At 45.2% G+C, this 71,477-nt stretch overlaps 1 protein-coding gene and 1 long non-coding RNA gene across 11 annotated transcripts; one reads left to right on the top strand and one right to left on the bottom strand.

Moving 5' to 3' along the window:
- Positions 1–29,443: 29,443 nt before the first annotated feature.
- On the bottom strand, positions 29,444–51,204 carry LOC128347010 (uncharacterized). Of its 2 annotated transcripts, XR_008317337.1 has the most exons (6): positions 49,823–51,204; positions 42,627–42,734; positions 31,039–31,230; positions 30,802–30,895; positions 30,470–30,524; positions 29,444–29,544 (listed from the first exon to the last, which is right to left on the bottom strand). It is a non-coding gene; the product is annotated as an uncharacterized LOC128347010 (long non-coding RNA). The 2 variants fall into 2 exon arrangements; XR_008317338.1 differs by lacking the exon at positions 31,039–31,230.
- Positions 32,282–66,198, top strand: GATA2 (GATA binding protein 2). 9 transcript variants are annotated; one of them, XM_053300959.1, is made up of 6 exons: positions 32,282–32,499; positions 49,511–49,930; positions 51,174–51,788; positions 55,571–55,749; positions 61,664–61,789; positions 62,637–66,198. In XM_053300959.1, the coding sequence occupies exons 2-6, from the start codon at positions 49,702–49,704 to the stop codon at positions 62,934–62,936; spliced, it is 1,449 nt and encodes a 482-aa protein (XP_053156934.1). In that variant the 5' UTR covers positions 32,282–32,499; positions 49,511–49,701; the 3' UTR covers positions 62,937–66,198. The 9 variants fall into 9 exon arrangements, with proteins under 9 accessions (XP_053156934.1, XP_053156937.1, XP_053156935.1 ...); XM_053300962.1 differs by lacking the exon at positions 32,282–32,499 and adding an exon at positions 35,189–35,234; XM_053300960.1 differs by lacking the exon at positions 32,282–32,499 and adding an exon at positions 36,915–37,243.
- The last annotated feature ends 5,279 nt before the right edge of the window (positions 66,199–71,477 follow it).

The raw sequence follows: 71,477 nt of genomic DNA, 5'->3' as shown, positions 1-71,477 counted from the left end.
CTTTAAAAATCCTGTTCTGAGGTTAAGATACATAGGTACCAAATTTTAAATTACAGAAAAGATTCTGCTTGTATTTGATTGGCAGATTGATTTCAGAACACTTCTGTCCGGTCCTGGCATCGGCACACGCCACCCACAGGCAGAGGGCCCAGGGCCCAGCATGCTGGGGGTGTCCACGTACACGGACACTGACGCCTGCTCCAAGCCAGGGCCCCTGTCCTTCTCAGTGCTCCCTCACAGCACTGACATCGGGAGGTCCCATTTCCATACACCTGGCAGAATGGCTGCATCACACTCCCTGAAAAAGTGTCCCTTTGAAGTGAAGTTACGTCAGAGAGAGCATTGCAGCCTGCCAGCAGAATAAAAATGGCCCCTCTTCTCTAGGGCTAAGATGGGAAGCATTGGTGGTGACAGCAGCAGCAGGTGGCACTTCCTTTTGGCAGAGGGACGCCATTATTACTTTAATGTAGCATTTAAATGAGAAAGCGGTTCAGAAGTTCCACTGCCATGTGACCGGATGGTATGCCGGGTGGGCAGCAGGGGCGGAGTAAACTTTTTGCCGCCCATAGGCAAAAAGGCTTTTGCTGCCCTTTTACCTTAAACAGAAAAGGTTTGCCTTTCCGCCCCCAAGGTGGGGACTTTCTCCTCACCCACTCCACCCCTGCTGCAGCCGCCTCTGCCCACAGAGAGGGTTAGCCAAATTTGAGGAGGGCCAAAATTTGCTGCTCCTCAAATTTTGCCGCCATAGGCAAATGCCTACTCTGCCTCTCCGTTAATCCACCACTGGTGGGCAGGGGGAGTGGAATGTTCTTGTTTCTCCTCACACAAGGAACCATCACTTTGATGGTATCATCTGAAATGGCTCAATATGTCTGTTGCTTTAAAAGAAATTAAAAAGAAAATGGATGAGGGAAAGTATCCTGAAGAGAGCTGGGGAGTGATGTGTGTATGTATGCCATGAAGATTTTAAAAACCTCCCCTCTTTGTATTATATGGGAGTATTTCAGGAAGTAGGAAAGGAAAAGGGACACCTTTCCCACTTCCTAGAATGCCTCCCTCTCATAGGAACATAGGAAGCAGGGGCAGAGCCACCATTGTGCGAATGGGTTCAAAGAACCTGGGCCGCCACGCTAAGGGGCCGTGACTCGTGCTGTGACTCGTGCCCCACGCTAAGGGGAAGTGACTCGTGTCAGACAGTGTCTGACATCAGACATAGGGGGCATGGCTGGCGTGGGGTGCCTGCTGGCGGCTGGCTGAACCCGGGCTGCTGCTGGCCTCCCTACGCCACTGATAGGAAGCTGTCATATATAGACCATTGATCCATCTATCTCAGAATACAGTGACAGGCAACAGCTTTCCAAAATTTCAAGCAGCAGACTTCCCCAGCCCTACCTGGAGATGCCAGGGATGGAAACTGAGACCTTTTGCACGCAAAGCAAGTGGTCTACCTCTGAGCTTTGCCCCCATCCCCATATTATATTGCTATATAGCAATAAAATGCTCAGCCACAAACCAGAACTTTTAGCATTGCAGGGGAAGGCCTCAAGGGAGTGGAAAAGAAAAAGGTGTCATTTTTCCTTTCTCTCCTCATAATCTCCCACACACTCATATACAATATATGAAGATCACTACAAGCCTCCTGTTCCAAGCTGGCGGGAAGCCCGAACAAGAGCACTCCTTAGAGGCTTCAAATACAGTGCAACATTTTGTGGTAGGTCCCACTTATGAATATCATAATCCCAGTCTGTTAAATTAGTGAGTTTGATTTATTTTCTTCATTTTTATAATCCCAGTAAATAATAAAAGGAGCCCATTCTTTAATAATGGTTTCCTTATCTGATGTGTCTTCATTTGCAGATATTGTACATATCATTTGTACATATTAATGTACACACTGAGCCCATTTGTTATTGGAAGGAAAACAGGTTAAGGGGAAGATAATCTGCATGGTGAACACACTACCCAGCCAAAGTTATGCATGTTTAAGTCCCATTGGCCCCATTCACCCGTAATGGGAAACTGGAGAGGAAGGGGCCTGTGGTTGAAATTCTTGTATGTCCAAATGCGTACAACTGCAGTTCAGACCCCAAAGCAAAAGTTCCCTCCCAAAATTTCAATTTGAACCTTCAGTGTGTAGTGGGTTTTGCTTCTCCTACCTGAGGTTGTCATCTGGCAGCATTATGTCCAAACACAGTACACTGAGATGTAACCAGAGTTGAAGGAGGAAGCTCCTCCCTTGCTCTGGCTGTGATTGGCTGCTGGGCTGTCCTTCATCCCAGAAGGAAGTTGATGCTGCCAGTTTCCCCTCCTCTCTGCAGTCTCCCTGACTGCAGTAGGGGTCCCACTGGCTATGTCTGAATGGGGACAGATAACAGTGCAGGGTGTGTGGAAGAACCACATATCCATTGGACCCACAGTTCCGTGTTATGTGTGAATGTGGCCATTGATTTCAATGGGAGAATTAGGCATGAGCTTATATCTTTCCCATGAAAAACAATGGGACTTAAAATGCTTTGCTTTGGCTAGATTGTGTGCCCACAGATTTTAAGAAGTGAAGAAAGGTTGTGCAAGAGGAAAATGGGGAAACAAGGACATGTTGGCAAGTATGGGAGTTTCCTAAATTTCTCGGCAAAGAGGTGCTGTTTGCATACAGTTACATGTGCCTTTCTCTGGTGACCCCGTTTCCCATTCTTAGGCTTGATGTACATCACGCCACATTTGTAAGCTTTTTTTGTTGTTTTAGTGTGTGTGTGCGGGGGGGGGGGTGCTGCAATCCTAAACCAGAGCCTCAGATTCTAAAGCAGTTTTCCTTTTCTTCTCTTTTTTAAAACTACAGCTGAACTAATTTGATGAAAGGGAAAAATAAAATGCAAGCCAGACTAAACACCCAGAGTTCCTACCTACAACCAGCACTCCGGCTCTTGCAGGCCAAAGTCAACACATGTCAATTTTTAACATGACAGGACTTTTAAAAGGAGGTTTGAGCGCTGAACGAGGGGCGGCTGGAAAACATTATTAATGGATTCTGTCAATTAAAGGCTGGCAAGGCAAGGTCTGTGTTTTTTTCCTCTAAAGTTGGTGGAAGAATGATTTATGAGCTATTTGTTTATGGTACAGACACACAACAGTGTTCTGTGGCTAGTGCACCCCTCGTATTAGCTGAACGTGTGTCTGTGTGTATGTCTTAGAACCAATTCACACAAACACTCTGCTCACGGTTACTTCATTTTTTTCCTGCCTGCTTGTGGTTAAATGATCATGTACTGAAGCTGTAGTTTTTTTCAGTGCCACCAATACACATTGTAAAATGGTAGCTTTGGGTAGTAGGAAACGGTTTAGGTAATGTCTTTGCTATCAGGTAGTGAGGAAGAGTGACATCACAAGTGGTTATGCATTCTGGTCCTGTGCTTCAGTCGCGGAAGAGACATGAAGTTTGATGGATGGACTAGGGATCCTTAACAGAACATTCACAGTACATCCAGCTATGGTTCCCAGAGTTCTTTGAGGACAATTGAACCACTGGATTCAAACTCACTTGAATCCTTAATGTAGGTGTGTCTTTTGATAGGCTAAACTATCAAATTAAAGGGGCTTTTGTCACACAGGGAGCTTATTTTTGGACATTATGTGCACATTTGTTTCTGATGTGTTTTGCTTGGTCCTCACAGCTTCCCCCTAGAGTGTTTCTGTCTTTTGTTTCTGTCTTTTTGAGTGTTTTTTGAGAGCTCAGAATGCAATACTTTGGAGCAGGGAAAATGATCTCTCTCTCTCTCTCTCTCTCTCTCTCTCTCTCCCTCTCTCTCTGCAGCAGTGGCTCTGTTGATCTTGTTGGGTGGGATGCAATTGTTCAGTTGTCACCTATTGGATACTTCTGGCATGAATTCCCACCCATACCCTCACACCTTTGTGAACTTTTGTTTTGTTTTGTAAAGTATATTTTAAAATGAAGCACTCACACAGGATGGCTCTGAAGTCCCTTAGACAGGTAAGGCTACCCTACTTTTCTCTGACTACCCTGAAATGTTTTTCATCCTATATGTAATTCGTTGAAAGAGTGAGGTCTCCTCTGGAGCACACACCCATCCAGGTTTATTTAAAAGAGAGGTAAACAATAGCACACTGTTAACGTCTTATTTCCTACACAGGGGCGTATCTAGTGTGGGGCAGGCAGGGCACGTGCCCCGGGCACCACTTGAAGGGGGGTGCAATTTTTTTAAATGAACATTAAAAAAAAAATGGCTCCCAAAAACAAAATAGCCACTGTGCATGCTCAAATGGCTTCTTTGAGGCCATGGGCCATGCCAGGCCTCACAGAGGCCATTTGAGCATGTGCAGTTGCCATTTTATTTTTGGCAGCCATTAAAAAAAAACACCATTATTTTTAAAAATGGCCACCGAACATGCTCCAATGGTCCCTGTGAGGCCCTAGGCCCTAGGCCTTGTTAGGCTTTGCAGAGGCCATTTGAGCATGCATGGCGGCCTCCAAAATGGCCACCACGCTGATCTTTGTAGGCCCAAACAGGCCCAAAAATCAGCCCGGGTCAGGCTGCAGCACTGAATTAAGAGGCTGGTGGGGGATGGGGATCCTTTGAAGCCCCCCACCATGGCCTTTAGGAAGCCCTCGAAGGGGCTACAGGTAATTTTTTAAAATTTAATATAAGTCACTGTACACAGATTCAGTTTGGCACTATGTACAGAGGGCTTGTGAATACTGAGCTGAAGCTTATGAGCTAGGATTGTATTCATTTGCTCTTATTTTGCTTCTTGTGTTAAGTGAGTTAAATGTGATGTCTTAATAATATGGCTATTAATGGTGAGTTTGTCTTTGAATCAGTGTGAAATCCTTAGTATTAAGGCCCACTGGGAGTTTCTTGCTCTCGTTCTCTCATTTTAACTGTCTTTCTGAAAGACTAGAATATATTCCAAGCAGTGACACAGTTTACTCTGCATATCCTTTAATTATTTTCAGAGTATCTGGAAATTCTCCATTTATTTTTCAAACCTATGTAATAGTGATGCTACAATGCATAATAGAGAATTAGACAGGCACTTCTGTTTAGTTTTCCAAGTACACCTCCACATAGTATTTGGGTATTTCATGAGCCCCAGCATACTGAAACTGGTAATTTTCCAGCATTTTTTGGTCTGGCTATGTCCACTGCTAAATAGTTTTTGAAATATTGAGAGATTAACAAGCTTGATTTGTATTTTTGATCTGATATTATGGTAAAGTTATCTGAAAGATGGGTATCAGATGTTTGGCCAGGGGGTGCAATTTCAGTGCTTGCCCTAGGTGCTATTTTCCCTTGATACGCCTCTGTTCCTACAGCAGTTACATGTGGATAAGATATTGTGCTATCTTTACTGAGAAGGAATTTGCTGGAAAATTGTACGAGGCTAAAATGCAACTAGTCACCTTAAGTGGTGCAGTGGGAAAATGCTTGACTAACAAACAGAAGGATGCCAGTTCGAATCCCCGCTAGTACTTTATTGGGCAGCAGCGATATAGAAAGCTGCTGAAAGGCATCATCTCTTACTGCATGGGAGGAGGCAATGATAAACCCCTCCTGTATTCTACCAAAGAAAACTGCAGGGCTCTATGGGCACCAGGAGTCAAAACTGACTTGACGACACACTTTACCTTTACCTTAAAATGCAACTGAGACATGCTGCTTTGGATTGTGCAGAAAGGCCCAGTAATTCATTAAGGAGACCATGAAGGCTATTAGATCAGGTCCGGCCTGCTCACTAGGCAGACCTAAGCAGTCGCCTAGGGCACCAGCTCTTGAAGGGAGGGGTGCCACAGTTCCCTGAGCAGAAGGTGAGTAAGCAGGGCCCACCTCCTAGCTGCTCTTCCTCCTCCTTCTCCTCCCACCTCTGTGTGCTCTGTCCTTGACCCTCCTTGCCTCCCTCTGCGCTGCTACTGCTGCAGCTGCTCAGGTGAGAACCTTCATCCTGGTTTCTCAAGTGCCCGGACCCAAAACAGGAATTGTGGTGCACACAGTGGTTGGCTTGGCTGCGGTTGGGCCTGGTTGGTCATGAAGGGAAGCTCCTCAAAGCGCTGTTAAAAGCTGCCTCGCATGGAGACAGGGAGTTTGGTTGGTCCAGAGGATCACTGGGCCTGCAATGCTGAGGGGAGGGGGGCAGCAGCAATAGAGGAATGGTGGGTGTTGGGCAGGCTCCAAGCTCCTCAGCTCTTTTCTCTATCCCACTGTATCTCCAAACCAGTGCGGGCTAGTCATCCACAGTCATTTGCATGGGCTGGACATTTGATCCAGAAAATTAGCAGCCTGCATGGCTCAAGTTCAAGCTAGAGCCTGGCACTTCGCTGCTGGAGTGGGGCGTCAAAGTCAAACTTTGCCTAGGGTGCCGAAATCCCTAGGGCCAATCCTATATTAGATCACTGGAGGTTAAAGAAAAGAGTTCAAGGGAGATTAGGAAAAGAACACTGCAGTGCTTCATAGACTTGGGCTGTTGCAATCCTGTACACAGTTATTTGGAAGGAGTCCCATTGAATTTAGTGGGACTTTCTTCTGAGTAATAGAGGTGCACCTAGGTAATTTTGGAGCCTGGACCTAAAGGCTTTTGGAGCCCCCCCCCCCAAGTATTTTTAACACATTTGTAATGTGGCCACACCACCCAGGATAGATTAAAATTGATTTTGGTGCACCCAGGGGGTGTGGAGGCCCTTGACTTTGGCCCAGAAGTCCAGGGGTAAGAGCGCCTCTGCTGAGTAAACATGCACAGAATCAGGCAACATGTTTTTGATGCAGCCCTTTCTGTTGTATCACCTAGCTTTACCTTCTCAAGATGACAACCTGACCTGACTCAATTGATAGGCCTGTCTTGTCTTGGCTGCTTTATCAGAGACCATCAGTGTCATTCAGACCTCATAGAATTATTGAGCCAAGCTTCTTTTTTCCAATGATTTGCCTGTCACATTTGAAATGGCTATTTTGGGTTATAGGGGGAAAACACTCTTATCAAATTTATAGATACATTACATCAGGGCCATGAAGTGGGCATGCTTTTTCTTAACAAGCAACCCATTTATATGTAAAATAGTGCTGCAAATGAAATATACCTCCACACTGAAAGCAGGTATGCACTACTATACTAGACCATGTGTTAGGCAATTCAGCCCAAGAGACTTCATTGTTATTATTAACATGCTGAGGCTCAAGCCTGCAAGGACCTAACTCGCTTGACCTCAGAGCCCTGCCCTAACCCCAGATGTGTAGAGGTTTATAAAATGCCTGGTGTGGATAAATTGGTTAGAGAGTAGTTTTTCTCCCTCTCTTTGAACATTAGAACTGAGGGTTACCTGATGAAACTGATTGGCAGGAGATTTATGATGGACAAAAAAAAATCTTCTTTGTTCAGCACATAATTAATGTATGGAATTCTCTGCCACAGGATGTGGTGATCGTCACCAGCTTGATAGCTTTAAAAGGGGCTTAGACAACTTCATGGAGGAAAAGGCTATCAGTCAATGGCTATAGGCTACCTCCAGCTTCAGAGGCAGGATGCATCTAAATACCAGTTGCAGGAGAGCAATGGCAGGAGTGGGGCATGCCTTCATCTCCTGCTGATGGGCTTCCCAGATGCATATGGTGGGCCACTGCGGAAAACAGGATGCTGGAGTAGATAGGCCTTGGGCCTGGTCCAGCAAGATTCTTCTTATGTTTTTGTGACTATTTGTAGTTATTCAGAGTGGCTTTTATTATCATACAATGTGTGGGGAGGTGGGAGGGTGACAACTAGAAGCAAAAATGTCTCACACCTTATATTCCTTTCATTTCACTATACCATACAAAATGGAACTTTCACATCTATTCCCACTGCCATACAGAAGAGTGCAGGGAACAGGAAGCATGGAGGATGTTTTCTTCTTATTCCCCTGCAGTCCTTAACGCCTGAAAGAGTTATGAAGGGGTCGTCCAGTGTGGTTATTTAAAACCAGTTTTGGTTCTGAGCCCTGGTTTAATTTAAATCCAGCTCAAGGGCTATAAAATCAGTCATAATACTTACTAATAGCTTCAAGATTTCCTCTTTAGGGCAGCTGTGGGCAGTAAATGGAAGGTCTGCATTACTTCTCTGGCTTGGCCTATCAGAGTTCTAATTTATGGGTCTTCTTCTTTAGATTGTTTTAGGCAGTTTTGGGAAGATTACTCACCTCAGTTGTCTAAATATCTTTCCGTTTTTGGTCTAATCCATGCATCTAATTTGGGTTTGAAGAGTAACAATTTGTTAAAGCTGATAGAAAAGAGCAACTTGGAACAGGATGGCATAGTCTACTCTTGGGCTTCAAAGCAGTAGATCATTTGAAATAGTCGATGTAGACCCACCCTAATTCAAAATTGAGTTTCAAAAATATGGGTCAGTCTGAAACAAGCCCAAAAGGTCTTCTGAAATTAATTACAATTTCAGAACATGTAGGAAGGTCAGAATCAGTAACATATTATTAACCCAAACTCATCCATGATTTGATTATGGATTAAGGGGCCGACATGGTGTACATCACCAAGACTTGGTTGTGGGAGGCTAATGGCCCAGTCTGGTCCCAGCTTCTCCCTCCAGGGTATTCTGCAGAGGAGCAGTTGAGGGGACGTGGGTGGGGCATGGAGTGGCTGTGGTCTATAAGGATGATATCTCCCTTACCAGGGCCCCTAGCAGGGTATCTGACCATATTGAATGTGTGTACTTAAGTTTGGGGACCAGGGATAGATTGGGACTTCTGTACTGATCACCCCACTGCCCAACAGAATCCCTTACTGAGCTCATGGATTTGGTTGCGGAACTTGCGTTGGAGTCTCCCAGACTTTTGGTGCTGGAGGACTTCAATGTTCATTTTGGGACCAACTTGTCTGGGGCAGCTCAGGAGTTCATAGCAGCCATGACAACTATGGGCCTAACTCAAGTGGTCTCTGGACCGACACACGCTGCAAGTCACATGCTTGATTGGGTCTTTTACTCTAATCAGGGTGGTGTTCCGTGGGTGGGGACTCCTGTGATTTCCCCATTGTCATGGATGGACCACCATCTGGTTAAGGTTAGGCTTACAACCACTTCCTACCTCCACAGGGGCGAGGGGCCTATTAGAATGGTCCACCTGAAGAGGTTATTGGACCCTATAGGATTCCAAGAAGCCTTGGAGGGATTTAATGTTGGCTCTGCCAGTGATCCTGTTGATGCCCTGGGCAGTAGACACGATTGCTCCCAAGTGTCCCTCTGACTTGCTTCAGAATTTGCCCCTTGGTATACAAAAGATCTATGAGGGAAGAAGCGGCAAGGTAGATGACTGGAGCACAAGTGGAGAAAGACTCGACTTGAATCTGACAGATTACGACATAAAGCACGTTTGAAGCTTTATGCTCAGGCAATGTGTGCAACAAAGAAGAGGTTCTTTTCTGCCCCTATTGCATCTGCGAGTTCACATCCAGCGGAGTTGTCCAGGGTTGTGAGGGGGCTAGTATGTGCCCCCCCTTCCTTGAATCATAATTTGGAGCCATCAGTTACCCATTGTGATTTGTTTAATGAGTTTTTCCCTGATAAGATCTCCCGTATTCGGGCCAACTTAGATGGAGACTCTACAATTACTGCGATGTCTGAATTAGAGGTGTCCAGCAACTCCTCGTGTGGTCCGACTGGATCAGTTTCAGTTTGTGATTCCTAAGGATGTGGACAAGCTGCTTGGAGCATTGAGGCCTGCCACTTGTTCTCTTGACCCTTGTCCAACATGGCTAGTTCTAGCTAACAGGGAGGCTGTTGTAGGAGGCCTGGTAGAAATAATAAATGCTTCTTTAAGGGAGGGCAGGATGCCTCTTTGTCTTAAGGAGACAATCATTAGACCTCTTCTAAAGAAGCCTGCATTAGATTCCTCCTAGTTGAGCAACTATAGGCCGGTCTCCAACCTCCCAGGCAAGGTAATTGAGAGGGTGGTGGCCTCTCAGCTCCAGGTATTCTTGGAGGAAACTGATTATCTAGACCAATTTCAAACTGGCTTTCGGGTGGGCTATGGGGTGGAGACTGCCTTGGTCAACCTGAAGAATTATCTCCAATTGGCAATTGACAGAGGAAGTGTGACTCCGTAGGTCCTTTTGGATCTCTTGGTGGCTTTCGATACTATCGACCATAGTATCCTTCTGGAACGTCTGAGAGTTTGGGGGGTAGGGGGCACTCTTATACAGTGGTTCTGCTCCTACCTCTCAGACAGATTCCAGATGCTATTGATTGGAGACTGTTGCTCTTCGAAATCTGAGCTTATGTATGGCATCCTTCAGGGCTCCATACTGTCTCCAGTGCTTTTTAACATCTACATGAAACCACTGGGAGAGATCATCAGGGGATTTGGTGCAGGGTGTTATCATCAGTATGCTGATGATATCCAGATCTACTTCTCCATGTCAGCATTATCAGGAGATGGCATAACCTCCCTAAATGCCTGCCTGGAAGCAGTAATGGGTTGGATGAGGGAGAATCAACTGAGAGTGAATCCAGATAAGACAGAGGTACTTATTGTGCAGGGTCAGAACGCCAAAGATGATTTAAATCTACCTGTTCTAGATGGGGTCACACTTCTCCAAGAGGAACAGGTATGCAGTCTGGGAATACTTCTGGATCCACACCTCTCCCTGGGATCTCAGGCTGAGGCGGTGGCCAGAGGGGCTTTCTATCAGCTTTGGCTGATACACCAGCTGGGTCCGTTTCTTGAGATGAACGACCTCAAAACAGTGGTACATAAGCTGGTAACCTCCATACTTGATTTCAGCAATGTGTTCTATGTGGGGCTGCCTTTGTACGTAGTCCAGAAACTCCAGTTGGTACAGAATTCTGCAGCCCGGTTGGTCTCTGGGTCATCTCGGAGAGACCACGTTACTCCTTTGCTGATAGAGCTACACTGGCTGCCAATAGGTTTCCGGGCAAAATACAAGGTGCTGGTTATAACCTATAAAGCCCTAAACAGCTTGGGCCCTGGGTATTTAAGAGAACATCTTCTTCATTACGAGCCTCAATGCCCATTGAGGTCATCTGGAGAGGTCTGTCTCCAGTTGCCGCCAGCTTGGCTGCTGGCCACACAAGGATGGGCATTTTCAATCACTGCCCTGAGAGTGTGCAATGTGCTCCCTACTGAAATATGATCCTCCCCATTGCTGACAATTTTTAAAAAGCATTTGAAAACCCACCTCTTCACCCAAGCTTTTTCAGCTTTTTAAATTTTTAGGTTTTAATCTGTGCTTGATTTTAAATTATCTGAATAGTTTTAAGGTTTTGGGTATGTTTTAACTTGTTTTTATGCTATTGTTAACCACCCAGAGATGAAAGTTTGGGGTGGTGTACAAATCTGATGGATAGATAGATAGATAGATAGATATTGACATTCTCAGGAATATTTCATATGAAAAGGATTCCTTTCTTTCTTTCGTAAAGGAAAAGTTTAACTTTTAAAATCAAACCACTGGGAATAGGATGGCTTCTTTAGAAGAAGCTGCCCTGAGACTCGCCCATACTCACACACAAGGAACTGATTTGAAGCTGAATGAAACTGCACACACACACACACACACACACTTGCTGCTTTGGGCTTTTGTACCACAAGGACAAGTAGCTGGCAATGTCTGGGGGTGGAAGTTATTGTTGGCACAGAAAATCCCTGTTTGCAGAAAAGAAAGGTGGGTAAAAGGGAAGGAAACATTCCATGAAATGGGCATCAAGGCAAAATTGCTATCCCCTGAAGAAAAGGAAACCTCAGGAAATGCCTGGTTTCAGAAATTCAGAGGGAACCACAACTTTGCCTACAGAAAGAAAGAAAGAAAGAAAGAAAGAAAGAAAGAAAGAAAGAAAGAAAGAAAGAAAGAAAGAAAGAAAGAAAGAAAGAGGGGGTGCGGGGGAAGGCACAGTAAGCAAAGACTGACACCAGAGAGGAAGTGGTTGCTCATTTCTTCTTCAACATCTCCCCTTTAAATGTAAGATCCAATGACCAAATAAACTTCAGCTCTGAAGTTTTCACACACACTCTTTTGTTTATCTCAGCTTTGTCCCCCAGGTTCATGCCTACAAAAAAACTAACGGCACTTCCTGTATTTGAGCACACAACATATCACAGGCAACAGTACCTGGAAACCTATTTAGAATTCTGGAAAGCTTATACAAATGTTTATACTTAATCCTATTTATTATTGGGAACAATTGCATGCTGGTTGGTTTTTATTGCATGTCATTAACTCAGAACTACGCCCACTCCAAACTGCCTTCTCATTTACCTACCTCCCTGGAATCTGTGTTGGTTTTATTATACTGTTTGGTTGCATTATTGGAAACTAAAAAAGCCCAGTATAGTTATTAGTTCAAAACCTATTCGCTGCATATTCATAGCAGTGAGTTTAGGAATATGGACCCAAGGTGGATACTACTGGATACTACCAGATACCGAAGTGGATACTACCACCGAGTGTGGCTGCTTCTAAAAAACAACTAAAAACACTTTTATTTGTTCAGACTTTTACCCCATAGGGGTTACCAATCTCTCCGTTTTCCGGCTACTGAGGCTTTGTCTTTTTATAGCTTCTGCTTTTTGGTGTTTTTATAGTGTTTTTAATTGTCTCAGTTGATTTTAATGTTTTAATGTGGTTTTATAGCATTTTATTGTATTAACATTTGTAAACTGCCTTGGGATGAGTTTTATGAAAGGCAGTATACAAATTGACCAATAAATTAATTAATTAATTAAATTATACTGAATTGAAGTGAATGTTCTATGCAACTCCTGTTTGAGGAAAGTCAAAAGTAGTTACTCTGGAATGGTCTGCTATCTCTGGGTTTAACTGGGAATTTTAGCACTACTGTTGAAGCTTCCATCAGTAACTTAAGGCTGATTCACACCACATTTGCCGTGGGAAAGTCTCCAGGAAGTTACTTTTACTCTCGGTTTTTGTGTGGTGAAGATGTCTTGAGGATGTGTAATTTCAGCTTCTTTGCTCTGATCCAGGCTTTCACCAACTCCAGACAGAGATTCAGAATATTCACAGCTTCTCCAACAGGGGATGGTAATGACATATAAAGCTGGGTGTCACCAGCATATTAGTGGCACCCAACACCATATTCCAGAATGATCTCTCCCAGTAGTTTCATGTAGATAATAAAGAGCATAGGGGACAGAATGGAACCCTGTGGAATGCAATAAGCCAAAGCTCAAGTTGTCAGGCAGGAGTCACACAGAACTACACTGCAGGAATTATTGGAACCACTACAAAACAGTGCCTCCCAGATCCATCCCAGCCAGACATCCCAGGAGGAACCATGACAGATGGTAAGGAAGGTCCAGTAGAGCTAACAGGGACACACTCTCCCTGTCCAGTTCCCAGTATAGTTCATCCACTGGAGCAGGGCTGTTCAACTTCAGCCCTCCAATTCTTTTTGGATCACAGCTCCCATCATTCCCAGTCATAGTGTCCAATAGTGGTCCTTCAGTTGCTCGAAGGACAGCCCACAAAGCCTGTCAGGGAGGGAGAGAGGGAGGAGCTTCCTCCCTCACCTCCAGTCCAGTCAAATGCAGGTACCAGTGCTGCATTTGGATGGCAGGGAGGCTCCATGGACCCTTGGTTTGGAGCAGTGAAACTCACTACAAACTGAGAGTCCAAACTGGAGTCTCCTCAGCACAACCTCGGACTGCGCTACCAACGGGACTGGAGTTGCACATGTTTGGACATAACGGTAAGGAAATGGTATGGTCCCTGCAACTCCAGTCCTCCATTACGTGTGAATGCAGTCATAGTCTCTTAGCTCTGTCTGAAGGAGTGGAGTGGTAGCCATTTTGAATGCTTCTTTTATTCAGTGGCACAGCATACATTTATAACAGTGAGTGGTTCCTCTTCCAGTGTTATGAGTTTCTTTGTTGTTATCAATATGCTTCCTGCTTTCTCTGAATTTGCTATTCATCATGACTCCCACTCTACACTGGGACCAGGATGGGACCACTGGCTTGAAAGACTGGAAAATCTATTTCTTGTGATAAAGGAAAATGACCCTACCACCAAGTGAGCAATGCTGTTACATTTTGCAGGCAGTGAAGTTCACCACATTTTCAAAACCTTACCTGATACTGGAAATGGTGATTATTATGAAAAGGCAAAGCTAGCACTCACCAAATATATATTAAAGTAAAATTGTGCCCTCAAGTCAGTGTCAACTCCAGGTGACCACAGAGCCAAGTGGTTTTCTTTGGTAGAATACCATTGCCTCCTCCTGCGCAGTGTGAGATGATGCCTTTCAGCACCTTCCTATATCGCTGCTGCCCAGTATAGGTCTGGGAAACATACAAGTGGGGATTCAAACCAGCAACCTCTTGCTCGCTAGGCAAGTCATTTCCCTGCTGCGCCATTAGGTGGCTCATCAAGTATATTAAGCCCTGCAAAAACATTGACTTTGAGCAGTCTATGTTGCAGCAAGCACGTCAAAAGGAAGGCAAAAGCACTGATGCATATCACACCCATCTTCATCACCTTGCTCAGTCCTGTGCTACAGACAATGAGATAAGGGCACAGATAATACAAGGATGTTCCTCAGCCAAGCTTCGGTGCCAAATTCTACCCTCACCAAAATATTGGACACTGCTCGAGCAAATGAAGTGTCTGAACAACATGCCCAACTGTTTGAGCAAGGCAGCCATGCCCTACAAATGGAAACCGTACAAAAGCTTCAGAGACGCCCCAGTTGCAAGCAGCCAACACTTTCTCGAGCTGCCTATCTATCTTCAACCATGCAGCATGTGCCTGAGCAGACGGCCCAAGAAGTTTGTTACAACTGTGTTACAATTATCCCCACAAGGGTGTCTGCCTTGCCAGGAGCACAATCTGCCATGCCTGTGGGGGAAAGAACCTCTGTGCAAGGGTCTGCAGGTCCTCACAGATGTCCTCGTGTCCTTGCCGGCAGGGTCATGAGCAGGCAAATGCTCTTCAGGCTGATCTTCCTGAGGAAGGGAACACATACATCTATACTGTTTGTTCTCCAGCAACACGTGCTCCTGAGCAGTGCTATCCACATTAACTGCAAAGGATCAGTCGTCGAGCTCCAAACTATTTGCAGGACTATGCTACATGGCAGTAGGTGGTCATGGATCTGCAGACCAACTTTTGATCTTGTTTTATGTGTATAGTTTAGTGTTCTAAATTTTGTTGGTATTTTGATGGGACTGGTCTTTTATTTGGGGGGGCGGCGGAATGTGGTGTTTTTGATTAATCCATTCCTTCATTCAGGTCAGCTCTTGAATGGTACTTTAGTTACTTTTGGTCCAGTCCTGGACTACAGGCAGGGCTAACAAACAACCAGCAGCAAGAGCAGTGAAAGCAGTCTGCACTTGCCTCTTTGTAAATAATATCTATTTCATTAAACTATTGATATTCCTGATTCTACTCCCCTGCCTGGTCCTAGTATGCCACAACTCTTTCCTCTGGATTCTACAGGTTTCTTAAATTCTCAGCAGCCTGGCACTCTAGCTGGTAGCTGCCACTTGCCATGTTGTTCCCCACAGCATCCCATGTAGTGATGCAATGTGATATGGAGTATTGTGAGGAGGTGGAGGGACATGGCAGGTGGGACAGTTAGATAGGGTGTTGCTGTTCCTTTTGCTACTGCTGCTGACCCACTGAAAAGGAAAGAAACCCATATCTGCTGCCATGGTAAGGAGATATCTGCCCACTGACCCAAGTAGGAGGGGAGCCTCCAGAGGGGGGCCTTTGCCCATGGCCCCTTCAAACCTGGAGCCAACCCTGCATGTTTGGCTGGAAAGAGAGTGATCCTTATTCTCCCCTCTCCAAAACAAAGCCTTTCACTCTCCTTCCTCCCCCAACGAATTATTAAACACTTAGCCTGCCCAGTATATTGTCTGATACAGATCCACAATTCATACAAGGTTTTGTGTGTTCATGTTTCCCTTGCTGTTTGCACCCACCCCAGCAAAAGCGCCCTTGCTTTTGTCCTGTGGAATGCTGGCCTAGCACGGTCTTGACACCATCACTCACCCATTGCCAACCTGAGGAGAATGGGCTTTGCTAGCAACCACCAGGAGCTCATGATTTAAATGATTACTCCAAGTGAACAAGCAGTAACTATTGACTTTAAACAAGGTGCTTCCATTGTTTGAGATGTTTTGTTTTTTGTTTTTGTTTTTTCTGTCTCTTCATAAGGCAGCTGCCTGCAGAGACAACTCCGGTCTGGCTATGGTAGGGCTGTTTGAAGACATGTCAACAGAAAGCCATTAATAAAGTAGTTTCTAGAAGCTGTGTGCAAGGAGTCTGTTGCTATCAAAAAGGTCCCTGCATGGTTCACGCAAGAGTTTGTTTAGTTCAACACAGGAAATGAGATATATTGACTTAATCAGGACACAGAGCAATGGAAACCAGTCCTCTGTTTGGTGTGAGACAGTGGCCACCAGTTGCTTGGCTGGGCCCAGTGCTCCCTAGGGGACCAGGTCAAGTGTCAGCAGTGGGCTCCTTGGGGTGCTGGGCAAGGGTGTCTTGCTATCTCTGCAAACACAGAACTGGCTACCAATGCTTCATGTTTTAATTATACCATGATATCACATTTCTGACGGCTAGTAACCCTTTAATTCTAATAGCCATGCTGCTGGTTTTCTATCCAGCCTGGCTCACTTCTACATCCTATTCCAATCCTGGGCTTGCCATATAGTTCGGCCAATGCTCCTTAAGAGACAAGTCAAACAATGTTCTCTATGACTAATGATGTTCATCAAAGGCTTTGTCCTCTACAGAGACACCATGAGTTTAGTTCTGAGTAGAGATCAGCATGTCTCTGAAAGGGAAAATATTCCCACCTTCGCATATTTGCAACTATTCATTCACTGAGATCTTCCCGAGAAGCGTCATGTTTACATGTGTCTATAACGCACAGGTAAAGCAAACTTGTTGTGCATGCATGCCTTGTACACGTATGCACATTCTTACTCACTTCTGTGCCCTCAGTCTCTCCCAAGCCTCTTCCAAGTCTCCAAGAGTGCCCTTGCAGGAAAGAACGGCTGTATCCTTTCATGTTATTGAAGGGATAACAGATGTGCAAAAGAGGGGTGTCGCTATAATTGAGTGGATGGGTTCAAAGAACCCGGGGGCCCCAGCTTCTGAGGGCCCCCAGCTCCACCCTCCCTGTTTTCTTCATTATCTGAGGGGCACTGGGGGAGGCCCATGGAGAGCAGTTTGCTGATGACCCCCTAAAACCAGGAGCCAGCTCTGCATCTGCCCAAACAGACTCTGATTGAATGTCCATGTGGCGCCAGCTTTGTCCACTCAATCCCACACTTTTATATGGAGTGCACATAAGAAGCAGCCTTATGCTAGATCAGACTATTGGTCCACGTAGCTCAGTGTTATTTACTCTCCAGAATAGCAGTTCTCCAGAGATCTTTCTCAGCTCTGCTTGCTAGGATTCCTTAACTGGAGATTGTTATTGTTTGCTTATTAAAAGATTGGGATCCCATTTTTCTCCAAAGATTAAAACAGTGAACAGCAATAATTAAAACAATAAAATATAGCATCAATAATAAAATACACAGTAAAACCCAGAAATATAGAAACATAACAATAAAACCTACATAAAACACAGTAAAAGCAGAGCAGGTAAAGAAACAGCTGATTAAAAGGCCTGAAGCGGGGTCTTTGCAGGTGATTGACCTATTAAAAGCAATGGAAGCAGCTGAATATCTGAGAGCATTCTCAAGGAAGGGGGACACCACTGAGAAGACTATCTGCAGGAGCACTAGATGGATTTCTGAAGGGGGAAGTGCTCACAGGAGGGCCTCTCTAAAGGTTCGTATGGGCTGGACAGCTTCATGTGATGCCAAGGATTATTTTTATTTATTTATTTAACATATTTATATACTGCCTAAAACACGAGTTTCTGGGAGGTTCACAATTTGCAGGATTGAACCCGGACCTTCCATGGTACATGAAAACCACATGTTCTTACATAGGAACATAGGATGCTGCCATATACTGAGTCAGACCACTGGTCTATCTAGCTCAGTATTGTCTTCACAGACTGGCAGCGGCTTCTCCAAGGGTGCAGGCAGGAATATCTCTCAGCCCTATCTTAGAGAAGCCAGGGAGGGAACTTGAAACCTTCTGCTATTCCCAGAGTGGCTCCATCCCCTGAGGGGAAGAGCTTACAGTGCTCACACTTCTAGTCTCCCATTCACATGCAACCAGGGCAGACCCTGCTTAGCTAAGGGGACAAGTCATGCTTGCTACTACAAGACCAGCTTTGCTCCTCTTGCACTATGACTAAAAGCTATGGCCATTTTGACTTTGGCTTGGGGTTGGTGGAGGTTTGTATATACTGGAGAGAGAAATAGGGGGATATAAACAGTGCCTCACATGTGTCGGACAAGAAAGCTGGATAGTAGCTTGAAGTCTAAAATAAAATACACAGAATTTACAGTTATGTGAGTAAGTTAGTGAAGAAAAGAAACAAGCAATATGATTCTCTTTTTTTTTTGTCATGATGGCAAGACCAATCCATGTAATTGATAAATAAATCAGTAATCAATTAAAAGCCAGGTGATTAATCAATTAATTTTTAATGTGTTGACACTGGACAACTCTAAGACATCAAGATAGAAAGCTGAAATAGTTCGACGCACCTCAGGTACTGTACTAGGAAATCTGGAAACACAATGAGGCTATTCCCACGATCAGTCGAAATTGGGCTAGGGGAGCCTAGCCCGATTTTGGCTGATTGTGGGAGCCACTGGGCTCGCAGGCGAGCCCGGTTGCCTCCCGGCGGTTAACCCACCTAATTACCCCTCCCCTAAAACCGGGTTTACGGAGCTTTAGATCGTGAGTAGCCGTGGCGTGGCTCCGCACCACAGCTACTCACAAGGAGACCCCCGGAGCGCCTCCCGGCTTGGGTGGTCTCGCCAGCATGCCCTGTGCGCTCACACAGGGCATGCTGGAGTTTCCAGGGGCCAATCGCCCCCCCCCCAGTCCCCACCAGCTCCATCACGGAGCCGGCAATCATGTGGCCAGCCGATCCGGCTGCCCAGGGCTCCCTCCCTGATTGTCTCCCTGCTTAGTTGCACAAACCGGGTCTCACTGATTGTGAGACCTGGCTCAACATTTTTACTTCTCTTCCTGCTTTATAGCAGCAACCAGCATTCAAGCCAAGGCGTAGATGGCACAGAATGTTTGGTTATGAGCATTCAAATCATGTTTTGGGGACTTCCTTCTTCATATATTTTAACTGTGCTCAGATGGGGAGCGGGGAGCACAATGCATTTACTAGAACATGGGCTGATTTGGATGATATGCTCATCCAGGCCCACTGAATCATGTGGGGAGCAGTGCAGCCATGCATGTTATGCCCCCACCCAGGACTCCCTCCTACTGCTACATAGTCATATGTGGGTAGAATATCTGAATTACCCATCACTGTGCAATTTAAATACCATTTAGTGAGAAGCAGTTCAGACAATTTGTTCCCCATCCCCCATCATTATGCCGCAGTGGCACAGCAGGAGCATGCCTTGCGGGGTGGCGGGGAAGACGTGTGCCCTGCAGCCATGCTTGTTCTCATGTGATTTGATGGGGCCTGTTGGACTTATCATCTGAACCATCCCAACATTATTTACTTTCAAGATCTATTTGTTTATTTCTCTAATGTGTGTCTTGCTTTCCTGAACTTCCTGAACTTTCCTGAAGTTCTTGTAGCAGCTCACAGTATGCCAAAACACAAAAAAGACAGCAGCATTAAAACACATAACAATCTGAGTCATAACAATTCAGCTAGGAGAAGCCCATAAAATCAAGTCAAAGCTAGCTAAAACTAATTCAGATGTCCTCACATCTGCTTAGCCTGGCTGTTGAATGTTAGCCCAAACAGTCTTACGGTGCTTGTGGAAAGGTTTCAGGCTCAGACTTTAATGGAGCTCAGGTGGAAGGATGACCTGCAGCTGTGAGGCAGCCACTGACAATTCCTCCCTGTGTGCCATTCAGACTTGGAGCATGGAGAGCACAGTCAGGAAGGCATTCTGTGGATCTTAAAGGCTGTGATGGGACAAAAGAGAGAAAGTGGTTCCTGAGATACATTGGGCTCAAGCTGCTAAGGGCTTGTATAGTCAAAGCTAGCACTTTGAATTCCATGTGGAAGTCAGAACGCGATCGGGAGCCAATCAGGGCATAGATACAATTGAGAGGGGGATGCAGCTGTAGTGAGGCCACTGCTGCCCTGCTGCTGTCTAGAGGCTACCAGCACACACACACACACACTGGGCACTCCACTGGCTGCGATCCCAGGGCTGCCCTGATCCCATCGAGAACAGCCGACTCCTTTAAGGCAGGCTTCTTCTCACTGGCATCTGTGCAACCTCGTCTCACTAAGCTGGTGCAGCCCCACCAACTCAGTGACATCATCAGCCCTACCAACTCGGTGACATGTGCAAAACATGTAGGTGTGGCGAAGGTGGCCGAGAGGGTGGCAGCAGTGGCAAAGGCTGCCAGTCGGGCAGTTGGCGAGGTGGTCAGCTTGGTGACTGTGAAAAAGAAGGCAGGCGGGTTGGTGGGCAGGCTGGCTCCCAGGGGGCTACCAGGGGAGCCCATCTTTAAATCTTGCCCCAGGACTACTACCAACCTTGTTGCATCTCTGGAGCAAGCCTAGATGCTAAAGCACTGATATCATACACACTCTACAGCTCCATCTCCATGAAGAGATGGGCCATCGTTGGTCAACTGAAGCTTGCAGATAGTGATCAATGACATCCCCAGAGAGAACACTGCTGTCTAGTGTTCCACAGGCAGAGATGGCGTGGAATGATGAGCTTGCGATGGCCAGAATGACAGCTGGCAAGTCCTGCTTGGACAGAAAGTCTGGCAGTCTTCTCAACAGGAAGGAGCTTATGAATGGCACATTTGGCCAGTGGCCACCACTGCAATCAGGGCAAGCCCAAGACAGTGGACCTGAAAAATTGAAGGAAGCTGAACATTGCCTATTACCCATTCTAACTTGGCAAAGAGGTGCCTTTTACTGTGGTGATTCTCTTTATTGAGCAGGGGGAGAGTAACTGGCCCTATCTAGCCCCAGCACAGAACCTCCAGTGACTGTTGCTGGTGTCTGCCCTATATTTATTTTTAGATTGTGAGTCCTTTGGGGACAAGGATCCATCTTATTTATTTGTTATTTCTCTGTGTAAACTGCCCTGAGCCATTTTTGAGTATAGTATAGAAATCAAAGAAATATAAATGAATGAATGAATGAATGAATGAATGAATAATACGTGTCCCTAACATAGAGATGCACGCACCAAGGCGTGTACTGAACTTCACCAAGGTGGAGATTGAACTTCACAGCCCCTTATTATTATTAGAAATGGGGGAAGCTCTCTAGCACTACACTGCAAGACCTGGGCTAGATGAAAAAGGGAGGTAGAGTTTATTGTCATCAGAATACTGATGTCCCCAAACTGCAAACTTCAGTGCATTCTTGGTGACTGAGAGTGAGGGTTAGGACTCTAAGCTGCCAGCACCTGGGCCCAACACTGTTGAGCAAACACTGCTATTTTGGCTCTTCCACTTCTGCTCCTGTCCACACCCCACAGACTCTACAAAGCACTAGGGCATAACCAGAGGTCTCAAAAGGAGAATGGATGCTGAGTTCTATGGAAGGGCTGCTCCACCCAGCCCCTCAGCAGACCATCTGCAGACCCACTCCTCTCCATCAGATCCACAACATCAGGTAGGGGAGGGACCTGATGTTATCCAGCAGCCATGGCTATCTCCGTTCTCCTACTCTTGCTTCCTCTGTGAAGGGTTGAAGGGTTGTACTTCGGGGCAGAAACGGACGTCCCAAAAGGCCCCATAGACCCAGATCTAGGGGAACCATGCTGGGGGCAGGGTGGCCCAAGGTGTCACAATGCCTGAGTTGAGGTACAAAATTCTACCTTGCCCTTCCCTCTGGTGGAGGTCAGCGCTATCAGAACCAACCCTTACAGGCTTTGGGAGTGCATGGAGGACAGGGAGAAGGAAAGTCACTGACAGTCTCCTCTTCTCTCCTTGTGCTTCTTGAAAGCTTTGCAAGAAATGTGAGGAGAGATGTTCCTTGCAAAGTCTACAAGGGTCAGATCAGTCCCAAAGAGCTCCACTGATGGAGAGCATCCTGCCACCCTGCTGGTGCCCTAAGAATCTTCTGCCTGAGGCAACTGGCCCACCTTGCCTCATGAAAGGGTCACCCCTGTCTGGGGGGCAACAGAGGGGTCAGGGTCTTTTGGGTCAGTTTTCTAGTAGTGTGTGTGGTGGTGGGGGCGGAATCAACTGAGAAATTGCTCCAGAATTTCTGCTTGGAAATACTCTTTCAGAAATTTATCTTTGCATTGAATTGAATAGGATAGGATAGGATAGGATAGGATAGGATAGGATAGGATAGGATAGGATAGGATAGGATAGATCCCAGAAATACTCTTTGAATTGCAGTTTCTCCTTGAAAGGAATACTAACATATAATTTAAATTCCTTCATATTTTAAATTTCGCATGATAGTTCAGACTGAAATGCAGGGTGGCATGATTGAAAAGGCTCCAAAAGGATATCTCCAGATTGGGTGAGTGGGGAACAAAATGGCATATGCAGTTCAGTGTTGGCAAGTGTAAAGTGATGCACATTGGGATGAAAAACCCCAGCTTCAAGTATATGCTGATGGGAGCTGAGCTGAGCTGTCGGTGACTGACCAGGAGAGGGGTCGTGGGGTCGTAGTGGACAGCTCGTTGAAAGTGTCAACTCATTGTGCGGCAGCTGTGGAAAAGGCCAATTCCATGCTAGGTATCATTAGGAAGGGGATTGGAAATAAAACTCCTAATTTTATAATGCCCTTATACAAAACTATGGTGTGGCCACACCTGGAGTACTGCGTACAATTCTGGTCACCACATCTAAAAAAGGACATTGTAGAACTGGAAAAGGTGCAGAAGAGGGCAACCAAGATGATCAGGGGCCTAGAGCACCTTCCTTATGAGGCAAGGCTACAACACCTGGGGCTATTTAGTTTAGAAAAAAAGTCGCCTGAGGGGAGACATGATAAAGGAATATATAATCATGCATGGTGTGAAGAAAAAGGATAGAGAGAAATTCTTCTCCCTTTCACATAACACTAGAACCAGGGGTCATCCCATGAAATTGATTGCCAGGAAATTTAGGACCAGCAAACGGAAGTACTTTTTCACACAATGCATAATCAACTTGTGGAATTCTCTGCCACAGGATGTGGTGACAGCCAACAACCTGGATGGCTTTAAAAGGGGTTTGGATAACTTCATTAAGGAGAGGTCTATCAATGGCTACTAGTCGGAGGGCTATGGGCCACCTCTAGCCTCAAAGGCAGGGTGCCTCTGAGTACCAGTTGCCGGGGAGTAACAGTAGGTGAAACGGCATACCCTCAACTCCTGCCTGTACCTTTAGTGGCATCTGGTGGGCCACAGTGTGAAACAGGATACTGGACTAGATGGGCCTTGGGCCTGATCCAGCAGGGCTGTTCTTATGTTCTTATCAGCTTGGATCCAATAAGTATTGAGACTGGATTTTGGGACCTCTGCAAATATCAGATATTGTATCATCATCAGATTTCTGAAATTTGGCACAAACATAGTTCAGGATGACAAGACTCTGTGTATTTAATTTTAAATATCTATGTGTTGATTTTCAATTATTTTTTTAAAAGAATAAGCCAAAATAGTACACACTTCCAAGAACCGAAGGAGTAAACTGATGTCACATCTGAGGATCACAGGGAAAGTTATGTCACCTGCACTGCCCACAGTTTACAGATAGCAGCTACTGCTATTATTGTTCCTCAAACTGTTTTGTTTTTTTAAAAGGTTTGATTAGGTGTTCTTGTGCAAGAATACAAATAAAACACAAATTTCAAAAAGTTTCAGAGAACAGTAATGGCAGTTGTTGGTTTGTTCTTCTTCAAACCAAAAAGGTGTTTTTGTGCAAGAACACCTTATCAAACCTTAACAAAAAAAAGAAAAGCTAAAAGTCGTTGAGGAATGCTAATGGCAGTTGCTGCTGTTTGAGAGGAGAGGCTGTTCCATGCTCTGGAACACAGGGAAATGCGCGGGCAGGAGGCAGGCAGGCAGATGGCAGCCATTTTTCAAACTGTCATTGGGGGGGAAATTGTTCTAACTGCGAAAGATGTGGAAGCTATTTTGTATTCCCAATGCCATTTTGTCTTCCAATATTCCACTATTTCCCCTTATATTTTCCCCAGTATTATGATAGTGGTTTTGTTATAGGCTTCTAAATATTGGAATGGAATTATTTATGATATATCCAATACCCCCAATATCATTCCTATATCGATATCAGATATACCCCTGCTAACTTGGCAAAGAGGCACATTTTACCATGGTGATTCTCTTTATTGAGCAGGGGGAGAGTAACTGGCCCTATCCACCCCCAGCACAGTACCTCCAGTGACTGTTGCTGGTGTCTATCTTATGTTTCTTTTTAGATAATGAGCCCTTTGGGGGCAGGGTTCCATCTTATTTATTTATTTGTTTGTCTTTTTGTTTTTTCTCTCTATAAACCACTTTGGAAACATTTTTTGAAAAGCGGTATATAAATATTTGTTGTGGTGGCGGCGGTGGTGGTGGTTGTATTTGACCTATTAGTTAGTTTCCACCCAGTGATATAGCTATAATTGAGCAGATGGGTTCAAAGAACCTGGGCCCCCAGCTCCTGAGGGCCCCCAAGCTCCACCCTCTCTATTTTCTTCATTATCTCCCTCACTCCAAGGGGCCACCAGGGAGATGGATGAACACAGGCCCCCTAGCTATGCCCCTGTTTCCACCGTTCCACTCCTCAATAGCCAACAATCCCACTCATTTACTCATTACCCAGCGAGCCCAGTTTGGCTTGGATAAAAGAGCCTACTAATCCTAGCCATTAGAATTGGGGGAAGCACTTATGGAGCTGCTCCCAGTTAGGAGTAGAGTGCATGCTTTGCATACACAAGGCCCCAGGTACAGTCTCTCGCATCTCCAGTCAAAGGATCTTGGGTAGCAACATTGGGAAAGCCCTTTGCCTGAGGCCTCAGAGAGCCAAGGTCAGTCACAGTAGATAGTACTAGACTAGATGGGCCAATGGTCTAACTTGGTATAAGGCAGCTTCCTATCTTGTGTCTGAAGAAGGAAGAGCTGGGAGAGCCCTCTGGCTTCCATGGGATGACTCGTTTAAACAACATTGAGGGTGGGTGCCACTGTGGAAGTGTGATTTGGAGCAAAGAAATCAGAGGTGGAGTGAGCAATCTCCCCCTTCTCAACTTTAAATTCTGGCCCCTCCAGAGACTGCTTTGCTAGTCTCAGTGCACTGCTACCTGCATTGGCATGTAACATGCAGTTAGCCCCTCAGGCAGTAGGGCTAGGAAAGACCCCTTCCCAGCACATGGGCAAGTTGCTACAGCCCATTGGAGGAGACAATCCTGAGCTTGTACTGGGCCACTGGTTGGAATCACTAAAGAAGTGAATAATACCTTACAGCATGCTTCCAGGATGCTGTACATTCCTAGAAACCATGGAACAGGGGAACCCATACTTTCTTTATGATTAGGTATTATAACCTAATCAGTACTGCTCACATTTTGACCATGGACTTATATGCATCATCGTAGATCCGATCAAGGTGGTTTTGGGTTTTTTGTCTTCCATGTTTTAATCTTGCAAAATGATTTGACTAAAAAAGAAATTAGTCGGGGGGGGACCCCTTTATTCTAATGGATTCTGCTAGCATACATGACCTTGAAAAAGGAAAACCATAGTCTGTTCGGATCACCCCTGAGTGGGGTCTTTCTGAAGGTCAGGCTGTTTTTCTTTGCTAATTAACATGGGGGAAAATTCACTCTCAGGTTATCCTGTGCGAGCGTCACTGAAATGATAGCAAGCCATGCAGCAGAAGTGGCTCCTGTGCAGTTCCAGTATATTTCCGTGAGTGCACATGAGAGTTCCCTAGAGGTGGGATTGTGCCCCATGAGTCGGTTTGGACTATGTCCCATTCTTTTGCCTTGAATATCATCCAAAATCCACCTCCTGAAGGGGCTGCCTTGGCCAACAGGGGTCCCTCGAAAGATAGAACGATATCACAACCAAGCTTTCAAACCCAGATCTTCAGGATCTCAGGGAAATGATTTCCACATATGCAAAACACACACTTCCACATTGCTTGGGCAAGCAGGTGATATCTAGGCAGAATCTTAATGTCACAGACTGTATAGCAAAGATACAATTATACCTCTGTAACTGAGGTGTGAGCAGATTCATGTCATGGATGTTCATGAGTTTTCTCAAACATTGCACTTGTCTGCCCACAGTAAATCCTTGAAAACAAAAACAAAAAAAAAACCCCACCACTTCTATTTTGGAAATGTCAGTATCTCTCCAAGACTGACCAGTAGGTAGCGCTCCCCACCTGCAAATCAGACTGAACCCAATTATATGTTCAATATCACTAGAAATCATTGCTGTTGATAGAGATAAATGGGTAATGCACTACCTATGTAACAATAGTGGTTTTTTATTTTAAAAAATGAACTTTTCATCAGCTGCTAATCATGATTTTTTAATGCTTTGCTTTGCATTTTCTGGGGAATAAAACCTCAGGGGAGCCCACTCTTTTGTGGAAAATGAAAGGGCATTACAAAAAATGAATGTACATGGATTCTAAATATTTCAGGTTGTATGACTTTGTGTTTGACCTTAGCAGAAGATGAACTAATCCTGCAATATAATAGACTTTCATAGAGATATGGAAAATGGCTGCTTTTTTATCTCAGTTGCCATGGGAACCATCAGGGAGAAGGCCTAGCTGAGATGCAATAGAAGGTTATTAAATGTGCGCTTGTGTATATTGGAAAAATACAGCTTTTTGTCATCCTGTGTCACTCATAGGTCTTTAATACGTAATGTTTAGGTTATTAATAAACGAACACAGGTCCATTTTTAGAGAGAACAACCCTGAATGTAGCTATAAAAAAATTAGTACAAGTTGAACATTTGCAAAAACTCTTTAATAGGGGCAAGAAGCCTGCCGCTGGCTTTTTTTTTCCCCCCAGTCCTTGCATTTCTGCTCAAGTTCCCCCTGAAGTTTGTATGCCTCCCTGGCTGTAACTAAAGTAAAAAAAAAAAAGATGGGCTGAGCAAGCACCACTGTTTCAAAGAAAGCTCACACCTCACCTTTCTCATTGGGGCAGGATCTAAAATGCCTTTTACATCCGTTTTTGCTTATGTCTGGATTTGCCAGTGGGATTTTCTTTTCCTTTTTAAAACTCACACGCACTTATCCAGCCTTGATGTATTTGTGTTAGTTTGAGCTTTGCTCTGACACAAAAGGGAAATTGCTGAGGGAATATTTATCAACAGCAAGGTTGCATGGTATAGTTTAGGCATTTCCCCCCTTTTCGTTTTGGTAAGTGCCAGATCAAACTAATCAATCTGGAAAGAAAGAACTAGGGTGGTTGCTAAATTGTGAGGAAATTGGCATGAGATTTATCTCTCTGGGAGCCAAAATTGGCACCTTAGCGTTAACCTTTCCCCTAAGAAGGAGACTGTGTCTATGTGGCAAGAACAACAGAGAGGCAATCCCTGGCTTATGAAGTGAAGTTCTGGGCCTCCTCCTTGATAGAGATTTCTTGGTGGGTGATTCAGCTAAATCTTTAAAGGATTGTTTCCCCCTTTGATTTATGGTTTTTTAACCTGGATTGGGGATGTATATTACAGCCTTCAATAGACATCCATACCTTTAGACATACTTACACAAAGGCATGTTCAGTTGAACTGGGTTGGAGAGAACAGTGTGAAAGAACTAGAAAACACAGGGCGTCAGGTGTAAAAACCCATGAATTAGAAGAGCACATCCCGCCCGCCTGCCCCCCTCCACTCCCCTTCCACCAGAGGAAAAGAGCGACGGAAGACACCGGGGAGGGGTTGAAAGGGCAAAGTCTTCTCTGGAGTGTGTGTGAATCTGCACCCCTGGCGTGAACATCGTCGGGGAGAAGTCCTGAAAGGTGACCCAGTAAGGGCGTCTGTCATCCTGGTCTGCTTCTTGCAGGGAGGTGGCGCCGGGATTACTGATGGAAAGCAAACCCCCCAAGAAACCCCAGCAATCTCAGTAGCAAGGGGAGAAAACGAGAGAGAGAGAGAGCCAGTCTTGATTCCCCGGAGCCACCACCTCGCCTCGATGCTCCGCGTGCGCAGTAGAGCGGAGGCCCAAAACATTCCGCGGCACCTGTTGAGCGAGCGGCCCACCTGGGGATCTCCCTCCCAGCAGCAGCAAACTCTCCTTCGCTGCGCGCCTGCCTAACGAGAAGGCGGCTTGGACCGAGCTGGGATCTTACGACTCACAGGCCTGTACAACCCGCCCGAGACCATCCCCGTGAAAGCACTGGAGTCCAAAGGGTTCTTGCTCGGGGCTGCCAGGGAACTGTTAACCCTTCTGCTTCCAGAGTGCTAGGGGGGTATGGGATGGGGGCCCTCTGCCAACTATGAGGCATTGGCAAGCAAGGGGAGAGCCTAGAGAGAGATGCCGAAGAAGGGGGGGGCCGGATCCGGCAGCAGCAGCAGCACCTGGCTAGTTGTGAGAGGTGGATCTTGCCGGGGGTTATAGCAACGCCGTGAGGGGAGGATAGAGCCGGGGCTCACGCCTCACCCTGTCCACACCCTAAATTCACTTTCAGGTGCGCGAACGCTGGCTCCAGCCGCTCCAGAAGTCTATACCAAGCCCCTTCCCAAATCTTTGGCGAAAGACAGACACTTCTTCTCCCAGTGGCCTTGATGCAGATCAGGAGCCAGGCTGTCATTTTCAATTTCAAGACTGAAGGATCAATTCATCCACACACCTGAATTCTCGTTCTTATGTAGCTTTACCAGGCAAGCAACCGCCTCCCTCGGCTATCCAACACTTCCTGGATTCCTATGTACACCCAGGAGCAGTTAGATGTTTCTTGGCGAGATCTCCAGAGATCGACCTCAAGAAGTCTGGGGCAAATATGAAAAGAGCTTATCTTTCCCCTGGAATTCGTTTCCTTGAAGAACTGACTGTGCCCCCCTTACGATCGCACCCCAGATCTGTGATCCATCTTTGCAATTTAAAAATGTCCTGAACGGCTACAGGCTCTGTGTCTTGCTATCATCCCACCAGCGGAGCAAGAGAATGGCAATCAGGGCTGAAACTGTCAGCCCCACACCTCGCGTGTCCACCTCAAGAGTCCATCCAAGCGATCCCCTCAGTCAATGCCACCTGCACGTGTGCACACGATCCTCCGCGCAAGGCGTGCACGCCATTTGAAGAGGCACAATCCATGCATATGATTAGTGAGAAAGCGAGGCGTCCACCCCAATAGATATCCCCTCTTCCCCCCCTTCCTCCCCCTCCTCATTTTCTCCTCCCCCCCCCCTTTTGCCTATCTGCCGATCAAACGCGCGGGGATCTGCTCTGGTAAATGATGCATTAGATGCGGTGGCTGTATTTGTTGTGCGAGTTTTGAAAGGGTCCCGATAATCTGGAAGCGAGAGATAAGGAACAGCATTTATTCAGCAGCACTTTGGAACCAATTTTCAACCCTGTTCAACCCCATTCTCCTGCAGCCTCCAGGAGCCCAGGAGATAAGGATTGGACTATTCATTATCTTCACAAGGAACAAAGATTAGCTAGCAGAGATGAAAAATTACTCCTGGATAGTAATAATAAGGGAGAGAACCTCGGGAACTGTACTGAGCCCGTATTCTCCAAGCTTCTGGGGGTTTCATGTGTGTGTGTGTGTGTGTATGTGTACACACACACACACACACACACACACACACACACACACCTCCCAATACCTGTTTTTTTAAAAAACTGTATTGAAAAGGTTGGGCTGCCTTATCTCTCACACACACACATACACACACCTTTAGCCACTCAGTGTCTATCATATTTTTCAATATGTAGCATATGATTGTTATGCCGAGATGGCGAAGGGGGTGGGTTTTATTTTTCCCCGTCTCCTTTTTCTTTTCAGAATTTAAAGATGACATCTTCAGTAGGAAATCTAACCAGGGCAGCCAGGGAGAGTAAAACATCATTATTCCATAATGGGAGAATGCAGAAAAATGTAGGCGGAGGGGTGGGGGTTGGAAAGTGGGGCTATTGTGGAATTTGGAGAATGGTGGGGGGCGAGTTCTGTACAGATATTTCTGGCCAACTCTGCAGATCTGGCGTCTCTTGAAAACCTCCGAACTCAGTAGAAAGCAGAGAATATTAGACACAGTTCTGATATTTGAACAACAACAACAACCCATGAATGTCTACTACAAGCAAATAGATCTCCACAGACTCTGTAGGTTCAGGTCCGTCTGTGGATTAACAGCACACACCCCCGATATCTACCCCCTTCTCCCCCCTCCACCCCACCCCCGCCCAGGCTTTGCAAATAATTCCATTTATACCAGAGTGTTCAATTGAGAGAATTTTCTGCTCTTTCCTTCCCTCGGATTCCAGTACCTGGAATGGAGAAAAGAGGGAATTTGAAACATACTTGAATAAATCTGGTTATGTATCTCATCTACTAGAATGAAGAGTGATACAGGAGGGTAATTAAACCAGTTACTTTGGCAATGGGCTGCTTCGGACTGATAAGAATTATCTGTAGCATATCAAGGGGCCCTTTCCCCTCCTGAACCATATCACAAAGACAGACAGAAAATGCCAGCAAAATAGGATTCTCCCCCCCCCCTCCTATTCCTCTCGGGTTTTGTTTTGTTTTTTATAACCCACATACCATTATGATGATAATTCTTTTTCCATTGAGCACCCCCACCTTCCTTCCTTTTTTTCAAAAAAATCGTATTTGTGAAGTTTTCCTGTTCGTTATTCTGAGAATAAAAATAATGCAGTTATTTTACTTACAGGGTTCTCCAATTAAAGATAATGGGTGCAATCCAGAGAGAGGTAGATAGACACCCTTCAGTCCCATGGAAATAAAGGGGACTTGACCGGCAAATCGAAACTAACTTACTTGGAAGTAAATCCTATTGAAATCTGTGGGGCTCCCGAATAAATGGGGGGGGGGACACATCTTAACTTTCTCTGGAGTGAGTGCTCTGAGGTGGATGTTCTTGTTTAGTTGCCTTTCTTTTGTCGCATCCCTGGTATGTTTCCCATCCTCATCCTCTTTGCATGGAGAGCCGGGCCTGTCTGATATTCCTGGCTGTGAAATGGGCAAAAACACCTTGTTTTGTGGGCTGTGGCCGGGGATAGGGGGGCGGTAGTGGAGGGGGATGGGTGTAAATGTGGCCCTGTAAATGTGGAGAAATTAAAAACAACAAAGTGGCCGGTCTTTATAGCCCAACAAGAAAATAAAGCGAAGGAACGATGTACCCAACCTTAAAAGCCGAAGCAGTGGCGTCTTTGGCTTGCAAACCTTTCCCAACCTATTAGTTCCGGCTGACTTGCCTAATGGACCGGGAATTTATGAATTTCAAGATCCCCCCCTTTAGCAACAATGGCTGTCGGCTTGGTATCTGCCCTTTTCAACCCCCCATCCACACACGCGAGTCCGCTATAGGGAGATGACAGGCTGAAGTACAGTTAGAAGAAGCTAAGGCAGGAGGGCCGGGGGGCGGGGGGAGGCAAGGTGGTAACACAGGTCCGACTTTGCTTCTGCACCCTAAGGAGGAAATCAATCAATCAATCAATCAATCTATCTATCTATCTATCTATCTATCTATCTATCTATCTATCTATATCTGGCCCAACAAGAAAATATATCTCTGAGGTCTGGAGGTAGAGGCGTTTTGTGGCGTGGGGAGCTGGACTTGGCGACCCTCTCTTTCCCCTCTTCCTTGGGAGGCGGGGGCGCCTTTGTGTTCTCTTTCCTGCGTGGGGCTTGTTGGTAGAATATCAGTTCATTGGAAAATATGAAAGTCAAGTCGCGTAGCCTGTGACAGGGAAGGCAACAAAAGGGTGCAAGCAGCAGACAATGTGATGTGCTTGTACAGATATTGTAATGATGCAAATGAAGGCGAGGGGACGAGCTGCCTTATTATGTACATAAATACACACTGGCTCGCCGTGCCATCTTTGAATGCAGGAGAGGGAGAGGGAGAAGGGGAGGGAGGGAGGGAGGGAGTGAAATCCGCTGCCAGGTTTAAGCAAACTCCCCCCCTGGCAACCCCGCTCGCTTGCCTTGCCTCCTGCCCATTCATCAGCCGCTTCTTGGCCCCTCACGCTCCTCTTTATTCAGATCCTCCGAGGGGAGCGCCGGGGCAGAGGCGAAAGGGTGGTCGCGCTCAGCGAATCCAGATGTGCCAGCTGCAGAGCTGTACTTCTCCAGCCCACAAGGCGTCCTGCGAAGGCAGCACCGATTAAGCAGCCCCCCTCACCCCACCCTGGACAGGGGGAAAAACACACACGCGCGCGAAAGAAAAGGGAGAAGGAGCTCAGGAAGAAGGGAGACAAGAGCCACCTGGGCGAAAAGGTAAGGCTGGACTGCACACCTTTAGAACGAAACTAGGAAATGGGGTTCTGTAGGGTGACGGCACAGGGCGCAGCAGAGCCTTTCAGAGCCCACACTTGAAGCTGAGCTGTGCAGAGGGCTGTGGGCCAGGCGGCTCCCGAGATGCACTCGGCAGGAGGCAGCCGAGCACCTGGAGAGGCACCTGGCGTGGGCGTCGCGGGCTGCTTCTTTGTTTCCCTCCCCCTCGGCCCTGTGCAGTAAAAGAGAGCATTTGGGGGTGCTTCTTCCCACAGCTCCCCCCCCCCCCCGGCGGACGTGTCTTCTTAAAGAGTAGCTAATGTCCAGTGACAACTCAGCAGCTTGGGGTGCCAAAGGGAGAAAGAACGATCTGTCGGGCGGATGGAATAACACAACCCTGCCTGGCCGAGAAGCCTGAGAGTCCAGGTGGGATAGGAAGGATCTTTTCGACGCCTCCTGGTAGGGAAAGTCCAGCGTTAGGGTTTGAAAAACTAAGACCCGAGAAGGTTTCGGACGGGGGAGTTGTCAAGGTTGCTTTAGAATAACAAAGGCCGGTGGTCTAAAGGCAGATACAGAAAAGACTTAACCTACAAACATGTGTGCGGCGAGATATACCTTACTTACCGAGTCAGAGAAAGATGATCGTGGTCATGACTTGAAAGAAAAGTGCGTTAAGAGCCCAATAGAAGAGAGAAAGGTTCAGCAAACTTGCTTTTGGTGTTTGGGAGGAATTTTCTTTACTACAGCAAGAAAATAGTGATTTCAGAGATATTTTTCACTCAGTGGCAATGAGCTTGGATGACCGTCATGTAGGTAATGTTGCAAAGTGTGTGACTGTGTAACTAAAGACAACGAGGAGAGTGCCTTGGTTGTGTAGAGCAGCCTGAAATGAGTTTCAAATGAACAGGGTCTTGAAATCATAGCGGAAAGGTCGCTTCTGTCTTTCAGCTGAAGCGCACTTTCTTGAGGTGTAGTTGTACGTTCCCTTCTAGTAGGAAGAAAACGCCTCCCTCTTCTAGTTAAATGACAGTCTAATTAAAAGACATTTCACTGAGGATTCTGGGGGAAGAAATCAACTCAACTCACACCTTTACGAAGCAAAATGCCTCGGCCAAGAGGTGTGTGCGTGCGCGCGCGCGCGCGCGCGAGGAGACAAATAGCAAAAACAGCCAGAGAGAATAACAAAGCCACTAGGCATTTCAACAACTGGTCTTATGGATTCTAGCAAAAAATTACAAACTCAACCTTCTCCACTTGGGGGAGGAAAAAAATGCATTTCAGCAGAGAGAGAAACGGAAGGGGTTGGAGAAAGAAAGGTTGTAAAGAATGTTCCCAACTCCTGTTCCATCACCCCTTTCATTTCCCCATTGTTCAGAGATTTGTGAATCAAAAGATGCGAGGGGCGTTTGCGGGGTTTTCTGCTCTCTTGGAAACCCCCGCAGCTCCGAAGAGCCCCGGTTTGTTGCTCCTTCTGCACCTGCCTGCCGAGGGAGCCTTTCCCAGTCCCAGTCCCGTGCAGCAGATTTACACAGCTTTGCATGTTTTAAAACTATCCAACTCTAGGCGACAAACTACTCCCCCCCCCCGTTTCTCCCCTCCCTTTCCAGGCCAGCTTTAAAAATAATTCTTTCTTCTCTCACCGTCCGCCCTCCCCCCACCACCCCACGTCCCGCTTCTGTTGTGGGAGATCTGTGAAACCCCCAGTGAATCACTTAGACATGATTTCAATAAGAATTAGTGGGAGGTTTGGAGAGGCATAAGTTTATTCCGCAGGCCAAGGAGAAACTAAAACGAGAGGAATATTTTTATCAAGTGTAATGTTGGAGGCTCTAAAACTTCCATTTCCTCTGAGAAGAATATGAGATATAAGGCATTACACGTATATATAGCTATAGCTATGGGTATCTATATCTCTTTGTGTGTGCGTGTGTGTGTTTTAAACAACAATTTTATTTAAGTACAATACACACTTTCCAAGTTGATATACAAACAAACTATTGAAAATAAATGAACTATAATGTTTAAAAGGCTCACGATAAATACAGGTCAGAATGGCTCGGACTATGTCTCTGCATTCAATAAATAAAGAAGACACTTAAATTGAGCAAAAATGCTCTTTTCCTCCTTTTTCTTTGCCCTTCTTTTCTTTCTTCTAGGGTTCTTTTTTGTGTCTCAGATATATATGACATTGCTAAGCCTCACCAACGTGTCTAGGTTCAAATCAATTACGTAACTATTCATTCATAGAGGGCAATCCTGTAGACGTCCATCTCGCAGAAACTAACAGATATAAGCACACTAATTTATAGTTACTTCTCCCACTGAACCGCTTATGTAATCTAAATAATTCGTGTTGTTAATTAGAATCAATTATAGTTTAAAGATGAAATAACTGGTCGCCAGCGCCTTCCCAAAAGATCGCTGCATTAATTCTGATAAATATTTCTTTGGAGAAAATATGCATCTCTGCAACAAAATGGCAGAATGCTTTTTAGTGTTCAAAACATTCCTGACCTGCCTGAAATTGACAAGTGCTTTTCTTCCCCTGGAGTATTCTGGCAGTCTTACCTCCAGCGGGTTCTCTTGGAGAAAGGAGTGAGAGTTGTTCCATGGAAAGAGTGGGAAACATGATGGAGTTGATTTTCAACGAGATTTTAAAACATCCATTCCAGGCATCATTCCTCCACCTTTTGCAGGAGAGTTGAAGTCAGTCAAGCAATGGAGCCCCACGTTTGGTGGTAATTTGTTAACGATTTCTCAGTCCAAAGTGCTTGCGTCTCACCGCAGTCAAGCAGCTCGTGCTGGGGTGGGGCGGGGGGAGTCATATTTGCAAAGCATGGTTGACAAAGTAAGACTCAGTCTTATTCATACTTACATGGGAGCAAGCTCCACTGCGCACAGTGGGATTTACTCCCAAGAAAACATGCATAGGATTGCGCGGCAAGGATGTTATTTCATTCTGAAACTGGTCTGAAAAGAGCCAGAAACTGGCGAAGCGGCAAAGACCAGACACTTGGTTAAGAGCATGTGGGGCGGGCTGAAGTGTGTGTGGGGGTACTGCTTAAGTGACTGACAAATTGCAGGTTAACCAAATGTATTTACAAGCTGTCAGGTGCATCTGCCGTCCGGATGAGAGAGAGAGAGAAAATAGGTAGGAGTGTATAACAGTGTATTCAGCAAATGAGAAGCAGACTGAAAAAGAGGTGATATCAAACACAAATTAATTGGGTGAAAGAGATGGTGGAAGGCAACCGGGATTTAGAGATGGAGGCGGATTTTACAGTATTTCTTTCTCTTTTATAAGGCTAAGCAGTTGTGACTTATTTTCCAGGCCGTCTTTTGTCTTCCTTTTTAAATCAGGCAGCTTAAATAGAAACTCGTAGTTAAGAGTCAACAGTGTCATTTTATAACCCTATTAACATCCATTCAAAGGCACCGGTAATATTGGGCATATTTCAAAAGTAAAGAAAGCGAGGGACAAAAAAGGAATTCCAACAGAGCACAGAAAAGGCAACCTCTTGGTGTCTAGAAATGCTTTCTGCTAAGAAAAGGTTGCTTTCGGAATGTTTCGGAATTTGGGGAGGAAAGCTGAATGATATAGCGGCGGGGGGTGGTGGCTTGTATGTGCCTTTGACTGTTCAGTTTGCAGTCCGATCCAACTTCGCCTTGCCACGCTGTACAGTGGTTTAGTCTGTTTAGATCTGGATCTGTGCCCGCGCCAGGTCCCTACTTAGGAGTCGGGGGATGGGGGGGGGCGAGAGAAACAGCATGGGGGGACGTGGACTGCTTTTGGAACGTCCTGTCCTTACCCACGATTTTAAATAGGTCTGAAGTCAGTTAAGCTTGAAATATGATCCTGATATGACTGAGTAATTTAATAAAGACTCAGAAATCAGACCACATATTTTTCTAAAAAAAAATATCCCTCAACAACGAATAACCCTTCTTAGAATTGCCGCCATCTAAGGAAAATGCAGACTAACAGGGCAATCCTAAACATGTCTACTCAGAAGTAAATCCAACTGAGTTCTTAGGGACTTTCTCTGTCGTCAATCTGTTCAATGAGCTGCAGGCTGCAATCCTACGCGCACTGGCCCCACTGAAATCAGTGAAATTTACTTCCGAGTAAGCGGGCATAGGAATGGGTCTCACAAAACGAAAGGGGGAAAGTCCAGAATCCGATTGCGGGGGAGGGTACAGAAAGCAGGCATGGGGTGCAGCGTCACCCTATACGATGCCAGCCCGTCACCCGCAGCCGCCTTTCGCCTTCTCCCTTCAGGAGACCCGGTCTTTGGACAGAGGACACTCTTACAAGCCTCCCTCCCTCTACCTGGCGGCAGCAGCAAGCGGACTGTGGGGGCTGCTGCCTGCCAGGACGGCTAACCCGGAAGACGAGAGAGCGAGGAGGGAGGGAGGGGTGTGTGTGTGTGTGTGTGTTTCTGACGCCAGTTGTGCGTGATTCTATTTCTGTACCTGACTTGGCTGCTGGCTTGTTGGAACACTGAGAGGGGGTTGAAGCAGCAGCAGCAGCAGCAGCGGCAGCCGCTGCCTCCTGGCCGTCCGCACAGCAGCCTGCCTCCGGATCAGCCCGTTTCTCTGAGCGGCTGCCACTCCTCCCTCCCCGCAGCAGCGCCCCCCCCCCCGGCACCCAGTCTCTTTCCCTTCTGCCTATGCTGGCTTTGAGGAGCTGTCTCGTGCCGCCGCCGCTGCAGGGAACAGGCGTCCTGGGAGACCGCCATCGGCCACTGTGAGTAGGATCTCTCCCCCTGGCTTCTGCGGCGCAAGGAAGTCCGTCGCTTTTCCAGCGCGGCTACTGCCCGGGTGTCAATCCTCCCCTTTATTAGGGGCTTACTAATTGGCTTCTCCCTCCCTCCCTTTCTCCACCCGCCCTCTCTGCCATCTTCCCTCTGTTGAATGACTAGTTACATATAAGAAAGGTGGGAAAGATGGACGGCTGCAGAGAGCAAGGCGGGGGTCGGGGTGGGAGGAAAGAAGAACTTCTGGGTGCTGCCTGTGAGGTTTGCAGCCAGGCTCAGCAGAGTTTAAACAAAGAGCGAAGGAGACAGGGAGGGCAGCGGTTCAAAGGCTGGATTCGAAGCAGCCGCAGAACCAAGAAAGTTCTCTGTGTGAACTCGGGCTCGCCTTTTCTCGGTTCGGAGGAGAAACGCTGCACAAGAGATGGTAGCTGAACACTAGAGGAGAGAGCGAGCGAGAGAGAGAAATCCTTTGTATTTATTCTGAGGCGATGCGAAAGGGAAGCCTTTTCTTTAAAAAAAAGGATAAAATGGGCTACAAGAGACGATTGCCATGAAACCATACATCTCAAAAGTGTGGGTAGTTGGAGATCTCTCTCTCACACACATCTAGTGGGACAGAAAGCCCCATAAGGCTGAGTCGCGAAAGTTAAGGCGCGTTTATATCAGAATCTACGAGTGACATCATTTCGTTTCCTGGTGTGTATGAAGAGACCATACACATCTCATAGAGGAGGTAGTTATTAAGAAATCGCTAGTCCAGCGAATGCTCTTTAGGATCAGGGCTCGTGGTTACAGAGGCGACTTGTGGATGTGGCTACCTTTCTGTTCTTTAGCTTTTTCTTTTTTTTTACGTCTCTACAATTGAGATAAACGGGGGTGGGGGAGGGGGTTCAGTAGAGAGAGGCAAAATCGAGCGAATGTAAATAAACAGTCTTTGTTATGTATATTCGGTGTAAGTTTCCCCTCTTCTTGTCACAGACACAGGAGCCTGACTACCTTAAAATACATATCTAAATTGTTGCCATTATGTGTATGTATGTTGTGCGGGCACGAATTTGGGTGGTAGCGTCACCTCAGTGGCATAGCATAATAATCTGTCTGAAACAGACAGATTTGGGGTGGGGGAGGGAATATTATAAAGTTAGTAAATATGTATTTATAGCATATTAAAATGAAAAGTCGGATTGGAAACAATCCCAGTCCTGAAAGCAGAGATAAATTATGGAGATCAAAACTTTTGGAACTCCAAAAGCTGGTCTGTGTTATCAGTATGCTCCGTCTTCAAGGGATAAATCTGCAGGAATATCTCGAAATCTACCTGTCTATTGGTGTAAGCAAGACAGTTGACAAGCTCTCACTGAGACGATATATACATTCCGTCTCCACTCCAGCCCACCCCAGCCCTTCTCCCTGTCACAAGCAGACTTCCAAACACACTGACGTAGAAAATTCATCCTCATCTGCCCCCACGATAGGAAAATAGTCTGCAGAGTGTACTAAAACAATCTCCCCACCCCGCGCCCCGCTCTTTTGAATCTGGCATCCCCTGTATATCGCATCCATTGAGGCTCGTAGCAACCTAGTCTGGGCTCCAGGCTTGGTGGGAAACGTTGCGCGCTGCTTCTTTGGCCCTTGCAGAGATTTCCAGGGCTTGGAGCCGGCTGCTGGGCTGGCTGCTGCAGTGCTGCAGTCCGGGACCCCGTCAAGCAGATTCTCCCCAGAGAGGATTTTCATAAAAGTGACAGAATAGTTGTTTAACCAGCCGTGTGAAGCGGGCTGAATGTCGGCCTCGGAAAATTAGCTCAGCTGCTGCGCCCGTGGTCCTTGTGCGCGCTAGTTTATGTTCCGATGAGTGAACTAATTAAATGAGAGGCCCCCAGCGCAGGCTGGAGCACTCACGGAAGCCCTGCTCCTTGGCTTCCAGTCGGTTGCAGTGATGCATTTCATCACAAGCCCACCCCGGGCTGCTCGGAGCAAGGAGTTTACGCAGATCACTCATGGAAGAGCCGGGGAAAGGAGGAAGAGTCCGCACCTAGCCTCGTTACAATTAGACGCGAAGACGACATTTGATCTCTGGTAAATATCAGGGGGATTCTTCTAGATGGTGTAACAATGGCAGGCAGGCGCCCTTTGCTCACTGCACGGTGCAGACAGAATTCGATGGAACCCTCCCCCCCCCACCCCAACCCCACGCCATCCACAAATCGCCTGGTGACTTATGCAGAACCAGCACGGCTTTAAATGGGGGTGAGAGGGATTTTATGAGGCTCGACAGTGTGCTGGATTTTAAAGAAGGATGCGGAGATCTGATCCGGAGGAGCCGGGAAGGAGCAATAACCTCACCACGCAAATAATAAAATCCTCATATTAGCACTGCTGGTGATGAGCATTAATAATAAAGCACAGTCTGAGTCCGACACTCCAAGGAGGTTGTCGGTCGATCTTGTGTCCTAAGTAAAGGACAGCAAAGAGAGGAGCGCGCGGGGGGAGAAAAACGGGGAGAAATAGCTGGGCATGGAGGTGGTTGCTTTGCAAAACAACGGCGTGCTTCCCACCCACCCACCCCCGCCCACAAGGCATGGTTTTTGCAGGGGGGTCGCGAGTTTTAAAGCTGCGGCCGATGTCCTGCGACGTGCGTTTCAAACTGGCGAGGGAGCGAGGGTTGCTGAGCCAGCGGAAAGCCGGCTGGCTCGCGGTAGGGAAGTGGCAGGAGCCGGCTGCAGGGTAACCTGACACGCGGGCTTCAGGGGAGTTTCCTGGGCAGCCTTAGGGTCTCTCGCTCCATAAATCAAGGAGCTTGATTAATCTTTACAATTTGTCTTTTAAAACAAACAAGGGCGAATTATCAGCTCGTTAACTGCGATTTTATCACCTGTCTAAAACAAACAGCTCCCCCCCCCAAAACTCAGCCTTTGCTGAAGGCGGGGAAGGGCAATAATTAAAAAGATAGTATTAATTAATAGCAACTCTGTATGCCGGTATTAACAGAAAGGCGGCGGGTGTATCCAGGGGATGCAACCATGAAAATCGCTCCGTAGTTTGTCATGTCTCAGCGGAGGGTCTCGGTTTGGTTGCTGCGACTTTTTTTGCAATTTTCAGTGGGAAATGCTTGCTCCTGTATTAATTAAAAACATGCTTCTTTGATTTTGTTGTTGTTGTTGTTGTTAAAGGGGGACACTGTCTAAACTGAAAAGACTGGGAAGGGTGAAAGAAAAAGCCTCTAAATCAAAATGCGGTGAATATTTAAACTTTGTTTCTGCCTTGACTCTGGCCACATGCCTTTCTTTTTGTTTTTTGCAGTTGATCCTGGGGAGTAAATAGTTCTGCATGTTCAGAATTATATTAAATATAGGTTTGTTGTGAATATAAAAAATAAAAATTAAATTAAAAGAAGAGAAAATATTTAACCTAAAGAGGAAGCTCGGTCCTCTCCCTAGGCCTGGTGGAGTCTGAAGCTCTCACAACCCGATATTTGCTCCAGCTGCCTGGACACCGAACCGCCCACCCACCCTCTTGTCTTTGTTTGATTTTGGTATGCGAGTTTTCTTCTCAGTATTCCAAGGCGGCAGCCTCACCCAGTAGGTCCCTCTGTCTTGTTCGGTGGCGGAGGAATTTTAGGCTTCTCTTTCCTCCCCCCGATTTTAACTGAGGCCTTCAGTGTTGTTGAGCAGAAGGCAAGACTTCAGTTTTAAAGCCCATCTTTCTTGGTCGCATTAGATCAATCAAACAGTCTAAAACGCTGTTAGAGATAGAGGTGTGTGTGTGTGTGTGTGTTTTTTGGGGGGGCGGATTCTAGGTTTACAGGCTGGATTAGTAAAAGCACCTTTCTTAAAAACAAACCAGAAAGTGACAGGGAAGGCCTGGGAGGAGGATTTAGAAAGCCCGGCAGCAGCAGCTGGGACCAGCCTTATCCTAGCGCGGCGCTGGTGGCGATGGCGTGTGCTACTGTCCCGGGCCAGTTCTGAGCTCCTCTTGTCTTCTTCAGGGCTTGCGTGGGCCTGGTGGGCAAGAGAGGCGCTTCCCGCCCACTCCTGCTGCAAAAAGTCGCCTCCTTTCTTGAGACCTGTGGTGGGGGAGGGATGGTGGTCGACTTGCCTGGTTCTTCTGGCTCGGCTCAACCACCCCACCTCACCGCACAGGGCTTGGGGCAAAGCAGTGCCTGAGCCCGCCCCTTATGCGGCTCCTGTTGGATCCCCTCTGGATCCTCTCTGTCTGCTCGGCTCCCTCTTCGGAGCAAAATTAGGTGGAAGCAGAGGACTCTGGAAGGCATCCGAAAGCAAAGCAGGGAGAAGGAGAAGGAGAAGGAGAAGGAGAAGGAGAAGGAGAAGAAGAGGAGGAGGAGGAGGAAGCGGCGGCATCTCTCTGGATGCCCAAAGAGAGCATCCTCTTAGCTCCAGACGCCCCCCTCCCCTGCATCCGCCTCTCCCCGCCGCAACCACACATGGGTGGGATCCCCACAGACCCACTGCAGACCCGAGGGTGCGGACGGGGTGGCGGGGCTCCGAGAGGGCGCCGGGCTGCATGCAAGCGCCTTCCCGCCGGCCTGGTTTAGAATCTGGAACTGTTTTGTCTGGGTGGGAAGGTGACGGGGAGGCAACGCGGGAGGGAAGATGGGGGGTTGGTGGGCTGCTTGGGGGCACAAGAGGAGCAGAGGGAAGCAGGGCTCCCCGGGCTCCCCCAGAGACCGCTGCTGCTCCGGGGGGAAAGGGTGGCTGAGCAGGGTGGGCGCTCTCTCTCTCTCTCTCTCTTCCTTTTTGGTATTATTAAAAAGTTCATTTCCTGGCGAATTTGGCAGCGGCGGGTGACGTCAGAATCCCGGCGTCTCAGTGACTGGGGCCGCCTAGCTGGGTAGAGGCAGCCTCCTATTGCCCAATTACTGACTGTCAATCCTCCCATCCCCCTCCAGTGGATTTTCTCCCCCTTCCCAATAATAAGGGGGGGGGAGGAGAGGTATATGCCTCTTCCTCTTCCACACACACACAGCTCCCCAGTAAGGATGCTAAATCTAATCATCGTTGCATTTCGCCTCCTACATCCCAGCCCCAAACCCTTTGCCTTAAGGTGAGGGGAAGCGGGGATGGCTGCGTCTGTCCCGGACGACAAAGCGCTCGCTCTCTCTTTCTCTCATATTGTTGTGCTGTCATTTATACCCGCCACCTACCACAAATAGTGATGATGCAACTTGATCGCACACAAACCCCAACGTCTTGCCTTACCCTGTGAAGAGGAATGTCTACTTCCAGCACTCTAGGAACAACACCCTCTGCTCATTATTCACATTCATAATCACAGCTGTGGTGCCTCAGAAGGTGTGTAGGTGCTGTGGCCATACAAATTAGAGCCAACACAAATTCCCTTCCTTTTCAAGCGTACCTTAAAATGTATTTGGAAGACAGGACCACAAATGATTCAGACGATACTTCTGTTGCATCCATGGTATTGATAGGACAGCAAGCTTTCCAGTTGCACAGAATTTTTCCTCTGAAAAGAAAATGAATAAGAGCTCTGTACAGGTCCGAATATAGCACCCTTTTGGTATAATAACATCTTTGCTAACTGAGCAAAGAGGCACCTTTTTAAAGTGGTGATTTTCTTTATTGAGCAGGGGGAGAGAAACTGGCCCTCTCCACCCCCAGCACAGCATCCCTTTAGTGGCTGTTGCTGGTGTCTCTCTCTTACGTTTCTTTTTAGATTTTGAGCCCTTTGGGGACAGGGAGTCATCTTTATTTATTTATTTTTATTTCTCTATGGAAAGTGCTTTGGGAACTTTTGTTGAAAAGTGGTTTATAAATATTATAAATATTATTATTATTATTATTATTATTATTATTATTATTATTATTATTATTATTATAAAAGGTAACATTTGGAAGTCTTGTTTGTCTTCCATCCACACATTAAGCACAGTATTACATGGATAACCCATAACATGGATACTTCTGAAACACACGAAGTCCTCCCTCAATGCTTTCACTAGGCGTTTAAACAAACAGAGCTCAACTCCTCTAGCACCTACGCTCCAGCACCACAATCTATTCAGTTCTGTGGCCTGGATCCCAGGAAGTGTCAGTAGAAGGAAAAACAATAAATGTCTGGGACATAATAATGCAGTGGGTCAATCACAGATACACTTGTGCATTTCCTGCTCCAGTCCCCAAGACTAACATTGAATTCCACTCTTGCGGCTGGAGGGAAGACCTTCTCTTCCACTGAGGCATATATTTATTTGGATGGTTCTTGTATAGAATGGAAGGATTTAAAATAAAATCAGTGCATTATTGTACATCTTGTTTAAAAAAGAGATTAATTTAGTTTTAAAATTTTGCAGGAAGGAAAAATAGAGGCCTGCCCTTAGTTTATATAACTAACACAACCCACATCCACACTTTTAAGAAAAGATTTCCCAGGTCTTTAATTAAGTTAAGCTTTCCTTAAGGCACGGGCAACTAGAGGTGAGACCTTCAAACTGTGTGATAAATTAATTAAGTAGATTAATTTTTTAAAAAGCCTGTTGATTCAAACAGAGTCCACTTATCATCTAAAACAGGCAGCTGGAAATGGTGGTGGAGAAAGAAACGCCCTCCACTGAGGCAAGGAAAGCAGGGTTAGCACCTGGAGAGACTCTGATATCCCAGAGTTATTAGCAAAGGGGTGTTAGGGGCTTGTGTGCGCCCCCTCCAAGTCTTTGCAGGGAAAGAGAACACATTGTGTGTGTGGGTCTTCCCACTAGGCTACCTTGGGGGCTTGTCGTTTAAAAGAGTGGCTAATGCCAAATGACAACTGAGCAGCTCAGCGTGTCAAAGAGAGAAAGATCTGTTGGCCCTTTGAAAAGAACCAGCCTCGCCTGGTCGGCCTGAAGCTTTAGTCCGATCATGGGGGTGTTTTATTTTCATCTCTTCTGGGGGAAACAAAATATGGGGTTGTGATTTAAAACACACAGACACGTAGATTTAACAAGGTTTGCGGAGAAGGGTGACCATTGGCATATCAGGATTGGGTATAATGTCTCCTTTCTGAACAAAGGTTGCAATCCTTTACACACTTACCTGGGATTAAGCCCCACTGGTGAAGCTTAATTCCAGGTAAACCTGCATAAAACTGCGGTGTGCGTGCAGATATCTATCTATCTATCTATCTATCTATCTATCTATCTATCTATCTATCTATCTATCTATCTGTCTATCTATCGAACAGACATAATCTCTCATGTATGAATATGAAGCTATTTCGTGTGCCTGAAGATCAAAGGGCTGTATCAGTTGACTAAAATAATCAGTAGAACAAGAGTCCAGAAGGAGGGGGCGGGGAATGAAATAAACTTGGTATCTTTGAGGAGTATTTTTCCTCCTCCAGGGGTTGGGGGAGGTGCTTTTAGAAATTTTATATATGATATATTTTCAAGGAGACTGAAAATAAGAGATGTGGGATGGTCGTCTTGCAGCATGTATTGTAAATCTTTCTGTGCGTGTGTGTGCGCGCATGATATTGAATATACAAAGATGAAAGTGCCCTGACTTTACGGAGCAGTGCGAGACGAGTTTCTCATTAACAGTATCTTAAAAATATTATGGAAAATGACGCTTCTGTTCCTAAACTGATGCACACTTCTGCATGTCGCTGTTCAAATCGGAGGCAAACACCTCCCCAGTATGGCTACATTGTCCTAGCATTTTCCTGAGGAATCTGAAGAAGTGGGACGGCGGGGGGGGGGGGTTCAGAAAGGCCTCGTACCGTCCATTCAAATGCACTGGTAGCACTGGGCGTGTTTTTAAGAGAAATGGGGGGGGGAGGGGAAAAATTCCAGCCGAGCACAGGAAAGGCAAGCCTCTTGGTGTCAAGGAAGAAGAAGCAGGAAGAAGCAGGAAGGCTGGCTGCTAGGAAGGGTTGCCCTCGGAATTTTATTTTATCTTATTTTGGAGGGAGAAAGCTGATTGACACAGCTATGGGTGAAACGGGCTTGTGTGCCCCTTTCCCTGCCTGCTGTCTCTCTGCAGTCAGATTCAGCATCTCATTGCCACACTGACTACAGCAGTTCTTTGGATCTGGATCTGTGCGCCAGATCCGTACTTAGGCAGACGGGGAAAGCGGGAGAGGGGGAGAGAAACAGCATGGGGAGGAGGAGGAGGAGGAGGAGGAGGAGGAGGACTGAGTTTGCTTTCAGGACGTCCTGTACTTCCCCACGGTTTTAAATCGGCCTGGTCAGTTAAGTTTGAAATCTGATCCTGATATAATTGAGCAATGTAACAAAGAGAAGTGTGTGTGTGTGTGTGTGTGTGTGTGTGTGTGTGTGTGTGTGTATGTATGTGTTTATGTGTAGTCCTTGGAGCACTGACTCCATTGAACTCAGTGAGGTTTACTTCCGAGTAAACTCACACAGGTTAGGGCTGCAGGGAACTGAAGGGCAAAATCCGGAATGTATGTATGAGAAATGGAACAAAAATGTATGCGGTGAAGTGTTCTCTTATGCTATGCCCAACCGTATGTACATCCCTCCGGGTCTACCAGGAGCTTAGGACGGACGACCATGGTACAAGCCTTAGCACGAGTTATGAAGGGCTCCTGGCTGGCTGGCAAGGGTGGCTCTCCAGAGTGGGGAGGGGAGCATGCGCCGCCTCAGAAAAGTAGTTGCCTCCCAGTCGTCTCTCTCCCCCCCCCCCATTTCTGTTTCAGAAATCTAACACGTGGGGCACAGCTCGCCCACGCAGAAATGCACTTTGCCCCTACTGTGGCCCCCTCAGTTTTTTTTCCTGGTGCCGTCACTGTTGGCCGGCTGACTGGCCCTGAGCAACTAACCCGGGGGAGGAAGCGAGGGAGGGAGAGGGAGAGGTCTCTTTCTGATGGTTCGGTCTCTTTACCTGCTTTAGCCACTGAGGGTAGGTTGTCCTGGAAGCAACCTGGTCGTCCTCTTAGCCCACTCTCCTCTCCCACCAGATAGTTTTTGTTATATCGATTAACAGCGGGCACTCCACTCACCCCACCCCAGATCACAGGGGACACGGGTGTGCCTGCCTCAAATGGCCCAACAGAACCCGACCCTAATGTGTATGGGAGGGGGGTTCGCCTCAGCCTTATAGCATCACCTGTCCATCAAATAAAAGAAAGCGAGTTCTAAATCAGGGAATATCTCTTCCAAAGCATGGAAGGAAGGAAGAAGTATGATAAAGTGAGTTTAACAATGCGTGTATCCTAAATCAGAAGTGAAGGATTAAAAACAACTCCAGTCCTTTAAAAAAAATTTTTTTAAGAGAAGATAACTAATGGAGAACAAAACTTTTACAACTCAAAAGGCTTGTCTGTGTTACCAGCATTCTGTGCTTAAGAGATAAATCTGCAAGAATATCTCTGCATCTACCTGTGCACTAGCACAAGAGACTAAAAGCGGGCAGGCCAGGAACGAGGAGTCGGAAAACACGTTAAGAGGAAGAATTCACAGCTACTACACTTGTTACAATTAGATACGAAGGCGGAATATGATCTTTAGTTAATATGGTGTGTGTGTGTGTGTGTGTGTGTGTGTGTGTGTGTGTACTGTGCATCAATAGCAGACGCCCTTGCTCATTTGACGGTTAGAAATAATTCGAGATATCTCCTCCATTCATCCACAATTAAATCGACTTGTGCAAAACAGGGAAGATTAAAAAGGAGAAGGGGAGAGAAAATATTTTATTAGGCTCGTCAATGTGCTGGATTTAAAAGAAGGATTTAAAGATCTGATCCGAAGCAGGAGAGAAAGAGGGTACAGGAGAAACGTCCCCATGCAAATGCTAATAATTAAATCCTAATATTAGCAATGGTAGTGATGGGCATTAAAAACAAAGCACAGACAGATTCTGACTCTCGGGGGGGGGGCGGGGGGAGGAAGACCGCTACCCGTGGATCTTGTGTACACACACACACACACACACACACACACACACACACACACACACACACACAAACTGGTGTGGCCACTAAGTATTTTGTCTTCCGAATCGTGGAATCGATTTGAGTTGTTAACATGTTCTTTTTTAAGGAATGTATGTTTCAAGCTATCATCGTCTGATACTGAAGAATTCTCTTCCTCCATTTTTTGTTTTGGTGAAGTGTGGTAAATGTTGCTGAGGAAGGAGCAAGTTCGCTCCAGCCAGCTATTTTGAACAGGAGGCTTGAAAGCGTCGGTGGCTTCAAAGGAATAAACAAACAAATAAATAATAAAGAGGAACAATAAAGTTTGTTAACAAATAAGAAGTTAGAAATGTATTAAGATTTGGAATAGGATTGGTACAGCGTTTTTATTCCCTGCAAGTGATGAAAAGTATATGCTAATATGAGGCTTTATTGAGGGAGGGTTTATCCCGGGCTTGTAAATGCCATGACCTCCTATACTCCACAGTCATACTAGAAACAGCGAGATATCCCAAACTGGTTGAAGGCAAAATGAGACTACAAGCATCTAGGCAGAATCGATTCTTCATTACATTACAGTTTAACAACAAAAATCTAAGCATCAAATCTGAGAGAATCCAGAGTAATTTCAAAATCCACTTAGAATCATTTCCACATCTAATTGATCAGGGTTTTCGTTTACTTATGCAAAAGCCATTTATTATTTTTGCCCTTCATTAATTAAACTGTTTACAAAACCAGCTGTCTTGGTTCTGTGGGGGGGGGGAATTAGTGTTGCAATCCTGAAGGCATTTACTTCTAAGAAGTCCCATCAACTGGTATGCAGCTGATGTGAAAGTAAATGGACTTAGAACAGCAGTTGCAGCAAACTGAACTAAAAAGACAGTAACCCGCGAAAATGCAGAGGACATACACATTGGGCATACACAATTAAAAACAAAAACAAAAATAATTCCTAGATTTAAATATATTTTAATTTAAATTCTCACACACGTTAACATTCACTTCATTCCTACTGAAAGTGCTTTTCAAGGTCTCTGTGTATGTCTTAGACTCCCATTACAACTTAGGATTCAACTTTGCAAGCAAGCAAATGCAAGCACATTTTGCCCATAATTTAAATGCTGGTTGGCCAGGCTTTCTTGTCCAATACTTTGCATGTCCTGTTTCCTAAAACTTTGCATGCTTTGTATAATCTAGTCCCCATTCTGCCTCTTCGCCCCAAACCAGTCAAGAACTCTCCCCAAATAGGGTAATGCCCCTCGTAGACTCCCAAATCCTTGGTGCTGATAGATAAAGAACCTGGCTACTAATGCGAAATCTTGAGTGGGGAGATGTTAGAAGCTAAGCGTGAGGATCCAAAGCAGAAAAAGAAAAGGAAGGGGGAGGGAGGAAGAGAGTTTGTTGAGGGGGGAGTCTTTCTCTTCGGTGGGTTCAGCGCTTTTTAGCTGTTTGGAGTAAATGAGGGGAATGTGGATTTTCTGGGGCCAATCGCAATGCTAGGCTGGGCGCCGAGCTGCTGATTGGCTGGGCGGAGGTTCTTAGCCTGTGCGTCGCCCCTAGTTCATGTCTACTGAACTGAGTCCAGCTGGCGCCAGAGCTGACATAGGATGCTTTGGGGATGTTACAAAAAAGGCCAGAATAAGTGGAGCTTGCCATCTGAGTAAGAGCTTCCATCCAATCCTCCTCCTCTCTCGCTCTCCTTCGCCTCTCCCTCACTCGCTCTTTTCTGCATTTCCACCCTCCAAACAATCATCCGTCACCCCCCCCCGCCCCGTTTACAACCTCATAAAGAAACTTTTCAAACATTTGGAGTTAGATTCACTCTGCTTGGAAGAGCTCTCTGTAAGTATGTTTGTTAGTTGAGCGGGGAATCGCGGGGGAGGGACGACTGGGTTTATTCCGCTGGAGAAAGTGCTTTCGAATGCTGAGGAGTTTTTTTTAAAGGCTCTCACAACTTTGGGGTTTCTTTATTTCATTTCAGTTTGAGCTTACAAACGAACGCGGATCAAAGAGACTGTCTTACTCTCTTCACTATTACAGATAATTCGAGAAAAGTCGCTGATTGGCAATTGCAGAAAATTTGGTGATACTTTTGTATTAAAAAATAAACAATGTTAAAGAAAATATCTGGGGACAAGTGGAAGGCGTAGAAAAGTGAAGGATTTTGAGGGGAGGGGTGGACAAAAATAGGATTCCCCTTTCTCTTCTCATCGCTATTCTGATTGGTTTTTGTTGTTATTTTGCAAAACTATCTGGTGTTGTGTTATTTATTTCCTTGCAAAACTCTCTCTGCTGCAGCCTGACGTGTGCTATTTGGCGTACATCTGCCAAAGCCCTGCAACGTACTAACCGTCCCTTCCTTCTTACAGGTGGTGATCCCAGGTGTGTGGCAGGAGCCCCTCTCCACAACTTCCCTGTTTAAAAGGGGGACACGGTTACTTTTGTTTCTCTTCCGAGACCAACCTAACTCCTGAGGTCTCCACCATTTAAACACCAAACCAAAGCGGTTTGGGGTTGGAGGGAGGGGTTTAGGGGTGGAGTGGGGGAGAAACCCACAGGCATGGAGGTAGCCACGGACCAGCCTCGCTGGATGGCCCATCACGCCGTACTGAACGGGCAGCACCCGGAGACTCACCACCCGGGACTGGCTCATAACTATATGGAACCAACACAGCTCTTACCTCCGGACGAAGTGGATGTCTTCTTCAACCACCTGGACTCCCAGGGCAACCCCTACTACGCCAACTCGGCCCATGCCAGAGCCAGAGTCTCGTACAGCCAGGCGCACGGTAAACACCCCCCCCCCCACCCACCCCTCTTGCTTTCCTCTTCTGCCCCGGGCTCCTGCCTCTTGCTGATTGTCAGTGGAGAAGGGACTGGGACGTCTGTGGCAAAAGCAGCAGCAGAGAAGGGAGATCGGGGCGGGTTGAATCCTAGAAATAACAGAGTGGTTCTCTTGCGGCGGGTGTGGGGTGGGGGGGCGAGTAGGAAAGGGAAGGGAGATTTCGCGTGCGGGGAGCGAGGGACGTTGTTACTACAGCTCGATAGACCTCGCAGGCACAAGACAGAGGGCCATTTCCCGGATATGAAATCTATGCCACTCTGAAACGCGTTTTATTCTGGGTCAGTGTGCATAAGTGGGGGGAGGGGGTTGGCCCTATTTTATTTTATTTTTTGGAGGGAGAAAACTAGAGAGCATAAAAGTAATTTTCAAAAAGTCTTCTAAACGCCAGACACACTTGCAAGCTCTCTTGTCTTGTTAGGACTCACTCCCAGTAGAGGTGTGCCGGGTCCCTCTGTCGGGGTCGGGGAGAATCCTAGCTCCTTGCCCTCCTGCTTGTGCTCTTCAGGGCGGTGCTTTGCTGCCAAGTCCGAAGGAGTTTCGCGGTTTGATTGTTGGGGTGGTGAGCTGGCCTGGCACACGGCTCCCCTTCATGTGCCCCCCCCCTCATCGGGTCGGGTGACTTCCCTTCCCTAGCCTGCCTGAACACCCAACTCTGCTCCGAAACAGGGGCCCCCGCGTGTGTATATCTGTGTACTTTCCTTCCAAATCCCCGCTGATCTCCAGAACAAGCACTAGATGTCCTTTTTTTGTTTTTTGTGCTGTTGTTGCCGTTCACTGTTGATCCTGCAGCTTTTTCTTTTTTGGTGGGGTGGTTAGACTGTGATGAATCGCCGCCAGTGCTCAAGCTCATGTGAAGGGGCCTGGTTTCGTCCCTTACTACACTTGGACCCTCTGGGTAGTAGTCACGATCCGTGGGGTGAAGAGGCCAGTCACCAGTGCACTTTCCCGGCCCTTGGCAGGCTTGTTGGTAGCTGCTTGGAGTAGGGACTCAAAGCTCCCGGAGGCGCGCGGAGCTTTACTCGATGCTGGGGTCTTGGGGCGGGAGGGCGGGGGGCAGAGGCAGCTCCAAAGCCCGGTCTGCTGCTCTCTTCTTGCGCCGAGGTGGGCTCGCGAATCCGGGGTGGCGGAGGGAGCTGCTGCTGCTGGTTCGGGCCTTTTTCTGACTGACGCCCTTTCCCTGCCCACAGCCCGCCTGGCCGGGAGCCAAATGTGCCGGCCTCACTTGATCCACAGCCCCGGCCTGCCCTGGCTGGACAGCGGCAAGGCGGCCCTCTCGGCCCACCACCACAACCCGTGGACGGTGAACCCTTTCAAGGGGCCCCTGCACCCTTCCGCGGCCGGCGCGCCGCCCGGCGCCATCTCGGTGTACCCAGGCGGCGGCAGCTCGGCGTCCAGCGCGGCCTCCGCCTCGTCGCTCACGCCGGCCTCGCACTCGGGCTCGCACCTCTTCGGCTTCCCGCCCACGCCGCCCAAAGAGGTCTCGCCGGACCCCAACGCCGGCAGCAGCGCCGCCTCGCCCGCCTCAGCCGGCGGCAGCAGCAGGCAAGACGACAAGGAGCCGCTCAAGTACCAGGTGGCCCTGGCCGACGGCATGAAGATGGAGAGCGCCAGCCCGCTGCGCAGCGGCCTCGCCGCCTCCATGGGCGCGCAGCCCTCCACGCACCACCCGATCCCCACCTACCCTTCCTACGTGCCCGCCGCCCATGACTACGGCGGCAGCCTCTTCCACCCGGGCAGCTTCCTCGGAGGGCCCGCCTCCAGCTTCACCCCCAAGCAGAGGAGCAAAGCCAGGTCTTGCTCAGGTAAGATCCTTCGCCGCCGCCCCTTCTGTCTCCGAGCTCTTGAGGAAAGAGATGGTGTCAGAGACGGTCGTATGTGGGGGTGGGGGGACTGCTCTGGAAGCGGGTGCAATCGTTTTGTGTATATCTGCATTTGGGTTTTGAAGAACATTCGTGCCGTCTATGAGAAAAGCATTGGAGGAAAGCGCCTTGTACCCTGGCCTGAAAATTGCTACAGCAATGCACAGTACAGTAACACTACTGTACTACTGATGATGACAGTAAGGGTTTAGGGGGTGTCTTGAGGAACGTGTGCTCAAGGCCCATTCTGAAAGGTAGTGCTCAAGATTTCTGCTTCAACATTCATGAGATAAGATTTCTAAAATAGTGGTGTACTGATAAAAGCTATAAAAGCAGGTAGTAGTAATTGGGATGGCTTGGTGACTGTCTTTCATAATGTCTTCCACTCTAAATTATAAGAACAAAAAGACAAAAACGGCTCTGGATTGATAAATTAATTAGTTAAGTTAAAATAGTTGTCTTAAAAAGAAGATTAATGAATGCTGAAGTTCTGATCCTATATTCACATCATCCACACCTAATTTATTCAGACTAAACTCACCACTTCTTTGGATCTGTGACTGCAGTAATAATTAAGACAGATGTCTCATGCAAGAACATACATTGAAAGCTGGCATAACTGTTGCTCTGTGTGTGTGAAACCTCCTCAAGCATCCTGATCCATGTGTATGAAAGGCTAGTTAAGCTGGCAACCTTAGGCACACTTATTGGGGAGTAAGCCCCATTCAGCATAGTGGAATTTACTTCTGAGTAAACATGCACTGACTTATGTTGTGAACATGTTAAGGAGTACATGAATAATCCGGATTCAGTGATGTGCAGTGCATGTTCACTTGGAAGAAGGTCACCCTGTGCTTAGTGAAGCTTACTCCCAGGAAAGTGTGCATGGGATTGCAGACTCTGAGTGTCATAGGGATACTTTTGGAAAATGACTTCCTCAGGCCTGGCCGGATTCATGCTGCTGAGTTTCAATGAGAAAGTGTAATCAAAGTGAACTCTTGTACATTTTATGAGGATGAAGAACAGCAGGGGCATCCTTAGTTTTTGAAAGTTTAGTTTGTGATTGCTAATTGGTTGTAGGCAAGCTGTCTCTCCTCCAGGTTCCAGCCGCTGGTCTCTGCAGCATTTGTGTGGTCACTGCTGGCCCTAGGGATGCAGTAATCCTTTTTTGTTTTGTTTTTTTGTTTTGTTTTTTTGTTTTAAAAACCACCCTGGCAGATCTGAATTATGCAAATAAGCATTTATATTGAAAAATCTCTTAACACAGCCACATAAAACACTAGGCCAGCTGTAGTCACTACAAATGTCTGGCAAAATCCTGTATTCCTTTGCCTCCATTTGAGGGATCTCCACTGAGTAGCTTTTGTTAACTTGCAATGAAGTGCACCTTAATAACAGAACAATTTGCAAAGAACGAACTGTTCAGGACCAAAATTTACAAGGCCATTTTCTTAAAACTTCCAGAGGGCTTGATTTCCTTTAGACCATACAAAGAGCAAAAGTTCAAATATAGTTTACATACCAACTACGGTTCCTTGTAAATGCTAATTCAAATGAATCCAATAAAACTGAGGGGAAAAATAAGTGCCACATAACTCCTGCTCATCTCTTTGTTAAACAAGTACTTTAATATTTGCCTGTCTGTTGTTACATATAAATCCAAAGAAGCTGTTTTTTAATCTCCATTTATTTTGTAAACTTTCCATTTAATGAATAATATTTTCATGAACCCAAATCCTCATAACATGTGTTCATTTTGCTACATTAAAATATTTTTGATTTTTCAACCCATCCCAGGAGGTGATCTCATATGTGTGTGTGTGTGTGTGTGTGTGTATAGTTTTTCATATATAAAACAATGAAATTTTATGTGTCTGTAAAGCAAAATAAAACGGGATATTCATTTATGTATACACACCTTTTTTCAAAGTGACTAGTAATCCAGAAACACAATATTTTTTTATGAGCATTGCAACAAAACTATCAGAATTTTTACTGCCTTAAGATCTCCAGTTCAAATCACTCCCTATAGAGAGAAAGAAATAAAATTTCACACTTTGCCCAGTACCTGAAATACTGCTGTTATTTCCAGGGCAGAGAAAGAAAACACAATTCAAAAAGAACATTCCTCACTCCACCACTACTTTCGTAAACTGCTCCAAACTGGATGAACAGTCATCTTGGAGAATTAAGTCTGTCATTGTCCCCTTCTGCTCTCCTTTCCTGCACTATAAGGCTTTTTATTAGATGTGAGTTTTCTTAAGTTTTGTAACAGAGACTCTGTCCTGTAGATGGAACTGGGGAGAGTTCGTGACCATTTAATGTTTTTGTAGGAAAACCAAGACTCACGACAAGGCGACTCCTGCAGCTTCCTGCCCGAGGAGGGACAAAAGCTAGGAACTCAACTTCACAGAGTTCCCTCATTTTTCACTCCAGCCTGTACTGTTTAAAAACCACCCACTCCATAGATTAAAGGAGACATAGACACTGCTGAACTCAGCATGGCCTGCTCGAGTTACTGGCCAAAGTGTATTTCCTCTGCATTAAATAGTACTGTATGATTTGCATAAGCTATGTTAAAAGTATGTCCTACCAGACTTGCCCTCAAACAAATGAACTTTTAATAAATACCCTCCCCCTCCAGTTTTAGGAGCAAGCAGGCAAATATTTTGGAGTCTTTAAAGTCAGGCCATTCTATAATAATATATAGCCAGTAAATGTATAAGGAAATAATATGAATAAGCCTATAACAAGGAGTTTACATTGTAAATTATAATTTTTTTAATGACAATGTGAAGCACAGAAACAAAAGCTGACTTTTGAGTGAATTCAGGAACACTCTTTAAATGAGTTTATGTTCCCCATATAATATGTCTCTGTGTGTGTACGTACGCACACAGATAATTATTTAGAATCTATATTTACTTTCAAACTCTCTCTGCTTTATTTTAGAGAGTATAACATCCACAGGAGAAAGTTTGGGACTATGTGGGCTGAGGAGTTGTCACTTAGTGTAGATAATGATTCTAAATTGTTTTAGAGGGAGAAGAGCTGTTCTTATGGTAACAAGCATGAATTGTCCCTTTTACTAAGCAGGATCCACCCTGGTTTTCATTTGACTGGGATACTATATGTGAGCACTGTAAGATATTCCCCTTAGGGGATGGGGCTACATTGGGAAGAGCATCTGCATGCAGAAGGTTCCTCTCTGGCAGCATCTCCAAGATAGGGCTCAGGAAGACTCCCACCTATAACCTTGGAGAAGCCACTGCCAGTCTGTGTAGACAATACGGAGCTAGATGGACCAATGGTCTGTCTGACTCGGTATATGGTAGCTTCCTATGTTCCTATATAAATTGGTTATGAGATTATTGTTCTTTCTACTTTACGTTTCTTAGGAGATCTCGGGGCCAAAGAACAGCCTAAAATATTATCTGGCCATAGAGCCAGACTAAATTGTAAGAGAAGTAGAGCTCAACACTTTCTGTCATGTTGTGACTGAAATGATAAAAGTTATTTTTGGCACAGTGCTTTTCTATTCACCATGTAAGAAATTGCTGTTTGAAATATGCATTACACTACTCTAGAATCATTTCTTGTACTATAGATGTTGGTTGTCATTGATGTCTTTTCTCTTTTTAAAATGTTGAATAATGTGCTGTGTTGATTTCTGGAATATGCCTAAAAGGACAGTGCAAAAAGCTTTTGTGAATTTGTTTTTAAAGAAAGAAATCCGGTTTCTTCGTGTTTCCATTTAGAAGGCAGAGAGTGTGTCAACTGTGGAGCTACTGCCACCCCTCTCTGGAGAAGAGACGGTACCGGGCATTATCTGTGTAACGCCTGCGGGCTCTACCACAAAATGAACGGTCAAAATCGACCTCTCATTAAACCTAAACGGAGACTGGTAGGTGTCTCTTTCTGTACCAGGTTGGGGCTAAATGATTTAATGGGACCACACACATGCGTATGATGGAGTGGGGGCAGCTTGACCCACCTCCATGCTTCAGAGCTTGTATGGAATCTGGACATTGCGCTGTACAGAAGAGATCCGTATCACACAGACATGGCCTTGCCATAGCCTAGGGACAGATTTTAGGAACATTACCCACAGCAGTTTACATGCCAAGGTATAGAACAATAGCAATTCAGGATGTGTACATGTAGGTACACTTTGCCTTTGAATGGTACATTTCAAAGACATTATTTTATTTTAACCCTTACAATGATCCTGTGAGGTAGGTCAGAATTTTTATTCATATATTGCAGATATGGGTGAAAGAGTGACTTGCCTAAGGTTAATTTGTGAATTCATGGCAGAGGTCAGGTTCAGACCAAGGAGTTTTCAGCTAAGTCTCTTGGCCATTAAGGTACACTAGTGGATTCTCTTCTTTTATATATAATCTATCTTATTTGGTTCCGGATCTCTGCCTGCTTGAAGGTGGGTGCCCACTTGCGCCTGCCTGTTTGTGTCTCTGGCTGCATTTTGTCCCTTTTTTATTTCAAAAGGACAGCTTTAATTCATTTGACCTTTTGGACAGTTCAGAAGTACACTGGAACTGAAAGTGTTAGTCATGTACACCCTCACAGCTCACAAGTACAAAAAGTGATCCAAAGCAGAAAGTTTTAAAAAAATAAAATCAGATGACTCAAAGCCATTGCTATCTGCTCAGTAATTATTTTGATAGAGTAATTTCAGAGTCACAGATTCCATGGCAAAACTAACATTAGTTCTCTTTTCAGGCAATCCTCTAATTGCCCTTTTAAAGAGCTGATTATTTTTCCATGGAGTCACCTACACTTTGTATTTTCATTTGAGTAATTTTTTAAAAAAATGTCCTTTCTAAGCTTCTGGTAGTAGTTTCCTATCCGGATATCTGTATCTGAAGATAAGGAAACTTTGTGTATCTGTTTCCTGACTCTAAAAGCTTAAAAGAGTTTCTATAGGCAAGGCATGCTAGTCAGGCTGGCTGTTTTGAAATTGCTAATACACTCCGCTCTACAAATACTGTGTAAAGAAATGCTAAGAATAATAAATAGTTTTTCTTTTTTAAAGCAGTTTTATTTGTGGGGGTCTAAAAATCTCCAAACCATTTGGGAGGGGTCATTTATGCTGGGGCAAGAAGTGGCAGGCAGAGCAGTTTTAATTATCTAATACTGCTTTGTGATACCCAGGATTTCGGCTGTGAGTCAGAATTTCAACAGGGCAAGCTCCTTAATGACTTGCTTTCCTTCTGAAGTGACTGACATGTCTAGCAAAATGTTAAGACAACAGTGTAACATTATCATCTCTCGCAGGCTGAACTTCATGCCAGACTAAATGGGACAGGCCACAGAGTTAAGCGGCAGAGTCTAGTATCAATAAACCATCTCAAATATGCAAACAGAGTTCTCTGCTTGCAAATGTTTGATGGGAGACTGCAGGTTTTTAAACTCACTGCAATGGCTTTTGGGGAGCAAGTTCCAAGATTTTTGTGTTTAATTTTTAAAATATTGTTTCACTTGTTGGATTTGGAAATGGGGCCAGATAATTTCAGATTTGATCAATATTATAAGATTGCCAATCCATAAATGTTGAGAGATCATCACTTTTGTCCTGTAACAATGAGGATAATTTTAAAATGTAGTGCTGCCTTATCCTTTGGGACCTTTCAAACATGGCAGAGTTTGGAAATCTGGATAAAAATTGGAGTGCTATTGACAGACCATATCAGAAGGCTGTAGCCTTGTTCCAAATACATAATGAGGTCATTCACACAATCAAAAACTGTGTTCTACCCGGGTTTGAGAGCTGTTTTTGGTTTTCCCAGGTTTTCCTCTTACCTTGCTTCCACACAACCAAAAACTGGGAGCACACACAGCTCCTAAACCCAGATAGAACAGTTTTTGATTGTGTGAATGATCTCAGTGATTCTGGTCCAATGATGAGGATATGCATGTGAATCTGCTGTAATGGAGCCACAATGGGCTTCATGATGTGTGGTAGTGGAGGAGGCCTGCATCTAGCAATTAGCCTGTACACCCAGCTTAAATAAGTATAGGAGGCTCCAGCATCCTCCCGCCAACAATTACTGATTGGCACTGTGAAGGGTTTCTGAGTTAGGCTTCTCGTGGCACTGATCATCTTATAGGCAACATTGTAAGAGCAGGAGGGACCAATTGTTTGGCCTCAGTTCGCTGGCCTTTCTCTCTCCTTCCCACAACATATACAATCAGCCAGACTCTCCTTCCTCATAGTGGTGATTCGGTAGTGGGGCAGAGTGAGGAAATAAGAGAGCATCCCCTTTCTCCCACATCTGTACTGAGTTGGTCAGAGCTAAGATACTACTCCTGGGCTCCTTGTTCTCTGGATCAGACCCAATGAACTCCCATAAGGAGCTTCTGAAAACTTGTCCAGTTAATGGAATAATGTCATCAGGGTGAGCCCAAGACATTTTGGGGCCTAACACACAAAATCCAAATGTTGCATGTACCCCTTCTGCCATCACACTCTTGTGGAGCTCCCATTCCATTCAGGGCACTCCAGGGCAATCTGCTCTGTTGTACTGAATTGCACCCAAGATCTGCCACCTAAAGTGGCTTTCCTTTGTCTTGGTAGGGCTACCACTAGTGATATTTACTTTTTAAAGGGTCCTTTTTAGCTTCTGTTTTGTTTTCTGAAGGTGCTTACCAGCTAGATTAACTTTCTTTTGTCCTTTTAAAAGTTACAATTCATCTCCCCGCCCTTGAAGTCCCCAACACATTCTTTGTACCAAATTTAGCAGCAGAAGTTGTAAAAATAAATTAATGTCACTGTATTTCTGTAATATCTCAATTCTGAGATCTGGAGATTAAAGAAAAACATACTATAATCCTGAATTGTGAGAATTGGCAGATGTGTTCAGCTCTGCTAAATGGAAGCTAAAGCTTGGAGAATCAGTGATAGTTGTCTGTATATAGTCGATCCATTTCTGAACCATTTATCTTCCTCTTTAAGGATGCTGTAATCCTTAGTCTTCTTGAAGCTGAGACTGGATAGTAGGGAATGGAGCACTGTTTGTACGCTGTGTAGTTAGGTAAATACAGAATACCATTCTGCCCTAGAATCCACCACAGTATTGTGGATGCAGTGGACAGTTGCTTACTACACCATTTTGTGGCTGCTTCAGAAATCATGAGGAAGTTGGACTGGTAGAAATGAGATCAATGTCAGACTGAGCCATAAGGGATCCCATTTTTCTCTGATGGTGTCAAAGTTTGTGGGACACTTTTGAGGACCAGATTGCCTTTGCTTTATGCATATCTGGAGAAAGAAAAAATCTATATTTCCCAGTCTCACTCAAATTGCTCCAAATGTAGAATCTTGAAAATATTTCCTGGAGCAGAATACCTTTGAACCCTTTGTTTGAAGAATTTCTTCTTAAATGAGAGGGTGCATTCCCCCCCCCCAAAAAAAAACCCTTCTGAAATGACCCCATTGTTTTCAGGGTTATGGGCCACCCAGCCAAGTGCCAAACTAGAAAAAAGTAGTTTCGTGTTCATGTAAATCTTAAATTGCTTTCATGTTGAGAAATTCGGTCTTTTCCTTGGGGCCAAGCAAAGTTATAAAACAGGGCCCCTACTGGAATCCACAGAAGTTTTGTCATAGACCAGTATAATCTTGGCTTTCTTCACAGTTATTTAAGCTGAACAAAACCACAGTCTTGCAGTGCTTGAACGCATAGACTAATAGAACTAATAGTGGTTAGTCAGCAAGTCAGCAGATGCTGGTGCAAGGCTGAAATTTGGTTTGTTAAGTATTTAGCAAATCTTAAGGGCCAGCTTCATTTTCCACCTTTTGCTTAAAAAGAAACAATGACTTACCAATTACATCTTTTAGTGAAAGCTATAATCAAATACTAGAGCTATATGTCACCCATATACTAAGATCTAATATACTAGCATCTTAATAAGTGCTTATAATGGAGTGTATTTCAGTTCCATACCAGTGCAGCATTACAAATCCTGATTTTACAGTTATGTTACAGACAGATACATAAGTCAAAATGCTTAGCATCACAGCATTAAGTAAAGCAATGAGTTTGCATTGACTAGTTGCCGAAATACACTAAACTCTCAGGTTACAAATTATAGCCAAGGTAGATTCTTTTTGTCCTGTATAGAACTAAATGCAGTCTTGTTGGATTTAACACATGGACAAGAACAGTACAGTCTCATTATTCAAGTGACCTGGGTGATCAGAAATGTGGATAACTGACATTTATACAGGGCTGCGTTTACATATTGCTTCATGAGGGATGGGTGAGGACAGAGTACCTTTGTTGAAACAGAGTTTGGTGGACATACTGGGATTTGTGATATATCTTGAAATGGCTGTACTACCCAAAATCCAAGAAATGTTAAGTTAAAAGAAACAGGGAGTTCAGGAAAATGAGAACTGGGGATAAGTTTCTACTGTCGTATTACTACCACGAAGTTTGTATCTGGATATGGAGGTGAAGGGGCAGCCATTCACATGTCTGACCCATTCATATGTGAAGTGAGAGTGGGATGGTGGTCTACCTTTTTACATGAAATGGAGCACCTGGGGGAGGGGAGTGAAACCCACCCTTTGCCTTACCACACAGTGCAATGCTTCTTAAAGCATATTTCTCCCAATCTAGTTCTTGATCCCAGAAATGAGATGGGCTAGAAGAAAATTGCATAAAGCAATGGAGCATAGTCAGGGGCGTAGCTAGGGGAGATGGGGCCCATGTTCACCCCCTTCCTGGTGGACCCTTGGAGTGAGGGAGATAATGAAGAAACTAGGGAGGGGTGGAGCTGGAGGGCCTTCAGGAGCTGGGGCCCCGGGTTCTTTGAACCCATATTCTCAATTATAGCTATACCCCTGAGCATAGTGGGTTGAGGCAGAGGAGGAGGGTTTCAATTCCCTCCACCACATGTTCCACATGTGAACTGGGCAGACGTGGATAAAATGCGTGTCTTCCCTGTCATGTCTAGTTTGGCCCTTGGTTCTGATGTATTTATAAACAACCAGTATATAGTTTATTTATTTATTTATTTTACATTAGAGGCCCATGTACATTCTGGTGCACTCATGGACCTCTTGCACTGGTTGAATTACCCATTCAGCTTGCTGGAGAGACAGCTCTGTGCATGCAAAGGATGAGAATGAGGGCCAGGGGCTGAGAATCTACACTGCTTCTCTTACACCAAACACTGCTGTTTTGGGTGCCAGTGTGTGCTTCACATTTCACTTTTGAGCTTTGGGGTGCAGCCCTTTCAGAAATGAAAAATATCCCATGTTAAATTCTAAACATGTTTAAACATTAGAGTAATAAAATGACACCCGTCTGTTTCACAAACTGGCTCTGGGACACATATCATACCTTAGGGTTATGTGCAGGCTAATGGCTTACATAACGTGCCATCATACAGAGTGGTAAGGTGAACGCAGGAGCAAGCCCCGATGCTGTTCCGAAGCAGCCGTTTTGCCCACAGTGTGACCACATTTATTCCAATAGCTGCAAATGGAAGAAACAGCGGCAACGCTTCTTGAGAAACGGCTGCTTCCGAACATCATCAGGGCTTGCTTCCAAGTCCACATAAGCCCCGAGTGGAGCCTTACAGCTCCGTATGACTGCCCATCATGTCAGCGACCATGTTCAAAAGAAAATGTTTAAATCCCAGCAAAGAAGACAGAAAAAAAATGTTTGGGGGTCTTGTGTTATATATTCGATGAAATCCTTGGTGGGTTAAATAAAATAAAATAAAATAAAAGTATGCGGTTTTCCATCCATTGAAAGAGCAGCTTTTTCAACATGTTTTCCCTCTTTACTTAGTCAGCAGCTAGGAGAGCAGGAACATGTTGTGCCAATTGCCAGACAACCACCACCACCTTATGGCGACGTAATGCAAATGGGGACCCGGTCTGTAATGCCTGTGGACTTTACTATAAATTGCACAATGTGAGTATTTGCTTACCTTGTGTCTTTTTGCTTGCTTAGCTGGGATTGATGCCTTAACTGCATGGCGTCCATCAGCCCTGTATTCGTTGCAGAGGGTCATTTAAAAAGAAAAAAAAGCTCTTCAAGGTTCCCCTGGGAAGACCCAGCCATTCTTCGTTGGCATAGTGATGCTGAGTTCAGTGACATTACAATGTATTAGCTTGGCTTCTAAAGCGTGGGTAATTTAGGCAAAATAGAGTTACAGCTCCTGGTTATAACTAAAGTATGTTTGGTTCTCTGTCTCTCTTCAGAAATTCAGAGGACATTTGAAATGGATTAATGTAAAGGTTAATCCCAGTGGGGTATCTTTATAAAAGTGTGAGGTCGGGGTTTTGGGGTGTTTTTTTTTTTAGTGAAAAGCTTATAAAAAGCTCAGATCAGTTCCAAGACTGAAACATTTTATATATTTGAACATATAAATAGTGGAAGGTGGAATTTTTCCCTTAAAACACCCCAAACTCCAGTTTTAGAAATGAATTTGGGACAGCATGTGTGCTGCATTATTTCAAAGTATTTTTTTAAAATTAGGAAATGAATGAAGGTTAAGGGCAAGCCCAAAGAAAGGAAGGCTGGAAGCTGCTAGATTCAGTCCAATGTGCTTTTTGTGTCTGAGGTTTTTCTGTGTGGCTTCATTAAACAAATAACATTTATAAACAAAATTTGCACAGAGATGTGCTCTCCCCCCGCCCCACTCCCGCCCTGGAAATGATTTATATCCAGGAAACACTTGGGGGCTGTTCAAATATTTTTATTTTTGCACAAGAAGGTCATTTTGCCTACATGAGCCTGATTTTCTCATTTCTTGCAGGTGAACAGGCCTCTCACCATGAAAAAAGAAGGAATTCAAACCAGAAATAGGAAAATGTCCAACAAGTCCAAGAAGAGCAAGAAAGGCTCTGAGTGTTTTGAGGAACTTTCCAAGTGCATGCAAGAGAAGTCTTCTCCTTTCACTGCTGCCGCCCTTGCTGGCCACATGACACCTATGGGGCACTTGCCACCTTTCAGCCACTCTGGACACATCCTACCAACACCTACCCCCATTCACCCATCTTCCAGCATCTCATTTGGACATCCACATCCATCCAGCATGGTCACAGCCATGGGATAGAACCTGAAGATCCAAGGACCCTAGCAGAAACTTAAAAACACTGGGCTTTGCCTAAGATGACAGCAAGGAAAGATTCTGCCCAGAAGAGAGAATGTAGGGAAGGAAGGAAAAAGGGGATCTCAATCCAGTATGGTCCAACTCTTTAGTGCTGGACTAAAACTTTGCAATGATGGGTCTTCTGCAGAAATGCTTAATGGTGCCTGTTATGCACTTTGCCCCCTCAGGTAAAAGGAGAAAGAGGAACTCACTTGTTTGATAGGATACCTGCTGGTCCCAGCAGAAAGTAAAGGTGGCTGAAGCAGTAGAAGAAGCTGGAGCCAGCTTTCCTTTCTCTTTGTTAATTACTGTGAATATTGTAAAGAGATTAGCAGCCTCCCAAGGCAGAGGAAACTCAGTGGTAGCCGCCCATGCTGGATTTCTATCATGGACTTTGTTTGGGGGGAAGGGGAAAAAATGGACCACTTTATAAAAATCTACTTTTTAAGAAAACAAATCAGACACAGAAAAATCATTATTTATTTTGCTCTTGTGTTCCAGAAAGAGCTTCAAAACCCTTGCATGTATTTGTGGATCTTTTTATTTTATTTTATTTTTTTAAGGAAATGTCCACCCTTTTTGAAAACTCTTTTTAATTGCTTAGTGGCCACTCATTTGATTCTCTTCATTGCTATTAGAGTAAACAAAATCTACTATGAAAGCCAGGTGTGTGAGAGAAGGAAACATGTAGCTCTAACATAGGTTACAATAGCCTCAAGGTGCAGATTATTTTGACATAATTTCTCCAGTCTTTATCTCAATGTGAAGATCTTGTTTAAAACCATAGCACCCCACAAAAAGACAGATACACTGGACAAATGCCTAAAAGGTTTTCCATAGGGAACAATCCTATATTGGTTGGAGGGTAAAATGCAGGAAGTCAATCTGTTTTCCCCATAAAACGTCCTTAGGCATGTAGATGACTGTAGGGAGTGGCAAGAGGTGGACTGGCACACCAGGTTGTCTTGCCTGCCCAGCATCCCTATACTGTGTGTGTGTGCGCGCACACACACACTCTCTCTCTCTCTCTCTCTCTCTCTCTCTCTCTCTCTCTCTCTCTCTCTCTCTCTGTGTGCTGATGTCCAATAATGGAATGGCAGCCTTGCACTGACCTAAATTCTGTGTACACTTGACTTTACAGCCTCCTATAATGTTTTGCATTGTTTCAGAGAGCCTCACCTGACTCCAAATCTACCCAATCCTATGAAAATGTGTCTAGTTCCACCACAACCTCATCTTGATTATCCTGTGTGTCCTAGACTCTCTGATCTTCTGGCCAGTGCAGGGCTGTTTTCCACTCCTGTTACTACTCCCTTCTGTGCCGCCTTCCTCTGTTTCTTGATGTGATAGAAGTACAAACCCGAGCCCTTTTGGAGCTCAGGCTGATGTGCTGAAAATTTCCACCATTCTGCACTGGGCACCACAGATCTCCAGATCACTCTCATTGGAGCACAAACTCCAGAGTATTACTGCTCCAATCATTTCAGTGGTCTTGTATGGAGTGCCTGTTTTAAATGAACAAATGCGGTATAGTGAACTGCCTTGCACCAACTCAGACCCTTGATCCATCCAAGCCAGTACTGTCTGTTCTGAGTGGCAGTGATAGCAGCCCTCTCATGTCTTAGGCAAGGCTTTTGTTTTCTGAGACAGTTGAACCTGAGACCTTGGCCGTGCAAAGCATTTTGTTCCTCTGGAGCTGTGGTCTCTCCATTAGTGGATTTTTGCCCTAGGGTCTAATACACAACCCAACTTGAGGCATGAGACAGAAAACCTGATTAAGCTGAACACCACCAAAAGGATCAATGTTTCTTTGTTACACCAGCAGATGTTGCCCAAAATACAAGACATGTTACTTGGTTAATCTCCCCCCACTTTTTTTTTAAAAAATCACTGTATCCAATTAGAGCTGGAGTTTGTCATCTGTAGGGATGCATGTCACAACAGGTCCCCCAGTCTGGAAGGTGTAAAGATCCACAAGTCAGGAAAGACAGAGATGTTCATGTTCAGATTCTTCCAACAGTTCAGGCAAACCAACAGCTACTGTGCAAGGGGAGGTGATTAGTTAATGGGGAGAACAAGGGGTATGCTGACTGTTTCTTGTAGCACATATTTTTATTTTTAAAGAAAATCAAGTGTTGAAAAAAAGTTGTCTCCCATTTCGATACCATGTTGTATGTAAACAACTGAAAAATAAAGCTCTTGCCAGTGTGAAGTGTATTCTCTTGATTGTTATGATCTGATGACTCTCATGATCACAAGGTCCAGTATAACATATGATGTACATATTTAGCTATATTTCTGATGAAAAATGCCCCTATGAGCAGAGGGGTTTGATAATGTAAACTGCATAAGCTTAACTCTGTGACAAGCTTTTTACTGTTTTTATTCTTAATCAAGCCAATTATATCTTAACTGCAAAAGTCTGCTTAAAACAAAAAGGTGTGCATTGGTTTCTTTCTTCTTCTTTTTCCTAAATATGTAATTCAGCTATCTGATTTAAAAAAACCACGAAGGACCAAGCATCCAAAGCAAAACTGCTTTCCTCCCTTTTCTGGTCAGTGTAGGCGTATATAGCTGCACTTTGTAAAGAAGTAGATGTAATTGCATACAAACAAAAGATAAATTTTGCCTGGGAGAAATCTGCATTTTCAATTGACCAAGACCGAAGTTAATAACTTTCCTTTCCCTTTTTATTTTATTTTATTGGTGTGGGAAACTTTTAAATTATGGTACCGTTTTACATAATTTGTAGCCAATTCAAATTCCTTTAGGATTGGGAGTATGGGAATGGCTGGATGAGAGAGTGAGGAAAGTTACTGATGTTAAGGGAGAAATCCATCCAGCATAGCTGCTGCAGAGTCCCGTATTTGTTTCAGTGGGGTGAGCCTGCACAAGCCCCACTGAAATTAACGGAGGCTGCACAGCAGAGATGCTTGCTGGACAGAGTCCACAGTCGACAAAGTGCAATATATTGTCAGTCACTGCAGCATAGAAGAACCGCAGTCAGGATTTAAGTTATTTTGTACTTGTATCAGCATAAAGATTTGGCAGTATTTTCTGTTTTTTTTAAAATTTTTGCTTACTTTTTTGGATTAGTGAACTAAGTTATTGTTAATTATGTACAACATGTTTATATATTGTCTGTAAAAAAAAGTGTATGCTTCCCTCATATTCCTTCAAGGTGAATACTGCTAAGAATAATAAAAAAAACCCTTTTTTTGTGAAAGCGGTTTTTGCTCCTGTTCATGCAAATGGTTTCACAAGGCAGTACACTCCAATAATGATTCTTATACTGTAGGCTGCTGGAGTCATATGGGGTGGGTGGGTCTTGGGGCTTTTATTAATGGCATGTATTGTACCACCTTGCTTCCATGAAAGCAGTTAGGGCAGCAATCCCCAAGGTTCCCAAGCAGCAAACAATGTCTGCTTGGCTCTAGTGAGGCTGCTGCATAATGTACCTTCATAGTTCTAGGAACACTAAGCAATGAGTTTTACTTCAGGTTCAGGGCTGGGGTTCAAAAAGCCCTCTAGAACAAATACTGACTGTTGAAGCTGTTCTTAATTCTCCCTTACAGCTCCTTGTGCTGTCTTCACAGATGCTCCCAAGAACCCCAAGTTTTGGGAGCAGCTTATTGAGGGGGGTGGGGGGGTGGGGCAGCACAAGATGCTGCAGTTTGAGGAAGGTGGGTGAGAAAATCCATGATGCATGGCCCTTTGGATCCAAGTCCATATGTTGGATCCATCAAATTGTTCCTTGCCAAATAAAAATTGCAATGAAGGCGAGGGCTACTTCACACAGCACAGTGGCAAATGGGAATTTGCTAGCCCATGCACATGTTGGGGAGCTTCAGTCAATCCCCTGGCCCTAGATTGTGTATAGCACTATGATATACAGAGTTGAAAACGTAAGCTTGTCATTGGGTAGCATCCAGAGTAATTCCTGTTGAAATTTAATGGGACTGCAGTGAGTCATCATGCCTAATATATCTTGCTGATTTGGATAATGCTTGGCCATCCCTTAATTAGGCTATAGCTGTTGGGAGAAATATTTAGATTTAAGGAAGGGAAAATATAGGAGGCAAAGTCTCAGAAGTATGCTTGAAATTGAGAGATTTGTTGGGAAATATAATATGCTCCACGCATTTCAGCATTTGCTTCCACCTTCTTCTGGGGCACCCCTCTGCCCAAATGTTGTAGTTTATTCAAAACATGTTCCATAGGTTGATTTAAGATGTTTCATTTATAGTGCCAAACAGCTTCTTTGAGTCTCACTTGCACTATTTTTGTCCCACATGAATGACAAAAATTCAAGATAGAACATGGAAGACAGCTGTTTTTAAAACCAAGTGCACATTCTGTCCAATGGAGTATTTACATCTTCATGTCAAACCCCCCAATTTTTTGGTTTTGAGTAAAACCAAATGATGGTTAGCCTCTCATGTAAAAAACACCACTAAATTCAATTATTCTAGTTGCTGTGCAGTAAACCAGTTCAGAATTTGTTACACAGTGAGGTCATTCACACAATCAAAAACTGTATTTTACCCAGGTCTGGGAACTGTGTCCAATTTTCGGTTGCATAGAAGCAAAGTGTGAGGAAAACCTGGGTAGAAGTGATTGTGTGGAAGCAAGCTCGGAGGAAAATAGCTTTTTGGTAGAATGTACAGCTACAAAACCCAGCTAGAACACAGTTTTTGATTGTGTGAATGATCTCAATGTCTGCAACTTTACCAACAGTATGGAGTTTTACAGTGCAATATATTGCAACATATGGCCATTACAATCTAGCTATTGACAAACTTTACTACTGTTGGTAATGTGCGTCCAGTGCAGTAAGATCTACTTTACACATAGACTCTGACTAGTTGCTGACGAGGGCCTTAGAATCGATGTTATTTTTGAAGCCAAGTCCTTCACAGGTTTTTGTTTATGTTTCCACAGAGCCTCAAGGCCTTGGTCTATGGAAATAATTTCATTCAAGGCTCATTCTCCACAACAGAGCCCAGAACCTGATTTTATTTGCTAGTCCTCAGCTATGGGAAATGTGAAATAGTTACTTTGAGCATGTGCAAAACGTTCTCACATCAAATAACTACAGTCACATCTAGTTATATGAATCAGATCCATTTCCAAATCAGAAGGGATTTTTAAGCGTCTGATAACTCCTTGTTTAGAGATTAACTCTTTGCTCTCTAACATGTCCCACAACTCTGATAGCTAGAGCTGCTATGTAAAATAAAACAATCTTGTTTCCATTGCCTTAAATGGGCTTTCTGTTACCTGTGGATAGTATTTGTCTTAAAATACTCTGTGTAGTGTCTGGAAAACAAAACAGTTGGGAGTGAATAATAACTGAGTCAGTGTCTGAAGTTCAATACACAGAGGAGGTATCAAGCCACCGAATGTGCATGAATGTCTGCATATCTCTGTATCGTGAATGCGGCTTTTCTACCCAAAATGCCCTCTAAGTCGCTCACAAAAAGCAGTAGAAGTGTGTCATAACATGACATTAATGAGACATCCATTTCATAAGATAGTTGGTAATACTAATAGCAGCAACACAGATGATAAAATAAGCACAGAGGTAATAAAAAGCCTGGCAGAAGGAGGACGTTTTTGACAATTGCCTAAATAATGAAAGAAAGTGGGCCAAGGAGGTGGTTCTTTTTGGGGAGGCAGTTCCACAATGTTTGCACCAGCACTGAAAATGCTACTTCACTGATAGCACCTAAAATAGTAACTCCATTTAATCTTAACCCACAGCAGGGCTGGGAGAATATATGGGAGGAGGCACTTGCGCAAGTATGCTGCTGGACCTGGGCTGTTTAGAGCTTTATAGGTCAAAACTAATTTTCAATTCATTTTCTCTGTAATCAAACCCTGAGAGAGTTTCTTTACTGGTGGAGAGTTCTGACATTACTTGTCTTTGGATCCTGTTGTTGGGATTAATGTTTTAAGCCGTGCTTAATTGTCATGTCTCTAAGGCCACATCAAACACCAAGAAGATTAAGTTACAGTCAGCGTTTGATGTCAAAATACAGGGGAAAAATAGATTAAGAGTAAAGGAAGATGGTCTACCTTTTTAGATTTTGTTTTTGCTGATGCTTTGTATTGACACTTTTTAAAATAATACTTTTAAAATTGTAGAATTATTTTCTAAAATTAATCTCCCATGGGTTCCTTCTCCCCCCAAAAGCCTATGTTTTCCCATTACAGGCTTGAAAGAGTTAACACAGTCCAATTTTGAGGGTTAACACAACATAATTAATGCAAACTTCTTAAGTTATCTGGGTGACCTGTATATGAACACATGAGAATTTTATTTACTCCCATGTCAAATGTTTACCACTTACAGTTGGAAAACTAGACAAGAGAAAGCAAGGAGCCAACCAGAAAAATGCACACAGTACAGCGTGGTTAAATCAAGGACAAATATGCAGTTCTGTTTTTATCTCCTTTTGTTTCATTTATTACAGAATTTTACACTGGTGAAAGATCCCAGATTTGATCATCCTGAAAAATTAATATTTAAAATAATTATAGGATGGCCAATAGGGAGACCAACTTCCTGTGCACAGTGACCCTGACCCTTAGGGTGAGAAAGGAATGTAGACAGTCAATTCTTGGCCTTTCCTCTGAGAGTATTAAGGAGGGGGCCAATTAGGACTGACCTCAAGAGAATATAAATGGACCAAATAGCACAACAGTGAGGGCGCCTTCAGACAGACTGCTGAAGTGGTAAAGCCACCCAAGGGTGATTGATAAGTGTTGTGTGCATACATATTGAAACTGTGAATGCTATAACACACTCGCAGAGAAGTGGTGGCATCACAACTCACCATCTCACATTTCACCTCCGATTTCAGCAGAATTCCAAGAGAAGTTGGACTGCATTTCAACACGTTGACTAGGACATGTCACACACAACAAACACAGTCAGATTATTATTTTTTAAATTAGAGAATATTTAACATTTGTGGATTGGACATAAATCGAATAAATAATAATAATAACATTGCATTTGTAAAAGCAAACAGCAGTGGATATGGTTTCCCAAGAAAATACTGTCATTGCAGTAACAGTGAGTAGATATTGCCAAGCGCATTGCTTGACTACTGCAATGCACTCTATGTGGGGCTGCCTTTGTATGTAGTTTGGAAACTTCAGTTGGTTCAAAATGCAGCGGGTAGATTGGTCTCTGGGGTTTCTTGGATAGACAATATTATGCCTGTTTTAAAGCAACTGCATTAGCTGCCAACAGGTTTCTGGGGAAAATACAAAGTGCTGGTAATTACTTTTAAAGCCCTACATGGCTTAGGACCGGGTTACCTGGGAGAGCGCCTTCTTCTGCATGATCCCCACCGCACATTAAGATCATCAAGAGAGGCTTGTCTCTGTATACTGCCAGTTCGTCTGGCGGTGACTCTGACTGGGGAGCAGGCCTTCTCTACAGTCTCTCCTGGGCTGTGGAATGAGCTTCCTACAGACATTCATGGCTTAACATCTTCACCAGCTTTTAAAAGAGCCCCTTTTCAGCCAGGCTTTTTAATAATATTTGAATGTTTTAAATTTTTAATTGCTCTTTACTTTGAATGTTGTAAATTGTAATTGTTTAATAATTGGTTTTATTCTGCTTTTATTGCATTTGTTTTTGTAAACTGCCTAGAACCTTTGGAGTCAGGCAGTATATTAAACAAACAAACAAAAAACAAACCTCATGGAATGCGAGTCCTTCCAGGTTTGCATAGTGTTTGGTTTAGGAAGCCAGGAGAGGAGAAAGTCTAAACAGTCCCAGGGTGGAGCAGGCCCCAGTTTTTTCCTTACATGTGGCCAGCACGGCCTTGCCAGTCATCTTCTGCCAACTGCAGTCTCTAGTCTTGAGTCCTCAATGGTGGGAGTTCCCCAGGTCCAGGGGTCTTCTGTGATTGGTGTCTGCAGAAATCACTGCTGGCCCACTTCAGTTTAGCAGGGATATTATAGAGCATGTTCCTGAAGTCTGAGGTTACATACATGCACGGCAAAGCAAATGGTCTGTGCTGATCAGCCTGGAGTGCATGCAGGAAGCATCGGGAAGATACCCAAGTTCCCCTTCAGTTCTATGTGCTTGTGGTTTGGACAAAAGTCAATGAAATAGTGTTCAAAGCAAGAGAGCAGGATGGACCAGATCTTGTCTTGCGGACAGAACATGGTGGCACATTATCTGGGGAGTCCTACATAAGACCAGTTCACCTAAATGAATTTGTATTACTGAGACTTGATTGGGGGAAGCTAGTGGTCCAGTCTGGTCCCAGCTTCTTCCTCCAGGATATTCTGTAGAGGAGCAGGTGAGGGGAGGTGGGCAGGGAGGTGGAGTGGCTGTGGTCTATAAGGATGACATTTCCCTTACCAGGGTCCCTGTTAGGGTATCGGACCATATTGAATGTGTGTACTTAAGTTTGGGGACCAGGGATAGATTGGAACTTTTGTTGGTGTACTGATCGTCCCGCTGCCCAACTGAGTCCCTTA

Source organism: Hemicordylus capensis, chromosome 2, assembly GCF_027244095.1.
Source record: "Hemicordylus capensis ecotype Gifberg chromosome 2, rHemCap1.1.pri, whole genome shotgun sequence".
Taxonomy (NCBI): Eukaryota; Metazoa; Chordata; class Lepidosauria; order Squamata; family Cordylidae; genus Hemicordylus; species Hemicordylus capensis.
The sequence above is the reverse complement of the archived record's forward strand: the minus strand, read 5'-3'. Positions and strand labels throughout refer to the sequence as shown.

What these genes read in the sequence shown, in the direction of transcription:
- GATA2 (XM_053300959.1), top strand. Translation starts at nt 49,702, where the DNA reads ATGGAGGTAGCCACGGACCAGCCTCGCTGGATGGCCCATCACGCCGTA. An exon ending in CAAAGCCAGGTCTTGCTCAG is followed by an intron (nt 51,789 to 55,570) that starts GTAAGATCCTTC and finishes TTGTTTTTAAAG; the next exon opens with AAAGAAATCCGGTTTCTTCG. An exon ending in TTAAACCTAAACGGAGACTG is followed by an intron (nt 55,750 to 61,663) that starts GTAGGTGTCTCT and finishes CTCTTTACTTAG; the next exon opens with TCAGCAGCTAGGAGAGCAGG.